Source organism: Salvelinus alpinus, chromosome 12 (assembly GCF_045679555.1).
Source record: "Salvelinus alpinus chromosome 12, SLU_Salpinus.1, whole genome shotgun sequence".
Classification (NCBI taxonomy): Eukaryota; Metazoa; Chordata; class Actinopteri; order Salmoniformes; family Salmonidae; genus Salvelinus; species Salvelinus alpinus.
Window position 1 is genome coordinate 18,977,957 of NC_092097.1, and position 62,707 is coordinate 19,040,663.

The 62,707-nt window shown below is 43.0% G+C and overlaps 1 protein-coding gene across 2 annotated transcripts; it reads right to left on the reverse strand.

Annotated features, from left to right (window-relative positions):
* Positions 1 to 11,552: 11,552 nt before the first annotated feature.
* LOC139535646 (synaptoporin-like) lies at positions 11,553 to 60,397 on the reverse strand. Of its 2 annotated transcripts, XM_071335264.1 has the most exons (6): positions 59,929 to 60,393; positions 59,663 to 59,728; positions 17,223 to 17,350; positions 15,458 to 15,656; positions 13,488 to 13,679; positions 11,553 to 13,162 (listed from the first exon to the last, which is right to left on the reverse strand). In XM_071335264.1, exons 1-6 carry the CDS (start codon positions 59,944 to 59,946, stop codon positions 12,905 to 12,907), a joined length of 861 nt encoding a protein of 286 aa, XP_071191365.1. In that variant the 5' UTR covers positions 59,947 to 60,393; the 3' UTR covers positions 11,553 to 12,904. The 2 variants fall into 2 exon arrangements, with proteins under 2 accessions (XP_071191365.1, XP_071191366.1); XM_071335265.1 differs by lacking the exon at positions 17,223 to 17,350 and having other exon boundaries at positions 59,929 to 60,397.
* Positions 60,398 to 62,707: the final 2,310 nt, after the last annotated feature.

Below are 62,707 nucleotides of genomic sequence, written 5' to 3' on the forward strand. Positions count from 1 at the left end.
GACTTGGAGTTACATTGTGTTGTTTAAGTGTTCCCTTTATTTTTTTGAGCAGTGTATATACACCAGGGTTTGGAACTGGTTCAGGGAACAGAACTAAAAACCGGATAAGAACGTAATTCCTCAAGAAATGCAACCTGGAACGGAAGTTCTGAAACAGAACCGTTATTTTAAAAGTATGGGAACCGTTTAACGTTAATTTACGTTCCAGTCATTTTTTTCCTAGTTCCACAACAAAAATGCAACAAAGTGCCTATGACACTCGAACTTATTCCGGTGTCTGCCTGCAAGCTGAAAATCTTTGCGTGTTTAGGCTACCTGCTCCTCAGAAGCATAGGCGAACTGTACTGACGTTACAAGCTTAAATAGGAAGATGGGGAGAGACCTTTTTATTATATAAAGAATGGATTAACCTTTTTCAATGCAACTTTTTTATTTTAAGTTGATTGAGAACACATTCTCATTTACAGCAATGACCTGGGGAATAGTTACAGGGGAGATGGGGGATGAATGAGCCAATTGTAAGCTGGGGATGATTAGGTGGTATGAGGGACCAATTAGGAATTTAGCCAGGACACCAGGGTTACCACCCCTACTCTTATGATAAGTGCCATGGGATCTTTAGTGACCACAGAGAGTCAGGACAACCGTATAACTTCCCATCTGAAAACCTGCACCCAACACAGGGAAATGTCCCCAGTCACTGCCCTGGGGCATTTTATTTTAGACCAGAGGAAAGAGTGCCTCCTACTGGCCCTCCAACACCACTTCCAGCAGCAACTGGTCTCCCATCCAGGACCGACTCTGCTTAGCTTCAGAAGCAAGCCAGCAGTGGGATGTAGTAACTGTAGATTGGCCAATAAGCCTAGTTAGCACATTTCACACTAGATTTATTGACTACAAAAATGTCAAAAGTGTTTTTAATTCTGGTGCCTCTCTTCACACACACTTGTTAGTTAGCTAGCTCAAAGGACATTCAAAGTTCCTCCTTAGAAGCTGCTCCTAGGTATAAATCTGTGGACCTAATTCAGATAATGCATGTCATAAGATGCCCAAGCCTCAGTCCTCTCACCCCATCCCCAAAATTGCAGTTGCATCTTGCGCCATAGGCTACACTTGTCTGTCCATCACGCATGTAAACAACTAGTTTGCCTGCTCTATATTCACTGATTGGAGAAGTAATTTAATGAGCCGAATGTAAAAAAAATATATATATATGATTTCGCAGGTTAAAAAGGAGCGGTATAAACCTGTAGGCTACTTTTTTATTTTGCTGGTTGGAACACTGAACAAAACAATTGGAAAATATTTTTGGTTCCAACCCCTTGTATACACTTGCTCTCACCACATGCATTTGTTTTTCATGATCTTTACATTAGCATTTGAACACCGAAACATTGAACATGAGCACGTTTGCCACACCCTATAAAATGTAACCGTAAAACAACTCTTAAGGACTTTGATTTAAGAGAGATTCTATGGTGCCAAAAACAATGAATACAGTAACAATACAACAATTTTGTTTACAGAATGCATCTTCATATAAACCAAAAAAGGTTAAAAAAATTAAAAACATGATGGCAGAGTATTCTTATAGAGCTTGGATTACAGTATCAACCCATTGTTTCTGACAGGTGTCATTCCTGTAATACACCTGTAGTTCAATTGACCAAGAAAAGACCACCCCCCCTAAATGTTAACAAGTAGCTGTCCATACTAGAACTTCACTAGGTAGGTGCGTGCCTTCATCAGGCATTTGAGCTTACTCTTGTGCAGCCCTCTTGCTGCCGGTGTCAAAGTCCTCCTTCAGCAGCTGCTCAATGTGGTCTTCCTCCTGCAGCATCTGAAGCATCTGCAGCTGGGAAGCAGACTCCTGCAGCGGAACAACAGGGGAATCTGAAACAGCCAGACGCTGACTAGCAATCTAGTGAAGACAAAACCCGCCCATGATTAAATGTCAGAGACGGATAGTGATCTACCATCACTTTTGTCTCATTCAAGCTTTAGCCTTCTAGCAACGTTATAGCACATTCACATGTCATGACACAAACTAGCTCAGGAAATGTACGAATTAGTTTAGGAGTTCCAGTCCACCTCTGAAACTCAGCCAGTCCTATTTATAGTCAGAAGAGATAGTGGAAATGTACAGTCCCTTCGGAAAGTATTCAGACCACTTGACTTCTTCCATATTTTATTACTTTACAGCCTTATTCCAAAATGGACTAAATAAAATAAAAAATCCTCAGCAATCTACACACAATACCCAATAATGACAAAGCTAAAACAGGTTGTTTGAAATGTTTGTACATATATTAAAAATAATAAACAGATACCTTATCTACATAATTATTCAGACCCTTTGCTATGAGACTCGAAGTTGAGCTCAGGTGCATCCTGTTTCCATTGATCATCCTTAAGATGTTTCTACAATTTTATTGGAGTCCACCTGTGGTAAATTCAATTGATTGGACATGATTTGGAAAGGCACACACCTGTCTATATAAGGTCCCACAGTTGACAGTTCATGTCAGAGAAAACACCAAGCCATGAGGTTGAAGGAATTGTCTGTAGAACTCAGAGACAGGATTGTTTCGAGGCACAGATCTGGGGAAAGGAACCAAAAAATGTCTGCAGCATTGAAGGTCTCCAAGAACACAGTGGCCTTCATCATTCTTAAATGGAAGAAGTTTGTATGAAAATATATTTGAGAGGCTTCCAATAATGAACACCATCTGTGTTCTGTTAGACAAGTAACTCTTTATCCACATTATAGCAGGGGGTGACATACGTTTTTCCTGTGCTTGTGCTTGTTGAATGTCCTTCACTATAAGCATGCTGAAAGTTTGTTGTCAATTTGTTTACTGTGAAATTGCACTGTATCTGGTCAAACACAATTTTTTCCAGAAGTTTACTAAGGGTTGGTAACAGGCTGATTGGTCGGCTATTTGAGCCAATAAAGGGGACTTTACTATTCCTGGGTAGCGGAATGACTTTAGCTTTCCTCCAGGCCTGAGTGTCTGTGACAGCATGGGTAGCCCATTGAGGCTACAACTCATAGAAATTCCCACCCAGTTGACTACTTTAAAATAGCGGAAGCATGGTGGATGCCATCAATGGCCACTAGAAGTCTCTAAAATTTTCAATGGGTCTATGGAAAGCCATTTTAACATACGTTGACTGTACAAACATTATGAACACCTGCTCTTTCAATGACATAGATGACGATGTAAAAATGGCCGTCCTTCTCTTCTCCTCTCTACCTAACTTTACCTCACAGTCCCTTCAGTTTCCCTTAAGTCCTGTTAGTTTGGCTGTTCAGCCTACCTTAGTTATCCCTCACCCATCATAGCCCTGCCATTCCCAACCAATCAGAGCGCTTGGAAATGCACATCTGGACACTGCCCCTGCCCATTCAAGTCAGAGTGTTATCGTCGTCCGAAGAGAGAAGGACTTTTTATTGTCGACAGTAACTCAAGTGTGTGTTTGTGTGTGTTTTGACAGTTAAGAGAGTAATGGGCCTCAACATCGTGTTCTAACTGGACAGCACTGTGTTGAGCAGAACCTAAGCAATCAGCACAAGTTAGGCCTTTCACAGCCGACCACTCAGACGAGCTCCAGTTAGCCGTTTTTATAGACCAGGTGAAAGCTATGATTTCTTATTGATGTCACTTGTTAAATCCACTTCAAGCAATGTAGTTGAAGGGGAGGAAACAGGTTAAATAAGGATATTTAAGACTTGAGACAATTGAGACATGGAATGTGTATGTGTGCCATTCAGAGGGTGAATGGGCAAAACAAATTATTTAAGTGCCTTTGAACTGGGTATGGTAGTAGGTGCCAGCCGCACCGGTTTGTATCAAGAACAGTTATTTTTACACTCAACAGTTTCCTGTGTGTATCAAGAGTGGTCCACCACCAAAAGGACATCCAGCCAACTTGACAAAACTGTGGGAAGCATTGTCAACATGGGCCAGCATCCCTGTGAAATGCTTTTGACACCTTGTAGAGTCTGTGCCCTGACGAATTGAGGCTGTTATGAGGTTAAAATTCGGAATATATTAGCATATATTTATTAAAACTTAAACCAATCAGTTTCTGGTGCCTTGAATGTCAATTAACAGGAGGGTGGAGAGAGCACCGAGAGACAGTCTTCATGTTTTGTTTCCTTAAAATTATTATTATTTTTTTTTTAATTAGATGTTTTTCCTACTAATGTATACAACCTACTCCACATTTCGAAATTGAAAGAAAAATGATAGAAAATGTGAATTATTGATAAAAAATGTTTTTATTTAGATTTGATAAATATATATATTTTAAAATGTAATTATTGATATAAAGAAATACAATTATTGATATGACAAATGTAAGGAATATATGTTCTAATGGCTTTCCACACTTGAACAGACTAAATAAACATTGAGCATCTGACCAATAGAGTACAACAGTTTGAGTCATAATACCCATAAAACCTAGCGGTCAAAGATGGAAATGGTTCCAATTGTTTTTCTACCATTAATTTTTCCCATTTTCAAATCAATTATCAAAACATCACGCCAGGGTAAACCTACGTGAAACACAGCCCTTATTTTAAGTGTTTCTAAAATCTCCTATGAGAAAATTGAATGGTTAAAAAACTATTAGAACCATTTCCCTGTTTGACCCCTAGGTTTTTATGGCTATTATGACACCTCCACTGTGGGGTTCTATTACATGAGACTTCAGTTCTGGGTTAACTGAGATTACAACATCCCCAATGACAGACAGGTTTGGTAGGATGTCCTCTATGGGCTGTCCTCTTTTTACACCACTAGATGTCCCTATCCCACCAGATAAGTGATAAGTTTCCCAATGGACCGGTGGTGTGGCCTGGACTGGATTGAAACAGATACATACAGTATATTCGGAAAGTATTCAGACCCGTTGACATTTTTTGTTAAGTTACAGCCTTATTCTAAAATAGAGTGTGCAAAGCTGTCATCAAGGCAAAGGGTGGCTATTTGAAGAATCTCAAATATAAAATATATTTTGAATTATTTTACACTTTTTTGGTTACTAAATGATTCCATATGTGTTGTTTCATAGTTTTGATGTCTTCACTATTATTCTACAATGTAGAAAATTGTAAAAAATAAAGAAAAACCCTGGAATAATATAAAACTTTGGATCAGTATATATATATATATCTATATATTTTTTGTATATATATATATATACATTTTTGTTTCTCAATTTAGTTTTAGACTTGTAATTTTGTGATCTCATCAATGGTTATGTCCATTGCTTTTCATGGTTTCATTCACACTCTTTCATTGAAATAAATAATGTTTCTGTATCAGTCACCCTTGACACTGAATATCAATATTACCCTGAATAAGGTCTGAAAATCATTTGGTTCTGATGAGTAAGAGAGAGAGAGGATGGCTCTTTCTTTCACTTAATAAGACAGTTCCATTGTTGAGTCACACTGTAGGGTCCAGTGTACCACCCTGCTGCCTGGAGATTTGGCGAGATGCTGTGTCTTTTAAAGATGGAGCGTTGCCAAGTTAACGAGGTAAAGAGATGGAGTGGAATTTGCTGTCTGGATCTCTGTCAGCAGATCTGAAGTGACAGACAGGCTGTTGAGGAGGAGCAGAAAGTATTAGAGCGCTATCCTCCTCTCATTATCTTCCTCCAGTTCAGCTAAAGATCTCCTGGTACTTTGGCTTCAACTCATGACCCTGAAAGAAATTACAAAATGTTCACATTATTTAAAATGCTGAAACACCCTTGGTCGTGAATAAATCCTTGATGATCCTTGAATGAATTCAGGAGATTAGGCCTATATGATTTATGCAATTTAGTTATGCTTTTCCATGTCCAGTCATTACAGTGTACAGTATATTGTCACTGGATATCATTATGTTACCCCAACACAGACACCCTGACATCAGAGAAAATATACATATTCTATACATGATCTTGGATATCAGGGTGTGTCTATGGGATAAAAGAGTGATATCCAGAGAGAGACATCGGTCACGTGTGACAGAGAAAAGTGTCTGCAGAGTGGAGTTAAGGCCTCTTAGCTGGTGTGCATTGGTCCTGCTCTTAATGACCACAGCCTTTTGGAGCAGAGAGAAACGCAGAGATACAGAAGCCACACAGCACAACACTGCAGCCAGTCAGGCAGGCCATGCTACTAGCACAGTGTGCCCTGATCCAAAACCCTTCCAGAGAGATGCAGTGCACCTACATATCCACAGGAGGCCACTCTGATGTCTTGATGATGATCAGGTGTGCGGAGGGTAGTCACGAGATAGCCACACTAGAATGTAATTGAGTAATGCACGGGTCAGTTTTTTGGAGCCGCACGCTCACCACGCCGCATAGAATTGTTCCAAGAGCCGACCCGTTACCCATCATATAACATCAATTTATGTCATTGTTTTTATGTAGTAGGCTTTACTGTTATTGTTATTAGTAGGCTATTATTACTAATTCCCTTCCCCACATTAATTAATTTCTCTGCATGTCTATTCAACATTGGATAAAAGGAAACCATGCCATGAATTAAGAACGATATATTTTTATTTTCACAATCCGATGCATCACTCAAATAACTTTGAGAAAAAGAGCATTCTAATTAGCCTTCTTACCTAATGAAAGCATATAGCTGACATAACAAAACAATACATTTACATGCAATATTGTTTAGATAATCATATAGTTTAGGCCTAATTAAAACGTCAATAAACCATTCCCAGAGTCGAATATAGGCTGCAAAAATAGGCTACATTAGTAAGCTATTGGCAACTCAAACTCAGTGGTGGAAAAAGTACCCATTGTCAAACTTGAATAAAAGTAAAGATACCTTAATAGAAAATGACTCAAGTAAAAATGAAAGTCACCCAGTAAAATACTACTTGAGTAAAAGTATTTGGTTTTAAATATACCTAAGTATCAAAAGTAAATGTAATTGCTAAAATATACTGAAGTATCAAAAGTAAAAGTATAAATAATTTTTTATTCCTTATATTTAGCAAACCAGAGGCACCATTTTCTTGTTATTTTAATGTATGGATAGCCAGTTGCACATTCCAACACTCAGACATAATTTACAAACGAAGCGTGTGTGTTTAGTGAGTCCGCCAGATCAGAGACAGTAGGATGACCAGGGATGTTCACTTGATAAGTGCGTGTATTGGACCATTTTCCTGTCCTGCTAAGCATTCAAAATGTAACAAGTGTCAGGTGTCAGGGAAAACTTATGGAGTAAAAAGGACATTATTCTCTTTCGGACTGTAGTGAAGTAAAAGTAAAAGTTGTCAAAAATAAAATAGTAAAGTACAGATACACCTGCTTAAGTAGTACATTAAAGTATTTTAAGTTAAGTACTTTACACCATTGCTCAAGCTTTTACCAACTGCACAGGTTTACACTTTATTTGGTCTGTGTATGGTCTAATGAACAAAAGCCTGAATTAATGTAATAATCCTAACTGATACTTAACTGAACTATTGAAAAGAAATAGGCCTAACTGCTTGTTCTTTGTGCAGGCTGTGTATCCATAATCCATCTACCATGTTGATGTCCTTCCAAACTGGGGATTTCACTTGCGCAGCACCTGTTTCCATGATGCTATTGTAGCCTATTCCTTTAACCTTTCTTTTTATTTCTCCGGTTAGGCCTACGTTAGCCATTTTAGCGTGAGTTAAGCTATGCAGGGAGTAAACTTGCCAATGAGACATTCTCACGTGGGGAGAGGGAACATTATAACATTTTAGCACCACACAAATAGTCCTATGGGACAGTTCCCGGCCCCATCGAATCAAATCGATTTATAAAATCCTTCTTACATTAGCAGATGTCACAAAGTAATACACAGAAACCCAGCCTAAAACCCAAACAGCAAGCAATGCAGAAGCATGGTGGCTAGAAAAACTCTCTAGAAAGGCAGGAACCTAGGAAGAAACCTAGAGAGGAACCAGGCTCTGAGGGGTGGCCAGGTTCTGGCTGTGCCGGGTAGAGATTATAAGAATACACGTCCAGATTGTTCTTCAAGATGTTCAAATGCTCATAGATGACCAGCAGGGTCAAATAATAATCACAGTGGTTGTAGAGGGTGCAACAGGTCAGTACCTCAGGAGTAAATGTCAGTTGGCTTTTCATAGTCGGGCATTCAGAGGTCGAGACAGCAGGTGTGAGTGAGTGAGTGAGTGAGTGAGTGACAGCCAGGAGTCATCAGGCCAGGTAGTCCTGATGCATGGTCCTAAGGCTCAGGTCCCCGGGAGGGGAGGGAGAGAGAATTAGAGGGAGCACACTTAAATTCACACAGGACACCCAGGTAAGACAGGAGAATTACACCAGATATAACAGACTGACCCTAGCCACCCGGCACATAGACTATTGCAGCATAGATACTGGAGGCTGAGACAGGGGGGGTCGGGGGACACTGAGGCCCTGTCCGACGATACACTTGGACAGGTCCAACCAGGCAGGATATAACCCCACCCACTTTGCCAAAGCACATCCCCCACACCACTAGAGGGATATCAACAGACCACCATAAGATGTTATTTTATATTTGATTAACAATACAAAACATACACACGACTACATCATACAAACATCACTACATCACACCTGCCTAGACCCACTAGCCCCCACCCCTATCTCCAGCGCCCTTATCAGTTTCTGCCACATGGCCTCAAACTGTTTGATTTTGTTTCTCTCCATCGCACACGCTCTTTACATTTTTAGATAGGGTAATAAAGCATTTGACTTTTCCATTGTGTAAATGACGGACGATTGGCCAATTTCCCGTTTTTTGTATACTTACAAAAAAAAGATCATTGATGAGAAAAGTATTGTCCAACCTAGGGCTGTTGCGGTGACCATATTACACATCGGTGGTCATGAGTCAAATTCCACGTAACCGTTTAGGCACTGACCGTTTAGTTATGATAATTAGGCTTCTCCAAGCTCTGATGCTGCTGATGGTCATTAGTAGCCTACCAAACTTGCTAACTGCCTGGTACTCAACACTCTATTGTCCCTCTAATCACTTATAAATCTAATCAAACACTTCATGAGAGCCCATGAGCTCATGTTGCACAACATTTCTATTGGCTACGCAACTGAGTGATGGCCTACTTTTCTCATCAATTATATATTTTTTTGTAAGTATACAAAAGAAAACTGGAAATTGGCCAATCGTCCGTCATTTACACAATGCCCTATCTAAAAATGTAAAGAGCGTTGGCGATGGAGAGAAACAAAATCAAACAGTTTGAGGCCATGTGGCAAAAACTCTACTATATTTATTCATCAACTTTCCTAATATTAAGCACATTCCTTACCTGGCTGGTATGAAAATAAATAAACCACGGGAAAGCGTCCTTCATTTGCTATTTTTTTTAATCCCTTTTTCTCCCCAATTTCGTGGTATCCAATTGGTAGTAGTCTCATCGCTGCAACTCCTGTACAGACTCGGGAGAGGCGAAGTTCGAGAGCCATGCATCCTCCGAAACACAACCCAGTTTCGAGACAGGTGCATGAGCCCGCTGCACTGCTTCTTGACACAATGCACATCCAACCCGGAAGCCAGCCGCACCAATGTGTCGGAGTGCACTGGTCAGCGTGCACTGCACCCAGCCCGCCACAGGAGTTGCTAGTGCACAATGAGACCAAACCCTCCCTAACCCGGACGGCGCTGGGCCAATTGTGCGCTGCCCATGGGCCTCCCGGTCGCGGCCGGCTGCGACAGAGCCTGGGCGCGAACCCAGAATCTCTGCGATGCAGTCTTAGACCACTGCGCCACCTGGGAGCCCCTCATTTGCCATTTAAGTATATAGATGACGTGCATTTTCTCCCACTGCCCCAGTTTCGAGACAGGTGCATGATAATAGTCCATTCTAAATCAAAACAAATTTCACACATTATTTAGTATATGTAAAGACAAGATTAAATCAAGAATAGTCTGATGGGTGTCAATAATATCACTTGTGAATGATGCCCAGCATAAGGCAAGAAACCATGTCTTTTTTTTGTGCAACTTTTTGAATCATAGTCACACACCTGATGTAGCCTAGCACATAGGCCTATATGTTTTGATAAGGTTTGTATCACATCTAAAGTGGCCAAATAACTTCTTAAAATGAAGCACACGAATCTGCTTTACAAGGGGTGTAGAGCCTCACTGGCAAACATAAGCAGTGAGTGAGTTTTAAGTTTGGGGAAGATCATTTTCACCATGAAGATGCACCTTTAGAATAAAGCATTCCATGCATAATCACATTTGTGGTCACTTTTGATAATGGTGTTTTCCCACTAATGGAACATTACTGCCATCTGTGCATTGCCGCGTTTATAATGTAAAGAAATAGCCTAATAGTATTCTATTCTGTGCATTTTGGGGTGGTATGTAGCATAGTGGATAAGCCTAGTGGTTAGAGCATTGGGACAGTAACCGAAAGGTTGCTGGATCAAATCCCCGAACTAACAAGGTAAAAATCTGTCGTTCTGCCACTGAACAAGGCAATTTTTTAAAACAATTTTTCTTTGAGTTTAACCTGTAGTTCTTGACTCTCTTCAGAAGTAAAAAAAATCATATTCCTGCTTAAATTTAGAAATGTTGTTTTCTTCTTGAACTTTTATGGGCTTTTTCTAAAATAGTGATTTCTTTTTCTTTAATTTCTACATCAGATTTAACTTTTGTCAAGTAGGAGATTATCATTCCCTTAATGTACACCTTAATTAAAGGCATCTCAAATTATATCGGGGGACGTCTTTTCTCTGTCCTCTATGTCTACATTTGTAATGATAAAGGTTTCTATTTTTCCGTTTACAGTATTTAATAACATTTGGGCTCAGAAGATGCACTCTGTTCACTCTCCAAATTCTGTCCCTAAATGTATTTTCTATTGGTGTTATTAAGCATGATACTGGAGAATGATCCAATATCAGTAAATCATGAATTTTTTAATCCAGTGAATTTTTGGATAGAAAATGTAGTCAATTCTTGAATAGCTTTTCTTACTTCGAGAAGGAGGAATCAGTTCTCAGGTCAGATGCTCATTGTTAGATTCCCAAGTTAAACCAATTGGAGCCAGATTCCATTGCATTCCAAAGCTTGGGGACAAATGATTGCTGGACTCAACACCCAGGGATTCCTAAACACTGATCAGCTTGTTTTTTGAGACATAAAGGCACTTTTTAATCGTCTGGGTTTAGGTTTGTTTGTTAGCAGAATTCCTTCACTTTGGTGAGGGAGCAAACAAAGGTCAACAGACATAACTGCCTGACTCTCTGGGGAAACGCTGTTTCTGCTCAACCATCTGACAGACGCTCATGGGCCATGGCCCAATACTTTGGTAACCAGGCTGAGGTGTGTTTGAGGCGGCATTCTATCTGGGCAGTGAGTGGTACCTGGGACATTGGTCGGGGCAGGGTAAGGACTTAGTCAGTTTGTGCTGGAGTTAGCGCCTAACCCATTAGGGACACTGCCTGACTACCCATTGTTCCCAAAAGCTCTTTGTGCAAATGCCAGAGAAAAAGAACACACTATAAAAAAATGAATTCTGTAACATCTTTATTAGGATAATTCAAATTGCTTGTATATCATCCACACTCAGTAATCATGAACAGAATAATAATACTGGTAAGTGGTTTTCAAATTGTTCACATTATAATGTTACACGGACAGAAGAGAAGTACATACATGGACGTTTAATTATTGTATTTTTTTCATATGTATTTGTTACCTGGTTAATGCAAGCTATAATCTCTGGAGCTCAAGACACAGGTTTAATTAATTATCATCATCATCATCAATATTATCAGACATAGTCTAATTAGGCCTATTTTTATTAATTGCACAAACTTTTGAAAGTCATACAAACCTGAATTACTTTGTTTATAGAATTCAAGACAGAGAAAACATGACAGATAAAATGGAGGGGGTTCAGTAATGGTTATACAGAAAAGCTTGGCCGAGCTGACCGTTCTAATTGCAACTAGGTTCTTCTGGGCCTTTTTCACTGGGGACTTGTGCTTAAATGGACTCAGCTAGCTCGCTCTAGGAGGTGTATGAAATGATTCTTCATTTCACAGTAGTCTGACCGCAGCTTAAAAAACTAGTCCTTTCATTTGAATCATGAGCGACCATTTGTAAACAGAGCGGGTAGAAACACTTTTCCCATTTACAATTGTTAACACTAACATCAAAAACTTCCCACAAACCAACACATAAAACCCCTTTAGAGCAAGGGCATCTTGTGTAATGAAAAGGTAACTACACTGAACATAAACCCTACATGCAGGATTACCTTGACAAAGGAGAAATGCTCACTAACAGGGATGTAAACTAATTTGTGCAGAAAATTTGAAGAGAAATAAGCTTTTTGTGCATATGGAAAATTACTGGGATATTTTATTTCTGCTCATGAAAAATGAGACCAACACTTTAAATGTTGCGTTTGTGAGGTAAAACTACTGCTGATACCTTACTGTAACTCTGAGATGAAATCCTGACGGTTTCGTAAATACAATGTGCACAAACATGCATACTAACACATAGCACAACTTCATGCACTTTGTCAACACTATGTAGGAAACTTCAAGAATTATACAATTGTATACCACATTTTTCTTCCACAATGAAAAAGACGTCCAGTTAAAATGGTCTGTGGCATAGCACCTAGCACAGAAAAAGAGAAACTATAAACAGACTCAACCCACAGGCAATACAACATTCAGGACAACACATCTAAAAACGTAACCAAAATCTAGTTTTATGTACAATACTCCAAAATACTTATGTTTAACTGTACCAATCGACAACTTACTTTTTCTGGCACCGGAATATTTCTACCTAAGAACTGCATGCCCCCCCCCCCCCCATCAGTGTGACAATCAGACTGCAAGGCTACATCTGATTGGAGAAGGAGGTGGGTCCACCCACAGGACTGTATTCTGATACCTGCTCCTGGTCTCCCTGGGCGCTGTAGCCTCCTGACTGGTCAAAACTGCCCTGGTTGTAGGGCTGCTGCTGGTTGAATGTCTCAGCCTGTTTTTCGGGAGGCGCTCCAGCATACCGAGCTGGTCCTCCTTTATGCCAACCAGTCTCCTTGAAGACAAACCAGATGTTTCCTGCCCACAGGACGAAGTTTAGGAAGCCAAAAACCTGGGGAGAGACAGAGGTAACACTTTATTTGGATAGTCCATCTGTAGATGCTCTAAAGACTAGTAAGATCAGTAATATTTCAACTATCTACTAACCCTAACCTTAACCCTTATCCTTACCCTAACCCTAACCTTAACCCTTATTCTAAACCTAACTGTAAGCAGTTGCTTATCAACAGATAGTTTGTTGATAGTATGACCATCTGTAGAGTATCTAGCCGGACTATCTAAATAAAGTGTGACCGAGACAGAGTATCACAGCAAAACAAACATACTATGGTTTAAAATGTGTGTTTTGGTAGTGTGCAGTTCACAGTCTGACGCACCACAGAGGTATTGAGGCCTGACCAGCGGGGTCCTTGCACTGAGCCACACTTGTTGGTCATGACCTTACAGGCAGACATGAGCTCCTGCACCTCATCTGGGTCTGTGGCCACCTTGATGTCCGACAGGGCTTTAGCCCAGGCTGAAGAACTGACCAGCCACATGAAGGAGAACACCACGGTCACTATAAAGTCCTGAGGGGGAGGGGGACATGTTACTGAATATTGTTCAAGTTACTGTTTGCACAACCAGCAGATGTCAAAGGTGCAGGGAGTACAATATACAAAATACACTGCTCAAAAAAATAAAGGGAACACTTAAACAACACAATGTAACTCCAAGTCAATCACACTTCTGTGAAATCAAACTGTCCACTTAGGAAGCAACACTGATTGACAATACATTTCACATGCTGTTGTGCAAATGGAATAGACAAAAGGTGGAAATTATAGGCAATTAGCAAGACACCCCCAAAAAAGGAGTGATTCTGCAGGTGGTGACCACAGACCACTTCTCAGTTCCTATGCTTCCTGGCTGATGTTTTGGTCACTTTTGAATGCTGGCGGTGCTCTCACTCTAGTGGTAGCATGAGACGGAGTCTACAACCCACACAAGTGGCTCAGGTAGTGCAGTTAATCCAGGATGGCACATCAATGCGAGCTGTGGCAAAAAGGTTTGCTGTGTCTGTCAGCGTAGTGTCCAGAGCATGGAGGCGCTACCAGGAGACAGGCCAGTACATCAGGAGACGTGGAGGAGGCCGTAGGAGGGCAACAACCCAGCAGCAGGACCGCTACCTCCGCCTTTGTGCAAGGAGGTGCACTGCCAGAGCCCTGCAAAATGACCTCCAGCAGGCCACAAATGTGCATGTGTCAGCATATGGTCTCACAAGGGGTCTGAGGATCTCATCTCGGTACCTAATGGCAGTCAGGCTACCTCTGGCGAGCACATGGAGGGCTGTGCGGCCCCACAAAGAAATGCCACCCCACACCATGACTGACCCATCACCAAACCGGTCATGCTGGAGGATGTTGCAGGCAGCAGAACGTTCTCCACGGCGTCTCCAGACTCTGTCACGTCTGTCACATGTGCTCATGTGCTCAGTGTGAACCTGCTTTCATCTGTGAAGAGCACAGGGCGCCAGTGGCGAATTTGCCAATCTTGGTGTTCTCTGGCAAATGCCAAACGTCCTGCACGGTGTTGGGCTGTAATCACAACCCCCACCTGTGGACGTCGGGCCCTCATACCACCCTCATGGAGTCTGTTTATGACCGTTTGAGCAGACACATGCACATTTGTGGCCTGCTGGAGGTCATTTTGCAGGGCGCTGGCAGTGCTCCTCCTTGCACAAAGGCGGAGGTAGCGGTCCTGCTGCTGGGTTGTTGCCCTCCTACGGCCTCCTCCACGTCTCCTGATGTACTGGCCTGTCTCCTGGTAGCGCCTCCATGCTCTGGACACTACGCTGACAGACACAGCAAACCTTCTTGCCACAGCTCGCATTGATGTGGCATCCTGGATGAGCTGCACTACCTGAGCCACTTGTGTGGGTTGTAGACTCCGTCTCATGCTACCACTAGAGTGAGAGCACCGCCAGCATTCAAAAGTGACCAAAACATCAGCCAGGAAGCATAGGAACTGAGAAGTGGTCTGTGGTCACCACCTGCAGAATCACTCCTTTTTTGGGGGTGTCTTGCTAATTGCCTATAATTTCCACCTTTTGTCTATTCCATTTGCACAACAGCATGTGAAATTTATTGTCAATCAGTGTTGCTTCCTAAGTGGACAGTTTGATTTCACAGAAGTGTGATTGACTTGGAGTTACATTGTGTTGTTTAAGTGTTCCCTTTATTTTTTTGAGCAGTGTATATTGTCTGAAATATATATTGCCGCATGGAAGCACTACAAACACATAGCATACTATCTTATTCAAAATGTAAAATTGAACATGGAAAAGCGTGAAAGGTGAGCAGCTCACGATCAGAGGGCCTCGGTTGTTCTCGCGGTACTTGTTCTGGAAGAAGATGTAGACTATGGTGGCCATGAAGGAGTAGAGGAAGGCGAACACAGCGATGGTGACAAAGAACTCAGCCGAGGAAGTGTAGTCCCCGATGAGAAAGAGCCTCTCCCTCCTCCCCCCCTCACACAGCGGAGCCTCGAAGGACACCTGGTGCAACCTTCCACAGAGAGGGGGGAACAGAGGAGTCTAAAACACCTGTAGTCAGTCTTTAAATAATGGAGAAAATAAGTATGTTAAAAGTAATCAAAAGACCACTGAGGCTCTTATCTCGTGTGTCTCTGAGTGAAATATTAGCAAAGCTACCACTGACAGCATTTCAGACATCTTGTCTGGTGCTAATAAATGTGTTTGGCCTCAGTTTACACAGTGCTAAACAGATGGATCTTAATTGCCTTGACTAAATCTTCCATATGGTGTTAGAAAATACATCTGACATTGTCTCAAATATTAACCCACTAGGCTGGTGTTGAAACGTATACTTTACACGCACGCACATTCGTACGCAAATAAACAGTAACACATTGACAAAGAAGGCATTTTAATGAGGGGCAATAGTTCTGGAGATGGTGACTCCTATTCTCTTTGGATTATTTACAATGTTAATGGCGCTGCACTGCACTCTTTTTACTGACGCTGATCTTATCGACTCGTTCAGTCCGAAGAACAAATATTGACTAATTTCATTCATTTGAGTCAGTAATGCCCAGACCGCGCAGGACCCCCTACCGGCGAACGATTAACTAAAAACAAATGATTCTACAAGCCTCTCGTTCATCATAGGGGGCTTATTGGAGCTGTCATTTGTGACTGGGATTTACAAAAATGTGCTTCAAACATTTGTGATGGCTAGGCATATAAATACGATTATTTATTGATACCTTTGAAATTAGGTTAAATTGTGTCCGCAACCAGACTAGATTGTGGATAACTCTTTTTGAAATTACTTGACTGCCGCGAGGGAGATAAGCACATGACGTTTGCGAACTACAGTAGCCCCCCAATCGATTAATGAACGAGTTTGAGTTTGTTGAGCAAAGGCAGGCTGTGAAGGCTGTGTTTTGGTTCGACAAAGCTGTGTCCATCAATAACATTCATTAATCGGTGGTAGGGTTTGCGGGGAATAATAATAAAGGTATATTCTTTAAAAAAGTATGTATGTCTATATAGGTATGTGTATGTATATATGTGTATATGTATGCATACGTGTATGGATATATATATTTACCCCCAAAAATATGGGGGATTGGAAATGATGCAGACAATTACATTGGAAGCAACATTATTTCCGCAATATTAAGCTGATCCACCCCTTTAAAAAAATTAAAAATTAAATAATAATAATAATAAAATAAAAAATAACATTCATTAATCAATTAATTACATTCATTCTTGCACCATACGATAAATTATTAGTTGTAAATATGTATTTTTATTCCCCTTGCTGCATTCAGCATGATCTATTTTCCTGCGCGTACATATGACAGACCGTTGGTGGTTGGAGTACATCTCTGGAACCGCTGAGCCGGAGAAGCACATAATAATCCGGCTGTAGGATTCATTGTGGCAAGCAGGTCAAACTAAAATGAATGAGTCACTCGGCAAAATGTATCATGACCCTCGAGTCAGTAAAAGTAGTCCTTTAAAAAGAAAGAATCGTTCGCGAACTGCACATCACTAATTACTATTATCTGTCTGAAATGTTACTAGAGAGAGAGTTTCGTACCTAAAAGGATAGGCAAAATCGATGCCAATACTGAGGTTGCTGCTGGCCTTGTCAAGCTGGCAGTCCACACTGACCCACAGCTGTCCACTGTAGCCTCCACATGTCGCAAATGCAAAAATTGAAAAAAGCTGTTGAGAAACACAAACAAAAACCACAACATTATTGAATTGGAACTCTGTTCAGGAGTAAATTGCCTAACCATTTAATAACTAATCTGTTTAAAGTCTGAGAGGACATTACTAAAGACCCAACAAACTGAGAACTAGAAGAACCTCAGGGCTAACATGTCTTGCTGTCATTTCCTCTAAAATATATATGCATCCATCAATTCAAATCAAACTTTATTTGTCACATGCGCCGAATACAACTAGTGTAGGTAGACCTTACCGTGAAATGCTTACTTATAAGCCATTAACCAACAGTGCAGTTCATGAAGAGTTAAGAAAATATTTACCAAATAAACTAAAGTAAAAAAATATATTTAAAAAAGTTACACTATAACGTAACAATAACGAGGCTATATACAGTGGGTACTGGTACAGAGTCAGTGTGTGGGGGTACATGTTAGTTGAGGTAATTTGTACATGTAGGTAGGGGTGAAGTGACTATGCATAGATAATAAACAGCAAGTAGCAGCAGAGCACAAAACAAATGAGGGGGGGGTCAATGAATAGTCCAGTGGCCATTTGATTAATTGTTCAGCAGTCTTATGGCTTGGGGGTAGAAGCTGTTAAGGAGCCTTTTGGTCCTAGACTTGGCGCTAAGGTACCGCTTGCCGTGCGGTAGCAGAGAAAACAGTCTATAACTTGGGTGACTGGAGTCCATGACAATTTTATGTGCTTTCTTCTGACACCGCCTATTATATAGGTCCTGGATGGCAGGAAGCTTGGTCCCAGTGATGTACTGGGCCGTACACACTACCCTCTGTAGCGCCTTACGGTCAGATGCCGAGCAGTTGCCATACCAGGCGGTGATGCAACCGGTCACTATGCTCTCGATGGTGCAGCTGTAGAACTGAATTACCTAATTATGTTAATAATGAATGTTATGATTTGACTTTTGTGATTATGAATTTGATTGGATACATGTTATTCTGTTTCCTTTTGTTATGCAGCACAGACTGACTACCCAGTAAATATACCACGTGGTTAAAGGAATTCCTGCCTCAGTCTCCTCCAGTCCTCTGTCACCTGACCCGTGACCACCTGTTCACCTTCACTATTGTCAGTCTGTCTAGCCCCCCACACAGATTCCAATAATCGTTCAACAACTCTCTCTGTGGTGGACTCACCCTGCAGACTTATACAGAGGCAGCGATACGGCTATGGCTAGCAATGTCTGGAGTACCCACCCAAGGAAGAGTGAGATAGGTTGAGAAAGACAGAGACACACAGACGGAGAATGAAACAGAGAAGAAAATATTTTCAACGTGAAGGATCTTTATAGTGTAAATTACAGGCCTGACAAAGTACAGTTGAAGACGGAAGTTTACATACACTTAGGTTGGAGTCATTAAAACTCGTTTCTCAACCACTCCACAAACTATAGTTCTGGCAAGTCGGTTAGGACATCTACTTTTTGCATGACACAAGTAATTTTTCCAACAATTGTTTACAGACAGATTATTTCACTTATCATTCACTGTCTCACAATTCCAGTGGGTCAGAAGTTTACATACACTAAGTTAACTATGCCTTTAAACCACTTGGAAAATTACAGAAAATTATGTCATGGCTTTAGAAGCTTCTGATAGGCTAATTTACATAATTTGAGTCAATTGGAGGTGTACCTGTGGATGTATTTCAAGGCCTACCTTCACACTCAGTGCCTCTTTGCTTGACATCATGGAAAAATCAAAAGAAATCAGACAAGACCTCAGAAAATAAATTGTAGACCTCCACAAGTCTAGTTCATCCTTGGGAGCAATTTCAAAATACCTGAAGGTACCACATTCATCTGTACAAACAATAAGTATAAGTAAGTATAAACTTACGCAAGTATAAACACCATGGGACCACGCAGCCGTCATACCGCTCAGGAAGGAGACATGTTCTGTCTCCTAGAGATGAACGTACTTTGGTGCGAAAATTGCAGATCAATCCCAGAACAACAGCAAAGGATCTTGTGAAGATGCTGGAGGAAACAGGTACACAAATATCTATATCCACAGTAAAACGAGTCCTATATCGACATAACCTGAAAGGCCGCTCGGCAAGGAAGAAGCCACTGCTCCAAAACCGGCATTAAAAAAACAGACTACGGTTTGCAACTGCACATTGGGACAAATATCATACTTTTTGGAGAAATGTCCTCTGGTCTGATGAAACAAAAATAGAACTGTTTGGCCATAATGACCATTGTTATGTTTGGAGGAAAAAGAGGGAGGCTTGCAAGCCGAAGAACACCATCACAACCGTGAAGCATGGGGGTGGCAACATCATGTTGTGGGAGTGCTTTGCTGCAGGAGGGACTGGTGCACTTCACAAAATAGACAGGTGTATAAAATCGAGCACACCGCCATGCAATCTCCATAGCTAAACATTGGCAGTAGACTGGGCTTATTGTAGAGCTCAGTGACTTTCAACGAGGCACCGTCATAGGATGCCACCTTTCCAACTCGTCAAATTTCGGACCTGCTAGAGCTGCCCCAGTCAACTGTAAGTGCTGTTATTGTGAAGTGGAAATGTCTAGGATCAACAACGGCTCAGCCGCGAAGTGCTAGGCCACACAAGCTCACAAAACGGACCGAGTACTGAAGTACGTCTGTCCTCGGTTGCAACACTCACTACCGGAAGCAACACAACACTCCATCTGGAAGCAACGTCAGCACAAGAACTGTTCGTCTGGAGCTTCATGAAATGGGTTTCCATGGCCGAGCAGCCTCACACAAGCCTAAGATCACCATGTGCAATGCCAAGTGTCGGCTGGAGAGGTGTAAAGCTGGCTGCCATTGGACTCTGGAGCAGTGGAAACGTTCTCTGGAGTGATGAATCTGGGTTTGGCAGATGCCAGAAGAACGCTCCCTGCCCGAATGCATAGTGCGAACTCTAAAGTTTGGTGGAGGAGGAATAATGGTTTGGGCTAGGTCCCTTAGTTCCAGTGAAGGGAAATCTTAACGCTACAGCATATAATTACATTCTAGACGATTCTGTGCTTCCAACTTTGTGGCAACAGTTTGGAGAAGGCCCTTTCCTGGTTCAGCATGACAATGCCCCCGTTCACAAAGCGAGGTCCATGCAGAAATGGTTTGTTGAAATCGGTGTGGAAGAACTTGACTGGCCTGCACAGAGCCCTGACCTCCACCCCATCAAATACTTTTGGGATGAATTGGAAAGCCGACAGCGAGCTAGGCCTAATCACCCAACATCAGTGTCCGACCTCACTAATGCTTGTGGCTGAATGGATGCAAGTCCCCGCAGCAATGTTCCAACATCTAGTGGAAAGCCTTCCCAGAAGAGTGAAGGCTATTAAAGCAGCAAAGAGGGGACCAACTTCATAATAATGCCCATGATTTTGGAATGAGATGTTCGACGAGCAGTTGTCCACATACATTTAGTAATGTAGTGTATAATGATGAAATAACAGGATATATTTCTTTGTCATCACATTACAATTTACCTCCCATGAATGAACTGAATAGTACAGTATGACCCTTAGCTGCTGTGGGCCTTTAGGTCTGGTGTGGGAGGCGAGGGCTGATGTCAAAGGTCATGTGGATAGCCTGTGTGTCAAGCTCTCCACCTACAAAGATGTTAAAGAAAGTTTTTCACAATGTATAGGGAACTAGGAGGTTTTCCTGGTTTAGTGGATCAATATTATCAACAAAGGTTTTGTATACATGGGGAGAACTACATCCCAAATATCCCTTCATTCCCATTGAATTCACCCTTGCTGCCTCTCTTCTAACTGAAAAAATGTATTATCTCTTAAAGGAGGTCTGGAGGAGAACAGGGTCATGGATCAGACATACTCTCCTAAAGCTCCCCTCCAACATCACCAGACCATCTTTCTCCTGGAACCCCCAAGGGAAACAGAAAAAGAGGGCACCCACGGAACACATGTTAATTGAATCAGGCACCAACAAAACAGACATAGGATGGAAGAAATTGGAGAGAACTAGCGTATGATGGATAGCAGTGGTCCGTGGCCTATGTTCCCCAAAGAGCAATGGGCCTAACACTTGTTGGATTATACTTTGTTTTTGCCTCTGTGATTTGAAGAAATTATGTTGAACTACTTCAGTTATGCACTCCAAAGATGAATCTCACTAGTTATTTCCTTGTCTCCTCTCCTTCATACCCACTGATCTGAAACACAGGCTAGTTGCTTCATCGAAGACACAGGGTAGAGTCCCCCCAAGCGGTAAAGAGAGAAGCAGCAGTACTTCCACTACAAGTCCCTCTCAATGCATCTCAGCAGGACACACCATCTCCTCCTCTTTATCTTGGTCTCTCCAAGCCCATTTTCCATATAAAGCTATTTTCCTACAGGCTGCTCAAAACCATGATCACCATAATCAGAGCTGACACCTACTTAGCATGCAGCTCCATTCCGCCATTACAGGCAGCTGGATGGCCAGCTTGCCAAAAGGAGGAGATGGCAGTTTGGTTTCAATTCCTGGAAAGGCTGATTAAATGTCTTCTGCCATTTTCAGATTATGCAGCTTGACCTCACACACTCACCTGGGTACGAGCGTCAATATTGACTAACTGGTCTATTAACCATTTTACTGCCTGGTGGTCAGGCTGAAATTTTAAGAGGTCTTTTCAAACAGCTCATAATTTTCACAACTTCACAGTATTATTCCAACCTCATAGCGCGGAAATGCACTGAGTATACAAAACATTAAGAACACCTGCTCTTTCCATGACATAGACTGACCAGGTAAATCGAAGTGAAAGCTATGATCCCTTATTGATGGGGGGGGGGGGGGGGGGGGGGACTCAATATTAGGAATGTGTTCCTAATGTTTGGTATACTCAGTATATATATATAAATCACAGGGAAATCATGTTTTAGACTGCACTGGGCCATTAAGAGTTTACAGTTCAGTTTGCTTCCCTCTACTGGAGGTAATGGGTACTACTGAGCACTAACTACAGTGAAGATGGAAGCCCTTCCATTAACGGACAATTCATTGAAAACATTTAACTTTTAATAATCCTAAATGAGGCATTTAAAACTGTTACAAAAGAGAGTGAAAGTGTATGCTCGAACTAATGTACAATAACTGAACATCACATTCGTCATATGCTGTACACCACATATTAACACAGCCAATATCAGGTGATCTGTGCCACCTTGTGGTGGTAAATGGATATTAAGGGGAAGGTAGTTTAGTAAGAGGGTAGTGTAGTAAGTAGGTAGTTCAGTAAGAGGGTAGTGTAGTAAGTAGGTAGTATAGTAAGTAGGTAGTGTAGTAAATAGGTAGACCGTACAGTCCAGTGTGGGAAGTGTTTCATTACAGTTTTTCTCAATTGCTAAAACACTAAAACCCATTGGCTGAACAAAGTTCTCAGTTGCCTGGACTCATTTAGCTAATTATGCAGTCTGTTGTCAATACCTTAAACCATTTCACATGGTAAAACACAATCTGCAGATCTCACTTAGACTTTTCAGCAAAACTCTAAACACATTCTCATTCTCAAAACACATTCTGCACTCTAATGCACATGTCATCCATACTGCTAAACACAAGTGGCAACAATCAAATACAAATAGAGAACACATGTCATTGATTGAACACAACCACTCAAAATTGATTTAACCTGTTTCAAATGATGCGACACAACCAATATAAGCCAGTTCAGAGAGCAAACAGGTTGTTGAAGGTGGGAAGGAGAAAGTCTGAGAATGGATAGAAGAAAATGTGAGAGGACGAGGACGAGTGCGTATGCGAGGTGGGCGACGAGGAGGAAGAGGAGGAGGGCAAGAAAGAGGAAGAGGAGGACGAAGAGGAAGAGGAAGACAAAGAGTGGAAATATCTGATGAAATTCGAGCAACAGTTATAGACCATGTTCTTGTCCATGGACTGACAATGAGGGAAGCAGGACTTAGAGTGCAACCCAATTTGAGCCGATTTTCTGTGTCCACCATAGTAAGGACATTCAGAGAAGAGAACAGGTACAGTATACTACTGTATTTTTGCAATTGCAAATTTACTGTACTACACTATATGCAGCTGTTTCAATAGACATTTGTAAAGTTAATCACTATGTATTGTACTGCATGAATATGTTTTGTAACTGCACAACTACTTTTTGTAGAATTGCAAGGCTGCCACATGCAGGTGGAAGGACAGCTATATTCACTCGGGAGCAAGAGGCCGTTATAGTTGGCATGGTCCTTCAAGATAATGCAATACGACTCAGAGAAATTCAGGAACGAGTGATACAAGACAACACACACTTCCAGGGAATCGACAGTGTGAGCATTTCCACAATTGACCGTGTCCTCCATCGTAACAGGATGCGAATGAAACAAGTATACAGAGTACCTTTTGAGCACAACTCACCAAGGGTGAAAGAACTGCGAGCTCAGTATGTGCAAGTAAGTGTACATTTAGAAACATTTACTGTAATCCAGATTGTCTACAGTACTAACACATACTATGTGAATGAAATTACTCTTCAGTACATACAATGTATGTGAATCAGAAGCCTAATTGTACTCTACAGTATAGCACTGTCTCTGTACGACTTACAAAATCCTACATACAGTATATTGTATTTCCACACAGACAATATTTGACTTGGAATCCTTTGACAGACCCCATGAGTTCATCTTTGTCGATGAAGCAGGCTTCAATCTAACAAAGAGGAGAAGGAGAGGCCGAAAAAAATGATTGGACAGCGGGCCATTGTTGAAGTCCCTGGTCAACGAGGTGGCAATGTCACAATCTGTGCTGCTATCAGCAACCATGGTGTTCTACATCACCATGTTACACATGGGCCATATAACACCCAGCACCTTCTAAGAATCATTGCCAATCTAAGAGATATTTTATTTGAGCAGCAGGTTCAAGAGCAGCAGGGTCAAGAGCTAAATGAGAATCCCATTCCCACCTATGTGATAGTGTGGGACAATGTCAGTTTCCACCGAGCTGCTCAGGTAAGGGAATGGTTTCACATCAATGGGCAGTTTATGAACTTGTACCTCCCTCCATACTCGCCTTTCCTGAATCCGATTGAGGAGTTTTTCTCCTCTTGGAGATGGAAAGTGTATGATAGACAACCCTACACCAGAGTAAATCTGTTGCAAGCCATGGATTTAGCCTGTGGTGATATAGGTGAGGAATCATGTCAGGGCTGGATACGGCACACAAGAGGCTTCTTCCCCCGTTGCCTCAGGAGGGACAATATTGCTTGTGATGTCGACGAAGTGCTCTGGCCTGACCCAGCCCAAAGACAAGAAGAAGCACATTGATCACGTTTACTCCTTTGATTTTTGTCCCTTTTAGTATTGTATACTGTAGTACAGTGCATTGTAGGCTGTATACTGTACAATGGACAAATTGTATGGCCCTGAACATTGTGCTTTCCATTTATTAACAGTACTGACTGCTCAATAGATTTTGACTGGTTGCAGGTTCATATCAACAAAGAACAAGAATTACAGTATCACAGAGACAAAGGACAAGTTTGTGAGATGCAGGGTACAGTACTGTAAAAATAGGGGTACAAGGAGGAGGAAGAACAAAAACCAAAATTGCAAAAAGCAGAGTAGTAATTTCTGATCAATTTTGAGCTACTATGATAGAACATGTTTTCGTTCATCAAAAGACAATGACGGAAAAATATGAATCATTTTTTAGATTAAAAATGTACTTCTCCCTGAGAATTGTATGTTTTGAACAATGTGTTTTCTATTTTTCGGTGTATTGTTCACTGACTGCTTGAGAGTGTATATCATTTTGATCACTTTGTTTATGATTTGAGAGCAGTGTTTGATTTTGAACACAGGTAAAACTGTTTTGAGGCGAATGGTTCATTTTGCGAGAGGAGTCAGAGGTTATGTAAATAGTGCTTGAAGATGAGGTTTTGTGTTTAATGTTTTCAGGAAATGGAGCAAGGTTTCAGAAATTGTGTTTTAGCAATTGAGAAAAACTGTAATAGAGCTGTAATGTGTTCCTGGTTAGGCTGCTGGCTGAGACAGCCTTATGTCATCTCCTTATTTAATTAACTGAGCTTCATATGTGCAGTGCATGAGAGAGTGTGAGTGTGAGAGAGAGAGAGAGAGAGAGAGACCGAATCATAATTCTCATGATCATGTAAAATAAAAAATCCTAATTTCATTCTCCATGACACACGCCTGTCCTGCATAAATCAAAGATCGATAAAGGTAAAGAAATCTCCATCTGACCATCCCATAGTCCTGCTCTCTGTCCTCTCCAAGGCAGTACAGTGGCTCCATATGTGTGCTAGCTGCTGTGGAGCATTTTGTATTCTCCCTAAGGTGGCATTGCAACAGAGGAGCACATACGGTGTCCAGCAGTGAGCAGAGCAGGATGCTAGGCTAGGAGAGGACATTCTAAAGCACATCTACAATGTACTGTATCAGTCTCTCCGTTCTCTTAACACCCCATTTACCAAGGTATACTGGAAGTCTCTTCTCATTGTCTAATCTCAAACACAGAGAAGCACAGCAGGATGGCAGAAACAAATACATTCAGTGCTTTAAGTACTGCGATATGGCATTTACCGCTAACATCACACTGTTTTGGTTGAGAGGGATCAGGGGCTTATGAAAAGCAAACAAGCACACACACACACAACCCACGGTGCACAGATGTCAGTTCAACGTCTAGTTTTGATTTACATTTGGTTGAGTTGTCAACTAACGTTTTTTTATTTAATGTGAAATCAACAAAAAGTGTCACCATGTCATTGGATTTAGGTGAAAAATTAGGTGAAAAAAATCCTATCAGTTTTCCATGTTGATTCAACATCATCACATGCCATTTTTTCGAAATGATGAGGAAACAATCTTAATTAAGTTTTTGCCCAGTGGGAGTGGTGGGTAGTAACAGGTTACATGTAACGGGGATTACGTAATCTGATTACAAAAAAATAACTGTAATCAACCCAGATTACTTTTTAAAAAATGAATCGGATTACATTCTTAAAAACAGTCGATTACATTTGGGACAATTTGATAAAACTTTTTCATTATTGCTGTTATAAATGACAGCGCACCATTAAGACTTCTCACATGCTCTCAGAAATTATATTGTTCTGCTGATTGCCCTTGAAGGGTGGATGGCTTCTTTTGCATTCAAACTGGTTGAATGAATAGAGGCTTCCAAAATATGTACACCTTGCCCAATGGTCAATCAGACAGCGGTCTGGACTACAGAGTTCCTGCTTGCCGCTTTGAAGCAGTGCAGTTTCACTCTCTCTCTCGCGCCTTTGTGAAATGCTTTCTGATTGTACAATATTTCAACATTTAATTGCGGGAAAAACACTGTATTGAAAGCAACAGCTGTTGTTACTGTTGAAGAGAAAACGGTCCCAGCTTTCTGGTCTGATATGTATTTCATATTGAAAAAAGGGCACTCACGGCCATTAAAGGTGGGTGCTGTCATGACTCTCCTGTGAAAATCTGAAGGATCAGGTTACAGTGGGTATGCTCTACAGAGCGCTCTCTCTCGTAGAGCGTATAGAGCGGGAAGTTGGCTGTTTTATGACAGTCATAAATACAGAAACTCCTTTCCCCACTCCGCCAAAATGAAAGTTGAGAATCCCTTTGTTACCACAGAGAAAGACTTTTCAGTACAGTAACCTCAAAAGGTTATATATATTTCTGTATTCTAATCAGTTTTAATGGTCACATCTAGGTTCCTGGATCAAATCCCCGAGCTGACAAGGTAAAAATCTGTCATTTTGCTCCTGAACAAGGCAGTTAACCCACTGTTCCTTGGTAGGCTGTCATTGTAAATATGAATGTCTTCTTAACTGACTTGCCTAGTAGAATAACATATATGATTAAATATGAAACTATTTGTGAGAAGATGAAATGTGACTTTAGGCTTCTAAATGAGAAAATGTTTTTTTTAATGTAAAGATTATCCAGTCAGTGGCCACGCCATCATGAGCACAATCATTATAGCCAAACATCATGGAATGCCCATTTCCCCAGAGTTAATAAAAGGACTCATGACAAAATGTACATTTAGTCAAGATAACGCAGGGATGGGGTCCTCACATTGAAATGGCTACCACTCTATAGACCAAGCAGACTAAGGCGTGATCCGGATGTTGCAAAATGCTTTAAACAACTACATTACCAAAGGACAAGACCAGAGAGCATGTAGCAGTAGCTACATGTTGAAATGGTTAAGGAAATCTACAAACTAAAGACCAATTAGTCTGGTAAACGCATCCAATCTAAGAACAATGGTACTCTGAAAGATCCATTCTCAAGGACATTTCCGAATGGTACTCTGACGTATCCATTATAAAAAGCTAGTGGTTCCTCCTTTAAAAGTTGCGTCATACTGCGGCACACCTTGCATGCTGCCGCAGCATTCTGTGGCACGTCATTTAACTGTCAGCCATTTTTTCTGTTACTGCAAGTTATTGCTAGTTTGACAACCAGAGGGAATCTTTGAGAAGCACTTGATAATATTCCGTATTGGCATTACCAGAGAATTAAACACCTTATAACATAGTATATGGGATTGATTTGATGAAATTTGGCTTAATTCATTTGATTAATATTATGGTGTTTCTATTCAGAGAAAAATGAAAAACGAAACCCTCAGGGTTTCCGTTAGGATGGAATGGAAAATATGGTGCTGTACAACGTGACGGTCGGGAGTAGGCTACAGGATTGGAGGATTCTAAATTGTTTGCCTTCATTAGACAACTTTGTTCCAATATTTATGTAAAACAGGGAAATGTATTCCCGTAGTAATTCGTTATGGATCCATAACGAAATCAACATCTGCATCTTTGAAAGAGTATTTTTTATCATTATTTTATTAACAAAATGTGTTTATTTGTTTATTAGGCTACTGTGCAGTCTACAATACATACTGTAGTAAACATGGGAAAGTGCCTAATTCCTTACAAAAGGGAGAGCAGGCCATGTCTGTACTACAGAATGCAGGGCACGAGGGAGACCGGTGTTATTTCATAGTTGTGATGTCTTACCTATTATTCTACAATGTAGAAAATAAGAAAAATAAAGAAAAATCCTGGAATGAGTAGGTGTGTCCAAACTTTTGACTTGTACTTGCTTAATTAATTTGATTAATATTATGGTGTTTCTATTCCATAAAATTTGAAAAACCCTCTGGGTTTCTGTTAGGATGGAACAGAAAATATGGTGCTGTACAACGTGACGGTCATAAATTCAGAGCATTGTCAGATTGTCAGTTTGTAAATTCAACCATTTCACTCTCGGGGCGCACACTGGACGTTCGGGCTAAAGAGTTCTGGCTTCACAACGGTGGTCAAGCACCTAAGCTAACGTTGGCTAGCTTTCTAGCTACTTCCAGACACAAATGAGACCACTGACCATTTTACTCGCCCTAGCAGAGCTGGTAAGGCAATTTTCGTATTAACCTGGGCTTTGGTTGGTGACTGTAACTGTGCTGCTGGAAACAATTTACTTACGCTTTTTTTGCCAACGGTTACTGACACTGGCCATATTCAACGTGTGTTGAGCCCTCGTAAATTAATTATTCTGCGCTCTGGTACAATCAGACGAGAGTGCTCTGAAATCGATGTAGAGAGCCAGACCGAATTTACGAAAGCCCCCAAATGTCCATTGAGAACGCACTATACCATGTAGCTAAGCTAAGAATGACGGGAATAATCAAGTCAATAAACGTTGGGTAGTTAGATATATAACTACTAACGTTAGATAGCTAGCTAACATACCGGTACATACTGCTGTAATGATATGCTATGATATGTTCATAAGGACAGCGTAGCTAACAAATTGTCAGCCAACATAACGTGTAAGGTAACTTATTTGAAAAGTCATTTAAAAATCAAATCAAATCAAATTTTATTTGTCACATACACATGGTTAGCAGATGTTAATGCGAGTGTAGCGGAATGCTTGTGCTTCTAGTTCCGACAATGCAGTAATAACCAACAAGTAATCTAACCTAACAATTCCACAACTACTACCTTATACACACAAGTGTAAAGGGATAAAGAATATGTACATAAAGATATATGAATGAGTGATGGTACGGAACGGCATAGGCAAGATGCAGTAGATGGTATAGTGTACAGTCTATACATATGAGATGAGTAATGTAGGGTATGTAAACATAAAGTGGCATAGTTTAACAGTCTGATGGCCTTGAGATAGAAGCTGTTTTTCAATCTCTCGGTCCCTGCTTTGATGCACCTGTACTGACCTCGCCTTCTGGATGATAGCGGGGTGAACAGGCAGTGGCTCGGGTGGTTGTTGTCCTTGATGATCTTTATGGCCTTCCTGTGACATCGGGTGGTGTAGGTGTCCTGGAGGGCATTACTTTATTACATTGAGTAGCAAGCTACCCCTTGGTCGTTAGGGCAAATCTGGTCTGTGATAGGAGTTTTGTTTTTCACACCTAACTCGCCTATTAGACTATTCTTTAGTAAAGGTTGAATAGTCCTATTGTTCAGCTATTAGCCCCTTTCCCCAACTTGCAACAAATTGTTGTTGTTCCCATCTCGTTTCTTTCCCTCTTCCAGGTGTCATCATTCTGCACATGAGTGGCTCGCTTGTGGGCGTGCTGGCAGAATATGGCAGCATCTTCGGTTGTGCGTCAAGAATTCTGCATACAGTAGCAAGTTTGTATGAAGGTGTGGTTATTCACAGGCAAATTGTTATATGCTATGGAGGTACATTTGTGTCTTTTTGTCGAGAGCAAACTTTTTTTATTTTCATTCAAAAATAATTGTTCTGAAAGTACCTTTTTCCGATACCAAGTCAGTCATAGCGGACACCTACGAAGAAGGACTGTGTGATGATGACATCTCAGGTAAGCAGCACTGGGCGTTCTTCCGTCCAACTTTTACATATCTAGTAGTTAGCTCCTACGATTCAGTGTCGGTTCACAACACTCTACTATATTACATACATACAGTGCCTTGCAAAAGTATTCATCCCCCTTGACATGTTTCCTATTTTGTTGCATTACAACCTGTAATTGAATTGGATTTTTATTTGGATTTCATGAAACGAACATACACAAAATAGTCCAAATTGGTGAAGTGAAATGAAAAAAATAACAAACGGAAAAGTGGTGTTGGCATATGTATTCACCCCCTTTGCTATGACGCCCCTAAATAAGATCTGGTGCAACCAATTACTTTCAGAAGTCACATAATTAGTTAGATTGCACACAGGTGGACTTTATTTAACCTGTTATGGCTGAAAGAGCAGCATTGAGTAACCTGGAAAGAGGTGGCCATTTCAAACGGCCTCGTTCTCAATTCTTGCTCGTACAATATGCATATTATTATTAGTATTGGATAGAAAACACTCTCTAGTTTCTAAAAACGTTTGAATTATGTCTCTAAGTGAAACAGAACTCTTTTTACAGCTCATTTCCTATCCGGAAGTGAGATTTCCAAAAAGCGAAGTGTCTCTTCAAGAGCTTGTCTATAAAAGGTCATGTCACTTAGGACTGTAGAAACACGTCATACACCTTCCTCTGGGTGTCCTGCGGAAGTGAGAGCAGAAATCAGTTGATTATCTCTTTCAGAGAATGCATACACCCTCTTGGAGTGAGAGGACCGTCATTAATTTTTTTTTCTGAGGCGCGAATTTGGACCTGGACTCTCCACCTGGAAAACGGTCGTTATAGATGAATATGACCCCTGGCTTCGATTTCTTTTGATACATGTCACAATATCATCCTAAAGTATGTTTTTTCAATATAGTTTAATTATATTATTGAAATGTATTCGTGACTTTATACGTGATGCGTTTGAAGACGAAGGAGAGGTTAGCGCAGTAAGGCCAGTGTGCTTGCTAATTCAAGAGGGAAATAGTTCTTCTGGATCCAAATAAAGACGGTTCTGAACAAAAGACCCCTTGTACAACATTCTGAATGAAGATCAACAAAGTTAAGGACCCAATTTGGGATGCTATTTCATATATATCTGTCGAACTGTGCTATGCTACCGTTTGCTTTGTTGTGATGTTAGCTATTGTAGTAAGCTAATATGACGATATATTGTGTTTCGCTGTAAAACACTTAAAAAATCGGAAATATTGGCTGTATTCACAAGATCTTAGTCTTTCATTAGCTATCCACCATATATTTTTCTGAAATGTTTTATGATGAGTAATTGGGTAGTTGACGTTGGTGTCTGTAATTACTATGGCTGCTTCAGTGCTATTTCTGACTGTAGCTATGCTGGTAGCTATGATGGTAGCAGTAATGTAAAACTGATTTATAGCTCAAATATGCACATTTTTCGAACAAAACATAGATTTATTGTGTAACATGTTATAGGACTGTCATCTGAGGGAGTTTTTTCTAGGTTATTTAGGTTGGTTCTAGGTTGGTTCTAGGTTAGTTAGGTTAGCTTTGTGCATGCTACTTGCATGCTACCGTTGCTGTGAAAAATGTCTGTCTGTCTTTTGTATTTGGTGGTGAACTAACATAAATATATGTGGTGTTTTCGCTGTAAAACACTTCAAAAATCGGAAATATTGTCTGTATTCACAAGATCTTTCTCTTTCATAGCTATCCACCATATATTGTTCTGAAATGTTTTATGATGTGTAATTAGTAGTTGACGTTGGTGTCTGTATTTTCTCTGGCTACTCCCGTGCGATTTCTGACTGTAGCTATGATGGTAGCAGTAATGTAAAACTGATTTATAGCTAAAATATGCACATTTTTTGAACAAAACATAGATTTATTGTGTAACATGTTATAGGACTGTCATCTGAGGTAGTTTTTTCTAGGTTATTTAGGTTGGTTCTAGGTTAGTTAGGTTGGCTTGTGCATGCTACTTGCATCCTACTTGTGCTGTGAAAAATGTCTGTCCTCTTTTTTATTTGGTGGTGAGCTAACATAAATATATGTGGTGTTTTCTCTGTAAAACATTAAAAAAATCGGACAAGTTGGCTGGATTGACAAGATGTTTATCTTTCAAATGCTGTATTGGACTTGTTAATGTTTGAAAGTTAAATATTTAAAAAAAATAGATTTTGAATTTCGCGCCCTGCACTTGAGCTGGATGTTGTCATAGGTGTACCGGCGTCGGGCTTGCAGCCATAACAAGTTTTAAGTGTCACATGACCTGTCACATGATCTCATTATATATACACCTGTTCTGAAAGGCCCCAGAGTCTGCAACACTACTAAGCAAGCAGCACCATGAAGACCAAGGAGCTCTCCAAACAGGTCAGGGACAAAGTCGTGGAGAAGTACAGATCAGGGTTGGATTATTTAAAAAATATCCGAAACTTTGAACATCCCACGGAGCACCATTAAATCCATTATTAAAAAATGGAAAGAATATGGCACCACAACAAACCTGCCAAGAGAGGGCCGCCCACCAAAACTCACGGACCAGGCAATGAAGGCATTAATCAGAGAGGCAACAAAGAGACCATAGATAATCCTGAAGGAGCTGCAAAGCTCCACAGCGGAGATTGGAGTATCTGTCCAAAGGACCACTTTAAGCTGTACACTCCACAGAGCTGGGCTTTACGGAAGAGTGGCCAGAAAAAAAGGCATTGCTTAAAGAAAACAATAAGAAAACATGTTTGGTGTTTGCCAAAAGGCATGTGGGAGACTCCCCAAACATATGGAAGAAGGTACTCTGGTCAGATGAGACTAAAATGTAGCTTTTCGGCCAACAAGGAAAATGTCTGGCTCAAACCCAACAACTCCCATCACCCTGAGAACAGCATCCCCACAGTGAAGCATGGTGGTGGCAGCATCATGCTGTGGGGATGTTTTTCATCTGCAAAGACTGGGAAACTGGTCAGAATTGAAGGAATGATGGATGGCTCTAATACAGGGAAATTATTGAGAGAAATCTGTTTCAGTCTTCCAGAGATTTGAGACTGGGACGGAGGTTCACCTTCCAGCAGGACAATGACCCTAAGCATACTGCTAAAGCAACACTCGAGTGGTTGAAGGGGAAACATTTAAATGTCTTGGAATGGCCTAATGACTTAAAGATTGCTGTACACCAGCGGAACCCATCCAACAGTTTGCCTTGAAGAATGGGCAAAAATCCCAGTGGCTCGATGTGCCAAGCTTATAGAGACATACCCCAAGAGACTTGCAGCTGTAATTGCTGCAAAAGGTGGCTCTACAAAGTATTGACTTTGGGGAGGGGGGGTGAATAATAATGCACATTCTGAGAGCATAATGCTCAAGTTCTGTTTTTTTGTCTAATTTCTTGTTTGTTTCACAATAGAAAATATTTTCAAAGTGGGAGGCATGTTGTGTAAATCAAATGATACAACCCCCCCTTCCCCAAAAAATCTATTTTAATTCCAGGTTGTAAGGCAACAAAATAGGAAAAATGCCAAGGGGGTGAATACTTTCACAAGCCACTGTACATACCATAGAATGATAAATCATGCGATTATTATTCTCAAGCTAACTAAAAGCATTTAGCTACGAACGCCTGTTCTCACCATTTTCTGTTGAATTAATCTAACTTTCTTTCATGGCAACTCATAAGCAGACCATGTCATATTTGTTTCATAGTCGATATATAATCATATTTCATGACAGTGTAACGGTTAGCTTTTTTTACAGAAGGATGAAAGAACACAATATGTTTGTCAGGGAATGCTATTCTGATAAGTCAGATGAAGAGTTACACCAGAAAGTCAGCACCCTTAAGGCAAGGATGCCCCATGCGGGCTTTAGAATGGTCAAAGAAGTCTCAGAGCAATGGGCCATCGTGTACATTGGAGAAGAGTTAGAGAGTCTTTGCAGTGTATAGATGGTGCAGGCATCATTGCATATTTCCCATCACCTAATGAACAACCACAATACCAGTCTGGTGTTAAGCTTTCTGTGCTGTATTGACGTATCCTGAGAATGACATCTGCTGCTTTAGATTGAACGGTCATATCTCAGTTATTGTTTTCATATCTACAAAAAAAGAAGCTATTTTCTTTACTTTCGGAGAGTGAGCTGATCAAAGGGTCGAAAATGTAGCTATTGCCAGATGCTCACTGTCCGAGGAACAGGCCGTGGAAGCTTTATTGCTGGCAAAAGTGTCCATAACCAGAGGTAATTAAACTGTTCTGTGTTCTTTTTCTCTCTTCCTCTCTGCCTGTCTTGTTGTACATGGAACCTGTCTCACATGCATTCATTAAAAAACCTTAAGAAGTCAGCTGCTAATTTTCAGATTTACACCACTTAAACACAGCCATTTTCACTGGACTATCTGTTGCTATCTGTGGCTACCAAGTCATGATTTCCCGGGGGTTAGCCTTGCAATAACCAAGTTGTGAGACACAGCCCTCTATATTTTAATGTTTCAGGTATACCCCGATAGGTGTCTGCATCACATACAGTATCTTCTATTGACATTATCTTCTATTGTTTGTCCTCATGTGTCTGTTTTTCAGCATAAAGTACTCTGTAGCCACTTAGTGTGGACACCAGGTGAGACCACACACACACAATAACAGTCTCTCTCCACTTCATCCCTCTCCCCCTTCTCCCTAAATCATCTAGGTTATATCAGCTGTGTTGGTGAACCCCTCCCGCATCTGAACTGGCTGACACAGAGGGTACAGCATGATCATAGGTGAGAGGTCACTTGGTCGGGTCAACAGGAAGTATTATTAAAAAGATGCTTTACATTGAAATACAGATAGAGATGTAGTAGTCCCAGAGTTAATGATCCAAGGTCAGTTTTGCATTTCACCTCCTGATGGTTATGATGACAGACCGTGTTAGAATAAACAAAACAAGGCTTAATCATGCTCTCTCTCTATCCATCTGTCTCTCGACCGCAGGTATGTTTTGATGTGAGAGAGGAACCCAGTCCCGTCATCGCCACCTCAGATAACCTTCGGGCCAACCTTCGCGCCAACTGGGGGCCCAAGACTGGTTATGAGACACCGCTAGAGACACTGCAATTGTGATGAACTGAGAGAATATTAGGGTAGCACTGTAATTAATTAATCATATGCTGTCTGCCTCTGTTCTTACCTCTTTCACTTTCTGTCTTCTACACCTCTCCCACCTCGTCTTTCTTCCTCGTTTTATAATGCACACCATACGTACATTGAAGTAGAGATTGAACTTGTATTTATAATATAATTAAAATGCATATATTATGTATTTGTAACACCTGGATAATTAACTTTTTTCAATAAAGCGTTTCACATTCTCCACTGGTTGAAATTAAGTATCTCATTGAAATACTATCCTGTGTCCTCAGATTAATGCAGATGAAGGGAGTTAGATATGCATAGTTTTTTTCTGTATATATGAATTACAAATCAGCCTTTACTTAAATAATGTTTCTAGTCTGTTGCATAGTTACAAAGTGTAATCATTGATGTCCCAGTAGCAGGAGTGGTAAACACTGTTGAAGTGTATAATTGTAATACATACATGCAGACACAGCATCATTCAAAGAATGGAGTTTGATATGACTGAAAAATAATGTCTCAGAGATTCATACCTGAACCGCACATTTATTTGCCAAGGAAGAGTACATGATCAGTGAATTTATTCAATGTACAGGCTACAATGTGGGGATCTTATGTATGGTAATAACTACAGTGCATGTATATAGGACTTGCATCCTTGGCACAATAAAGTTATTATATTCTACTCTATCCATAGGCTTCATTAATGCCATTCAGACTTGAAGTTGATACAACAACTATGATAGCTGAGGTTCATAGATTGGTATGAATATTAGTTCAGAACCTAACGTTTTAGGGTCCATACACAGATCGGCTACATAGTGTAGCTAGCTACACATCCATAGGCATTCAGTTATTTTTATCCTCCACTACACAATAAGCAAGTGAATAGTTAACTATGTTACTTCAGCTGCATTGCAAGGCAAGCTTACACAATTGTAAATTCATTTTGCAGTAAATGTTTTAGCCAGCTAGGTTCTTTACATCCACTGTTTCACAAGACGACAGCCTGGTTTGCTGGTTTTCTCAGGAGTCCCTAAAACATTAAACAACACGAATTACAAATGTATTCTCATGTCATAATACTAGCTAGCTAGCTGGCTAATGTTAGCTTGTCAGATAACTTGCTAAATAGCAATTTTCGTAAATTTACTTTATGACCAAAAAATATGCACAAACGTTTGTCTCTACATTAACTAACATATTCCTCTCAATTGTACATTTTTTGCTTGACTCGTTATGACATAACTACTTACATTTGGTTCCACCGTAATGTTTTGTCAGCCATCTTCACCCAGGGACCGTTGACTCGCGTCAAATTTGTCATTGGAACCACTCGATATGATTGGTCATATAAAAACCTTGGGACCCAAATGCATAATGAGTGCTCTCTCCCCCTTGTGGTGGTCTGGAGCAATGAAGCCGTGACGCTGGGTACCTCTAAGTCCCGTGGTGTAAGCTCACAACTTTTAAAGGAGGAACCACTGTACGACTACAAAAGACTTTGATCGACTTTCTGTCGACTGACTATCCAGCAGACAGACCGGCGATCGCAGAGAGGGACAACAAAGGCATACACTCGTAAATATGTAAATCACAATTTATTTTCGAATGAGCGGTTGTTCATGTTCAAAGTATTAGCATTTCCATGAGTGTAGTTATTGACTGTAGGGACGTGGGTCCACTCTGAGTTTCCCGCTCTTGAGCTGGTCCCACCCATTTCCTTTGTCTACCAAGCCGTCATATCGGCTTAGCCCACTAGGGACTTTTCAGTGTATTATGTCAGTAACCAATGCATAACTATTGTGTGTGTGTTTATGTAATTCTGTGATTGATTAGTTAGTTAGTAAATAAATAATTAAGCCAATTTGTATATCGCTGATTCATAATTTATGTTAGGGTGCGTGAAGATATCCAAGGGTTTGCGACATTTAGGAATGAGACTTATGAGGTAATAATAACATTAATAAGTGACTATAATCAATAAGATATGAAAATATCTGAAGAGTTATTTCGGGAAATAGACTCTTTAAACATTCTCCCGTGGTGCCCCGACTTCCTAGTTAATTAAAGTTTACATGATTAGTTTAACCACGTGAGGAATAATTACACATAGAGAATTGATTTGTGTCACGATCGTGAGGAGAGACGGACCAAGGCGCAGCGTGATTGGAGTTCCACATCTTTATTTAAGTGAAACTTTAAACAAAACAAGAAGCAAACAACAACCGTGAAGTACCGTAGTGCTACATGCACTCACTCAAAACAATATCCCACAACCCAGGTGGGAACAATGGAGAACGTAAATATGATCCCCAATTAGAGACAACGATAATCAGCTGCCTCCAATTGGGAACCATACCAAGCACACCAACATAGAAATAGGTTAACTAGAACACCCCCCTAGTCACACTCTGACCTAAACACCATAGAGAACCGAGGGCTCTATATGATCAGGGCGTGACAGTACTCCCCCAAAGGTGCGGACTCCGGCCGCAAAACCTGAAACCAAATGGGGGGGGTGACTAGTGTCGGTGGCGGCTCCGGTGCGGGTTGTAGCCCCCGCCCCAACCACGGATCCAGCCATGTAGCTGGGTTGGACGCCGTGCCCAGACTGGGCACCGGCGCCGAGAAAGGCTCCGAGCATGGAGCTGGGTTGGACGCCGCGCCCGGCCTGGGCACCGGCTCCGAGGAAGGCTCCCGCCATGGAGCTGGGTTGGACGCCGCGCCTGGACTTGCCACCGGCTCCGAGGAAGGCTCCGGCCATGGAGCTGGGTTGGATGCCGCACCCGGACTGGGCACCGGCGCTGAGCTGGATGCCGCGCCTGGACTGGGCACCGGCGCAGAGGAAGGCTCCGGCCTTGGAGCTGGATTGGACGCCGTGCCTGGACTGGGCACCGGCGCAGAGGAAGACTCCAGCCTTGGAAGGCTCCTGCCATGGAGCGGGACTGGACACCGTGCCTGGACTGGGCACCGGCGCAGAGGAATGCTCCTGCCCTGGAGCGAGACTGGACGCCGTGCCTGGACTGGGCACCGGCGCAGAGGAAAGCTCCGGCCTTGGAGCGGGACTGGACGCCGTGCCTGGACTGGGCACCGGCGCAGAGGAAGGCTCCGGCCTTGGAGCGGGACTGGACGCCGTGCCTGGTCTGGGCATCGGCGCAGAGGAAGACTCCGGCCTTGGAGCGGGACTGGACGCCGTGCCTGGACTGGGCACCGGCGCAGAGGAAGACTCCGGCCTTGGAGCGGGACTGGACACCGTGCCTGGATTGGGCACCGGCGCAGAGGAAGGCTCCTGCCATGGAGCGGGACTGGACGCCGTGCCTGGACTGGGCACCGGCGCAGAGGAAGGCTCCGGGCCTAGGAGCGGGACTGGACGCCGTGCCTGGACTGGGCATCGGCGCAGAGGAAGGCTCCGGCCTTGGAGCGGGACTGGACGCCGTGCCTGGACTGGGCACCGGCGCAGAGGAAGGCTCCGGCCTAGGAGAGGGACTGGGGAGACGCACTGGAGGCCTGGTGCGTGGAGCCGGCACAGGTGGTACCGGACTGGTGACACGCACTTCAGGGCGAGTGCGGGGAGCTGGCACAGGACGTACCGGACTGGGGAGGTGCACTGGAGGCCTGGTGCGTGGAGCCGGCACAGGTGGCACCGGACTGGTGACACGCACTTCAGGGCGAGTGCGGGGAGCTGGCACAGGACGTACCAGACTGGGGAGGCGCACTGGAGGCCAGATGCGTGAAGCCGGTGCAGATGGCACCGGACTGGTGTCACGCTCTTCAGCACGCCTGCGCTGCAGCATTCTCATCGCCACCACCTCTCTCCGGTATCTTTCATCGAATTTCTCCACCGACTCCCAAACAGGCTCTGGCACTCTCCGCTGCTCGACCGCCTGCTCCATGTGCCCCCCCCAAAAATTGTTTTTGGGGTTTCTGTGGCCGCGGTCCCCGGCGTTGTCGCTGTTCTTCCACCTTCCTTGGTGTCTCCTTCCAAGGAAGGGTCTCACAACCTCCCATGATTTCTTCACAGGTCCAAAACTCCTTTACCTCCGTCACACGCTGCTTGGTCCTTTCGTGGTGGGATATTCTGTCACGATCGTGAGGAGAGACGGACCAAGGCGCAGCGTGATTGGAGTTCCACATCTTTATTTAAGTGAAACTTTAAACAAAACAAGAAACAAACAACAACCTTGAAGTACCGTAGTGCTACATGCACTCACTCAAAACAATATCCCACAAAGCAGGTGGGAGCAATGGAGAACTTAAATATTATCCCCAATTAGAGACAACGATAATCAGCTGCCTCTAATTGGGAACCATACCCAGCACACCAACATAGAAATAGGTTAACTAGAACACCCCCCTAGTCACGCTCTGACCAAAACACCATAGAGAACTGAGGGCTCTCTATGATCAGGGCGTGACAATTTAATAATATAACAGTCTTCATATTTAATGATAGTCATGCTACGACAGTGCATAGGCCTATACATGATAGTTACTGTTCGATATCAATTAGACAGCTAACTATCAGTGATATTAGGCTATATAGTTAGCGATCTAGCTAACCACTCCATAAGGTGATTAACTAGCCCCAAATGAATTAGCCTATGTGATATTACTCCCCAAAAAGATGTAGACAAATTAATCTCAATTGAACAAAAACATCTGAAAATTCTGGACCCCTATTTTGATACTAAAATAATAACAACAATTTCCTAGTTGTCAAAACCCAAATTTATGACAATCACTGGTTTAGGTTGCACATAAAAATATATGGAATCATGCTTCGTGCTTGAACATGATGCTACAATAAACAATTCATTTTTTGAATAATACAATTTTAGTAGTCTAATACACTTCTTAATGAAACACTTTGAATGACTTTATAATATAATGAGGCTACAATTTATTTATTTATTATGTGACCCCATTGCAATTGTAGTGCGACCAACTGTAAATGTTATTATGGAACCCTGTGACTATGCTCTTACACATACATGAATTAAAGGATCTTTAGGCTATGCTCCCACACTAGACCCCAAATTGGAATGTTTTAAACGTTTTAAAATATGTATTTTAAAAAATATATGTTTTTAAACGTTTTAAGTAATCAAAAAGTAATCGGATTACGTTAACGATTACTTTATTTTTCATGCAACTGTAATCAGCAACGGATTACATTTATCAAGTAACTTGCCCAACCATGCACACACACACACACACACACACAGTTAGACACATTTCACATACACCCATAAACACAACAAGAGAGAGAGTGAGAGAGACCGAGAGAGAGCAATTCTAAACACACATTAGGCTAAAAAAAACTCCGGCCCACCCCCTACCCCAGCTCCCCCCCCCCCCCCCCCCCCTCCTTCCCTCCCTCCCCCTCTCTTTCCTGCAGCTGCCTCCATTCCCTATGATTTCAGTTATTTACCACTCGCGTTTATAGTGGAGGCCTTTGAACAGGCGAGTGTGTCATTGTGAAGGGGAGTGTGTGCTAAGCCCCGCGCCTGTGTGTATATCAGTCTCTCCCAGCTGGGCTCCTGGGGGAGGGATAAGGCCTGGGAGAGAAGCCTGGATGTGGGCTCGGATGGAGACTGGAAGAACGCTGGGAAAGAGGCTAGAATGAGGGCTGTGGAATGATTATGTTCTTTTGTCCTTCTAAATGAAATTCTATCCACACAGATTACCACAGTGAGTTACACATACAGTACACACAAGAAGATACATCCCTCACTCCCCATGAAAACATACATGCGATAAATATATGAGAAAGACGGCTGGGATGGGCTCATGGACTCAACGAGAATGGAGAACGAAAGCAAGAGTGAGAACGGAGGATGAGGTGAAATTCAAATAGTGAGAAGAAGAGAACTCGTGAGGGGGTACTAGAGGGATCGTTAAGTGTGTAGTACAGGTGGAGTGTATGATAAGGACACTGTATTGATTCAGTCAGTGTCACAGGAGCCTAAGCACAGCATTCATCAGCTACACTTAGGTTCCCTCAGGCACTATAGATGCTGCTATCCACCTGTTCTATTAAAGATGTTAGGCCCACTTTGGGAACAAAAAGCCTGAAATCTTCTCTCTTTACGACTGCAGAAATCTGGACCATGTCTGCATCCCATTACATGTTTTGATCCACCATCAAAAAAACTCTGGGTCATATAGTCTATACAACCACCCTGAATGCCAGGAACTCAGCTAATATACCACTACTACCAACAGGGTTAGAAAAACTAAACAGGGACATGATCATCGCTAAAGTACCTCTCTCTGCTACTGTGTTAAAGCCCACTTCAGGCTAACGCGCTCAAGCTGTTGTGTAAGTGCCTATATCGGTATGTGATGATAAAGCAAAGCCTCTAAGAATATAAACACTCTCCAGTGACACTATGTGTGTGTGTCTGTGTGTGTGTCTGTGTGTGTGTGGGGGGGGGGGGGGTGACAAATGAACATTGTTACCATTGACTAGTTAGGAAGCTACAAATGGATCTATTTTTTTAAATATTTTTTTATATCTATTTTTTATTTTATTTTATCCCATTTTCTCCCCAATTTTCGTGGTATCCAATCGCTAGTAATTACTATCTTGTCTCATCGCTACAACTCCCGTACGGGCTCGGGAGAGACGAAGGTTGAAAGCCATGCGTCCTCCGAAGCACCACCCAACCAAGCCGCACTGCTTCTTAACACAGCGCGCCTCCAACCCGGAAGCCAGCCGCACCAATGTGTCGGAGGAAACACTGTGTATCTGGCCCCCTTGGTTAGCGCGCACTGCCCGCCACAGGAGTGGCGGGCCGGGCGACGCTATGCCAATTGTGCGTCGCCCCACGGACCTCCCGGTCGCGGCCGGCTGCGACAGAGCCTGGGCGCGAACCCAGAGACTCTGGTGGCGCAGCTGGCACTGCATCGCAGTGCCCTAGACCACTGCGCCACCCGGGAGGCCCCCAAATGGATCTATTTTGGTAAAAATATGTATTCTTTAAATGGTCTGGGCCGTGGTGAGCCTACAATTTCAATAATGTCCTATTTTGTATATAGTCCTCTCTTTTTACCTATCTAGTCTTGAAAGAGGTTGTTTTACTTTTAAGGGGCTTAGTGACATAACTAACCCAACACACACTGTGATAACAGTCCTGATCAAGACATTATGGTAGAATCAAGTTCTCATGGCAGTTGATCTCCCTACATGGTGAATGGTTTGTGCCCTGTCTAACCTATGACCATCTCTCTCCCTATCTCCCCTGCTAACCACCCCCCCATCTCCCTGTAAGCTTGACTGACCATAAGCAGGCAGAAAATCTCAATGTATTTTTATAACGGTGCTTCTTCATGCTCCTCTTCTCCCCTTGGGGTTTCCATGGCTACACAGCAGTGCAGTTAGTCAGCCTCAGCCACCAAACAGTAATATGATTTGACTGTGTGTGTGTGTGTGTGTGTGTGTGTGTGTGTGTGTGTGTGTGTGTGTGTGTGTGTGTGTGTGTGTGTGTGTGTGTGTGTGTGTGTGTGTGTGTGTGTGTGTGTGTGTGTGTGTGTGTGTGTGTGTGTGTGTGTGTGTGTGTGTGTGTTAGTAAGCCTCCGCACCCAGCAGTGGTACAATCCGAACAAGTGTTTGTGTGTGTGGATGGTGGGACAGCAGTTATTCTTTGTGTGTATTGGGACAATCAATGGGTCTGTGAGCATATGTGACAGTGAATGTTTGTGCAAAAACCTATGAGTGAGTGTTAATTATACTATATGTAAGAGTTTACTCTTTTAGCAAAACGCCACTTTACATCCATATTACTGTGCAAGTGAAATTCTTTCTGTTTTACTAAAGAGACGAGACACAAAAGTGTGTTCACCTTGATGAATCTGTTAATAATGATTTTGATGCTCTTCACACAATGGTGTATGATGTTACAGAACTACGAACTTGTGAATAAGTTGGTACTCCGTCTCTGGAGAAAAAGAAACACCGGACCATTACACGCTACTAGCTTTCCCCTGTAGAGTTTCACTCACTGAGCGAGTAGCGTTGGGCTTGATTTCTGCCCCTGGCTCTGACATTGGGCCCTCCCAGCAAACAGGATGGGACAGGCTGTCCTTCTCCTGTCTGACTCACAGATAGAGCCGAGCCCAGGCCAGGCCAGGCCCATAGTCTCAGGGAGGGACGTGAGCTCCTCTCTGACCTGATGGGTTAGGGTTAGCAGGGCTAGATTCCAGCCTAAAGCTGCATCCACATGGGCCTTATGACATTGGATTGGAACTGAAGAGTTCATTGCTTTGCATTCTGTTGAGCTTGTAGGTTTGAAGCCAGATAGAGTGTTTCTTGAAGCTTTGGAAATTGACATGATCTGACATTTGCTAATGTCCAGGGAGGTATGAGAGAGAGAGAGACAGAGAGGAGATTAATACTCCCTTGAGGAGGTGCATATTTTTTCTCCCATTTCCCTGGCTTTCAATAACAATAATGATCTGAAATGGAAATTCCTCTTATTCAGCACCATTTGTGAAATAAAAATAGAGAAATCCTAATTTGTGTAAGGTTCTGTTTTCTTGAGCATTACCTATACACTGTTTTATGAAAACAATAAAATTGTGTCTAGTTGAGACACCTGAGAAAGTTGTATCAAGTATTTCACAGTCACACGGAAGTCACAGATACTATACTGACATCTGATACAAATCCATATTTGTTAGTCAGCTGTCAGTATTCTGAAAGAAACCTATCATCTGACACAAGAGCGCTACGCTGCAGGCAAGACAGTGACTATACACTAATACAACTAGTTCGGTATTAGGATGCCCACACATGCACACACAACACACACACACACACACACACACACACACACACACACACACACACACACACACACACACACACACACACACACACACACACACACACACACACACACACACACACACACACACACACACACACACACACACACACACACACACACACACACGAGTTGAGGCACATATCAAAGGACAGTTTCTGCATGACTTGGGAGGGAGGAATTTACAGCTGTTTGGAGAATTGTGTGCCAGATACTGACAATATAAAAATAATTTTAAAAAGTTACCTTTATTTAACTAGGCAAGTCAGTTAAGAACAAATTCTTAACTACAATGACAGCCTACCCCGGCCAAACCCGGAGAACACTGGACCAATTGTGCGCCGCCCTATGGGACTCCCAATCACGGCCGGATGTGATGCAGCCTGGATTCAAACCAGGTACTGCAGTGACACCTCTTGCACTGAGATGCAGTGTCTTAGACCACCGCACCACTCGGGCGCATGTGCCAGAGAGCCACAGCTGCAGATTCGGAAATGTATGGGAGATGACCCATACATCCATGTCTACTGGAAAGGTTATGGACCACATATAACTCTGGAATAATCATCCACAAATAGATCATACAGACATAAAGATTGGTGCCGTTGTGTGCGAGACAACACAATTGGGATTTTAAAATGTCATTGGTACTGTAAATGTCAGCACGGACCTAAACCCATCAGATTAAATGTGAGCGGCTCATCAACAAACTGAACTGACAACCATGACTCTTCATCAATTTCAAAAGAAGTCAGAACAGGTTTCCTCTAGTACACTGTACATGCTTAGAAAAAGGTAGAACCCTTTTGGGTTCCATGTAGAACCCTTTCAACAGAGGGTTCTACAAGGAACGCAAAGTGGTTCTACCTGGAACCAAAAAAGGATCTCCTATGAGGACACCCAAAGAACCCTTTAGGAACCCTTTCTCGAAGAGCGTCCTGAGAAGCCTCCATGTCAACTCTCTTATTCTCTGAGCCATTTACCTTTTATGTTTCATTTCCCTATAGAAAAGCAGAACAGAATAAAGGCCCTCTGTCTCTCAGTAAACTAGTTTGATTAGGGGGAAGACAGAGACATCTACATCCATCCTGCCTCCTGGAGCCCGTACAGAGCAAGGAATAGGGCAGGGACTGGGAAACTGCCTGACTGACTGAAGGCCTAATCACAGCAAAAAAGGAGAATCTGGGGCAAACATACACACACAGCTTTCAGAGGCATAATAATGGACTTTAGACATATTCAACTTCTTCCTATTTTGATGAGCCTCGGATACATACAACTCTCTGATGTTAATCTCTGCAGCGGTTGCACTCCTGGTTCAGTTGGGACCTATGTACACATGAAATACCGTTTTCACAGCTTGATAGACATAAATGTACCTATGTCGCCTGGTCTATTTCTACTAGGAAATAATTGTGACATTGTATTGTATTTGATTATATTGAAATCGTTCATATGTGCCCTAACCGCTGCCAGAAAGGCAATTCAAAAAAACATTGGTTTGTGACCGTACGCTACGGTCACAAGACGCAGGCCTCCTAATTGTCCCTAGAATTTCTAAGCAAACAGCGGGAGGCAGGGCATTCTCCTATAGATCTCCATTTTTATGGAACAGTCTGCCTACCCATGTGAGAGACGCAGACTCGGTCTCAACCTTTAAGTCTTTACTGAAGACTTATCTCTTCAGTAGGTCATATGATTGAGTGTAGTCTGGCCCAGGAGTGTGAAGGTGAACGGAAAGGCTCTGGAGCAACGAACCGCCCTTGCTGTCTCTGCCAGGCCGGTTCCCCTCTCTCCACTGGGATTCTCTGCCTCTAACCCTGTTACAGGGGCTGAGTCACTGGCTTGCTGGTGCTCTTTCATGCCGTCCCTAGGAGGGGTGCGTCACTTGAGTGGGTTGAGTTACTGACGTGATCTTCCTGTCTGGGTTGGCGCCCCCCCTTGGTTTGTGCTGTGGTGGAGACCTTTGTGGGCTATACTCGGCCTTGTCTCAGGATTGTAAGTTGGTGGTTGAGGTTTTCCCTCTAGTGGTGCGGGGGCTGTGCTTTGGCAAAGTGGGTGGGGTTATATCCTTCCTGTTTGGCCCTGTCCGGGGGTTTCTTCGGATGGGGCCACAGTGTCTCCTGACCGCTCCTGTCTCAGCCTCCAGTATTTATGCTGCAGTAGTTTATGTGTCGGGGGGCTAGGGTCAGTTGGTTACCTGGAGTACTTCTCCTGTCTTATCCAGTGTCCTGTGTGAATTTAAGTATGCTCTCTCTAATTCTCTCGTTCTCTTTTTCTCTCTGAGAACCTGAGCCCTAGGACCATACGTCAGGACTACCGGGCATGATGACACCTTGCTGTCCCCAGTCCGCCTGGCCTTGCTGCTATTCCAGTTTCAACTGTTCTGCCTGCGGTTACGGAACCCCTACCTGTCCCAGACCTGCTGTTTTCAACTCTTAATGATCGGCTATGAAAAGCCAACTGAGATTTATTCCTGATTATTATTTGACCATGCTTGTCATTTATGAACATTTTGAAAATCTTGGCTCTCTCTAATTTTCTCCTTCTCTCTTTCTTTCTCTCGGAGGACCTGGGCCCTAGGACCATGCGTCGGGACTGCCGCCCGTGGTGACTCCTTGCTGTCCCCAGTCCGCCTGGCCTTGCTGCTATTCCAGTTTCAGCTGTTCTGCCTGCGGTTATGGAACCGCCACCTGTCCCAGACCTGTTGTTTTTCAACTCTTGATGATCGGCTATGAAAAGCCAACTGAAAATTATTCATGATTATTATTTGACCATGCTTGTCACTTATGAACATTTTTGAACATCTTGGCATAGTTCTGTTATAATCTCCACCCGGCACAGCCAGAAGAGGACTGGCCACCCCTCATAGCCTGGTTCCTCTCTAGGTTTCTTCCTAGGTTTTGGCCTTTCTAGGGAGTTTTTCCTAGCCACCGTGCTTCTACACCTGCATTACTAGCTGTTTGGGGTTTTAGGCTGGGTGTCTGTACAGCACTTCGAGATATTAGCTGATGTACGAAGGGCTATATAAAATAAAATTGATTGATTGATTGATTGATTGGTTTGATCCAAATACTTCTGTGGCCCTTTCCTGCAGTCAAATGACCTAGTGTCCTCATGTTATGAATATTTTTCATAATTTCATAATTTCATACTCTTCCTGGGGTCCATCAAAATTAAAGCAGTTATACGTGTTAAAAACATTACAATACATTCATAACAGATTTCACAATATATTAAGTGTTACTTCATGTGGAATAGAGTTCCATGTAGTCATGGCTCTATGTAGTACTGTGCGCCTCCCATAGTCTGTTCTGGACTTGGGGACTGTGAAGAGACCTCTGGTGGCATGTCTTGTGGGGTATGCATGGGTGTCCGAGCTGTGTGCCAGTAGTTCAAACAGACGCATTCAACATGTCAATACCTCTCACAAATATAAGTAGTGATGAAGTCTATCTCTCCTCCACTTTGAGCCAGGAGAGATTGACATGCATATTATTAATGTTTGCTCTCTGTATACATCCAAGGGCCAGCCGTGCTGCCCTGTTCTGAGCCAATTGCAATTTTCCTAAGTCCCTCTTTGTGGCACCTGACCACACGACTGATCAGTAGCGCCAGGTGTGACAAAACTAGGGCCTGTAGGGCCTGCCTTGTTGATAGCGCTGTTAAGAATGCAGAGTAGCGCTTTATTATCCAAGATTTCAGCCAATCAGTCTGTCCGTTTGTATGTCTGATTCTTGAGATCACAGTTTTAAGTGTTTTTATGATTTAATGACCCTGATACTGTCTACAGATGCTGTATAATACAACTGTTGATGGGAGACTTACAGAGGAATGTAAATAATATTTTTAGGCTGGATCATGTTGTTGTATTGTTATATGTTTTAATTCTGTAATGTATTGATTGTTGGTGCCTTCTTGGCCAGGTCTCGCTTGAAAAAGTGACTCAAGGTCTCAATGTGTTAAATACAGGTACAAAATTGTAGACAGACTTCTCCCCATTCTAGCTACTGTTCTATCAATATGTTTTGACCATGACAGTTTACAATCCAAGGTTACTCCAAGCAGTTTAGTCTTCTCAACTTGCTAAATACCACATTATTCATTACAAGATTTAGTTGGGGTTTAGGGTTTAGTGAATGATTTGTCCCAAATACAATGCTTTAAGTTTTTTTTAAATATTTAGGACCAACTTATTCCTTGCCACCCATTCTGAAACTAACTGCAGCTCTTTGTTAAGTGTTGCTGACATTTCAGTCGCTGTGGTAGCCGACGTGTATAGTGTTGAGTCATCCGCATATATAGACACTCAAAGCCAGTGGCATGTCGTCAGTAAAGATTGAAAAAAGTAAGGGGCCTAGACAGCTGCCCTGGGGAATTCCTGATTATACCTAATTTTGCTTTCCAAAGTTTACTAAGGGTTGGTAACAGGCTGATTGGTTGGCTATTTGAGTCAGATAAGGGGGCTTTACTATTTTTAGGTAGGGGACTAGTAGGCTTAAATTGAAAATATGGCAAACAGGAGTGGAAATATCGTCCGCTATTAACCTCAGTAATTTTCCATCCAAGTTGTCAGATCCCGGTGGCTTGTCATTGTTGATAGACAACAGTAATTGTTTAACCTCTTCCACAGTTACTTTACGGAATTCAAAATTGCAATTCTTGTCTTTCCTATTTTGGTCAGATATACTTGGATATGTAGTGTTAGAGTTTGTTGCTGGCATATCATGCCTAAGTTTGCTAATCTTGCCAAATAAATAAATCATTAAAGTAGTTGGCAATATCAATGGGTTTTGTGATGAATGAGCCATCTGATTCAATGAATGATGGAGCAGAGTGTGCCTTAATTGCCCAACATTTCATTTTATGGTGCTCCAAAGGTTTTTACTATAATTCTTTGTGCAATTTATCTCTGTTTCATAGTGTAGTTTCTTCTTCTTTTTATTCAGTTTAGTCACATTATATATCATTTTGCAATACTTTTGCCAATCAGTTGTATAGCCAGACCTATTTGCAATCTCATCCCTCTCAACAATAAAATGTTTCAATTCCTCATCAATCCACAGTGATTTAACAGCTTTTACAGTCATTTTCTTTATGGGTGCATGCTTATTAGTAACTGGGATAATCAATTTCATAAATGTGTCAAGTGCAGCGTCTGGTTACTCGTAATGTTTTTTCTTCCCAATTTCATGATATCCAATTGGTAGTTACAGTCTTGTCCCATCGCTGCAACTCCCCTACGGACTTGGGAGAGGCGAAGGTCAAGAGCCATGCATCCTCCGAAACGCGACCCTGCCTCTTGACACACTTCTTAACCCGGAAGCCAGACGCACCAATGTGTCGGAGGTAACACTATCCAGCTGGTGACCGAAGTCAGCTTGCAGACGCCCGGCCCATCACAAGGAGTTGCTAGAGTGCGATGGGACAAGGAAATCTCGGCCGGCCAAACCCGATGCTGGGCCAATTGTGGGCCGCCTCATGCGTCTCCAGGTCACGGCCAGCTGTGACACAGCCTGGGATCAAACTCGGGTCTGTATGGTTGCTCGTCATTACACACTGACCAACAAATAATCTTCACATCAACAACATAGGAATCACTACAAAACTTATTGTATGACCTCTTATACACAATATTAGGCCCAGCCTTTGAAACTTTGGATTTCCTAGATATGGCTACTATATTGTGATCATTACATCCGATGGATTTGGATACAGCTTTCAAACAAATGTCATCAGCATTAGTAAAGATATGATCAATACATCTTGATGATTTCATTCCTGTACTGTTAGTAACTACCCTGGTAGGTTGATCGACAACCAGAACCAGGTTGCAGGCACTAGTTACAGTTTGAAGCTTTCTCTTGAGTGTGCAGCCTGATGAAAGCCAGTCAATATTTAAATCACTCAGAAAGTATAATTAATCAACTTTTTTTTTTTAAACAGACGGAATTCCCGGTGTTTCTATGTTAAACAGTTTGTTATAATATTTCAGTGTTCTGTGATGTATATAAAGTGTAATATTGGGATGCAAACTTAAAGTTTAATACATTTCAACTCTATATCTGACATATAGACAATAGCCATGTGTGTTAGGTGTATACTTTTGTTTCAGAGTAGATTTGTTTAAGACTACCAAGAAACACTACGTGACCCTGATTTAGCCCACTGCAGTAAAAGGTTAAAATCTTCAACAGCTAAGCTGCATGGCGCAGCTACAAAAACAAAGACCTTTATTAGATACCCCTCTTGTAATATTATCTCTCAATTGTTGTATCTTGAGCTGCTGTACCAAACCCCCCTTCTTGTTCATGTTTTGTTGCTGTGCAGATCATGTGACTGCTATCGCTTGTTTGATTGACATTGATAAAAACAACAAATATATTTTTTCAATCAATTTGAAAAAACTTGAATACATTTGGGTCTATGACTTGAGTAATGATTTGAAGCCTATCATGCATTTGTAAGCACTGTTAGCCAAAGACAAATAACACACTCCTCATGATGTGCAGAATGAAAAAAACAACTGCCATCAGAGCTGCTAATAAGAATCTGCAATAGTAAAGGTACTGAAGATGACCGAGATGTAAGTAAACCCAGGTTATCTCTGTTTTGTCCGACCCGGGTCACTCCTACTAACAAAGCTGAATCAAACAAATCACTCTTGAGAATCACAGTGTGCAGTGGGTTGATTGTCTGTGTGTCACTATGCTCGTGGTTGGGAAAGATACTGATTCCTCCTCTACCCCTCTGCATTTTCAATACACTCGTAGAGAGAAACGATCATCTCCATGACACTGTGACACCACTGCATGCTCAGAGCTCTGTCACTCTGTGTCACAGCCCTTGCTCCTGTGTGTGTGTGTGTGTGTGTGTGTGTGTGTGTGTGTGTGTGTGTGTGTGTGTGTGTGTGTGTGTGTGTGTGTGTGTGTGTGTGTGTGTGTGTGTGTGTGTGTGTGTGTGTGTGTGTGTGTGTGTACTGAAACATCAGTAGGCCTACATCACAGTCAATGGTTTCCTACAGTCATTTTAAAATACCGAAAATACATAAATTCAAGATGTTAAACAATCACTGACAACTGTTGACCCCAATGCCATGTCACTGTTGTAATTTATTAATACATTTGACAGGATGTGGATAGTGTTCCATGAGATCACACACACTAAGGGCCGTGCACTGACATGTTGGGAGGAATATGCTCAAACTAAAAAAAGGGCACTCCCAAAAATGTTTTTCCTGCAGCAGCGGTCACAGACTCGTTGAGCAATTATTACAAGCAGGGAAAGCAGCACAATCTGCTTATTTCTCTCAAATGTTGTACACAAATTTGTTTGCATCCCTGATAGTGAGAATTTCTCATCTGCCAAGATAATCCATCATGTAATAAAGCCCTTTTGTGGGGAAAAAACTCATACTGATTGGCTGGGCCTGGCTCCCCAGTGGGTGGGCCTATACCGTCCCAGGACTACCCATGGCTGTGCCCCTGCCCAGTCAGGTGAAATCCATAGATTAGGGCCTAATGAATGTATTTCAATTGACTGATTTCCTTATATGAACTGTAACTCAGTAAAATTGATACAATTGTTGCATGCTGTTTATATGTTTATATTTTTGTTTATATGTTTATATTTTTGTCCAACCCAACTTCAACATAATTTTCTAACTTTTTGACCCACGACCCCCAAAAAAGAGTGTTACAAAACTTGCGACCTCCTGCGCGTACACACATGCACGTGTGCACACGCAAACATTTACAAACAATCACTGCTCAATTGTAGCCTGTCATTACAGCCATAAACAGTGATTTTCAAAACGCAAGTTAGGCTACTGAGATAAACTGTGTTTAACACCTGCATTTGGAGTGAAAAAGTCATTCATGTTAGCAGTCAATATCAACTAGGGATATATTATGTCACTTCTCTGGAGTCCAGAGCAAGCAAAATCATTCTGCCTACTTGTAGTGGAGTCTGCAGGATTGGTTAGACAGCATGTTCTGTCTGCACCACTCCATCACTTTGGAGGGCAGCCTACCTGCAGAGTGCTCGTTCCCAGCCGGGTATACCTGTTCTTCCTCACAAATATCTTAATACATTTGCCAGAATATGTTAAATCTTCATCCCCTAATATGCAATGTTACAGCTGCCTATCTTTAGACATGTAGCCAGTCCTAGGCCTATCTGAAATATGATCAATCAAATTGCCAGTTAGCCTATTGTTCTGGCAACGATGAGTCAGTAGATTGATAAAATGTATTTTATATGGATGAGAAACATAGGCCTACTCTGTTTTTGTCAGGCAAAACTGGAGGAAATGAAACAAGTTCTTTCTGGTCACTAATCTGGATATGCGTTCCCACCTTTTCTGAAAATGTTGATGACTGGTCATTGGTCAGCAATCAAGACGCGCAACCTTTTGGTTCTGAAGCATAGACGAGAATTTAACGATGACTTGCGGGCAGTGGGTTCAGAACAATAATGACAAAAAAAAAACATTTTGGGGGAAGTTATACCACCACTGAAAAGGGCAATTTGGAGATTGGAAGGGCAAAGGGGCATGTGTTGTGCACAGGTAAAGCCATAGCTGTGCATATGCCTGCTCGCACACACACAAACACTGGCTCAGACTCCCCTTTGCCTCCAGAACATCCTGAATTCTTTGGGGCACTCTACAAGGTGTCGTAAACGTTCTACAGGGATGTTGGTCCATGATTACGCAATGGCATCACACAGTTGCTGCAGATTGGACGATGGTACATTCTTGCTGCGAACAGCCCGTTCCATCTCATCTCAAAGATCCTCTATTGGGTTTGGTCAGCAACAATGTTCAGATACACTGTGGCTTTCAATTGTTGCGCAATTGGTATCAAGGGACCTAACGTGTGCCAGGTAAACATTGCCCACACCATTACACCACCGCCACCAACCTGTACCGTTGACACCAGGCAGGATGGGTCTATGGACTCGTGCTGCTTACGCCAAATCCTGACTCTGCCATCAGCATGACACAACAGGAACTGGGATTTGTTGGACCAGGTGATGTTTTTCCACTCCTCAGTTGTCCAGTGTTGGTGATCGCGTTCCCACTGGAGCCACTTGTTCTTGTTTTTAGCTAATAGGAGTGGAACCCGGTGTTGTCATGTTTTGTCATTGATCATCATGTCTTGTCCCTGTGCTTCCCTCTGCTGGTCTTATTAGGTTCTTTCCCTCTTTCTATCCCTCTCTCTCCCCCTCCCTCTTTCCCTCTCTCGCTCTCTCTCTCTATCGTTCCGTTCCTGCTCCCAGCTGTTTCTCATTCTCCTAACGACCTCATTTACTCTTTCACACCTGTCCCCTATTTTGCCCTCTGATTAGAGTCCCTATTTCTCCCTCTGTTTTCCGCTTCTGTCCTTGTCGGATTCTTGTTTGATGTTTGCTGTTCTGTGTCCTTGTTCCGCCCTGTCGTGTTTTTGCCTTCTTCAGATGCTGCGTGTGAGCAGGTGTCTATGTCAGCTACGGCCTGTGCCTTCCTGAAGCGACCTGCAGTCTGTGGTCGCGTCTCCAGTCGTTCCTCTCTACTGACGAGAGGATTTCAGTTTCCTGTTTTGGATTTACCTTTAATAATATCCAGGAGAATTATTGTTTGTTTAAGACTGGAATAAAGACTCTGTTTCTATTACGTCGCTTTTGGGTCCTCATTCACCAGCATAACAGAAGAATCCGACCAAGAATGGACCCAGCGACTACGGATTCTCGCAACACTGCCGTCGAGTTCCAGGGAGTAATGCTCGGCAGACACGAGCAGGAATTGTTTGCCGCTCGTCATGCCGTTGAGACCCTGGCCGCTCAGGTCTCCGATCTCTCAGGACAGTTTCAGAGTCTTCGTCTCGTGCCACCAGCTACTTCCTGGTCTTCCGAGTCTCCGGAACCTAGGGTTAATAACCCACCATGTTACTCTGGGCAGCCCACTGAGTGTCGCTCCTTTCTCATCCAGTGTGATATTGTGTTCTCTCTCCAGCCCAACACATACTCAAGAGAGAGAGCTCGGATCGCTTACGTCATATCACTCCTTAGTGGTCGGGCTCGGGAGTGGGGCACAGCTATCTGGGAGGCAAGGGCTGAGTGTTCTAACGTTTATCAGAACTTTAAAGAGGAGATGATACGGGTTTTTGATCGTTCAGTTTTTGGGAAGGAGGCTTCCAGGGCCCTGGCTTCCCTATGTCAAGGTGATCGATCCATAACGGATTACTCTATAGAGTTTCGCACTCTTGCTGCATCCAGTGACTGGAACGAGCCGGCGTTGCTCGCTCGTTTTCTGGAGGGACTCCACGCTGAGGTTAAGGATGAGATTCTCTCCCGGGAGGTTCCTTCCAGCGTGGACTCTTTGATTGCACTCGCCATCCGCATAGAACGACGGGTTGATCTTCGTCACCGAGCTCGTGGAAGAGAGCTCGCGTTAACGGTGTTTCCCCTCTCCGCATCTCAACCATCTCCTCCCACCGGCTCAGAGAATGAGCCCATGCTGCTGGGAGGTATTCGCATCTCGACTAAGGAGAGGGAACGGAGAATCACCAACCGCCTTTGCCTCTATTGCGGTTCTGCTGGACATTTTGTCATGTCATGTCCAGTAAAAGCCAGAGCTCACCAGTAAGCGGAGGGCTACTGGTGAGCGCTACTACTCAGGTCTCTCCATCAAGATCCTGTACTACCTTGTCGGTCCATCTACGCTGGACCGGTTCGGCTGCTTCCTGCAGTGCCTTGATAGACTCAGGGGCTGAGGGTTGTTTTATGGACGAAGCATGGGCTCGGAAACATGACATTCCTCTCAGACAGTTAGGGAAGCCCACGCCCATGTTCGCCTTAGATGGTAGTCTTCTCCCCAGTATCAGATGTGAGACACTACCTTTAACCCTCACAGTATCTGGTAACCACAGTGAGACCATTTCCTTTTTGATTTTTCGTTCACCTTTTACACCTGTTGTTTTGGGTCATCCCTGGCTAGTATGTCATAATCCTTCTATTAATTGGTCTAGTAATTCTATCCTATCCTGGAACGTTTCTTGTCATGTGAAGTGTTTAATGTCTGCTATCCCTCCTGTTTCTTCTGTCCCCTCTACTCAGGAGGAACCTGGTGATTTGACAGGAGTGCCGGAGGAATATCATGATCTGCGCACGGTCTTCAGTCGGTCCAGAGCCAACTCTCTTCCTCCTCACCGGTCGTATGATTGTTGTATTGATCTCCTTCCGGGGACCACTCCTCCTCGGGGTAGACTATACTCTCTGTCGGCTCCCGAACGTAAGGCTCTCGAGGATTATCTGTCTGTTTCTCTCGACGCCGGTACCGTGGTGCCTTCTTCCTCTCCCGCCGGAGCGGGGTTTTTTTTTGTTAAGAAGAAGGACGGTACTCTGCGCCCCTGCGTGGATTATCGAGGGCTGAATGACATAACGGTTAAGAATCGTTATCCGCTTCCCCTTATGTCGTCAGCCTTCGAGATTCTGCAGGGAGCCAGGTTTTTTACTAAGTTGGACCTTCGTAACGCTTACCATCTCGTGCGCATCAGAGAGGGGGACGAGTGGAAAACGGCGTTTAACACTCCGTTAGGGCATTTTGAAGACCGGGTTCTGCCGTTCGGTCTCGCTAATGCTCCAGCTGTCTTTCAGGCATTAGTTAATGATGTACTGAGAGACATGCTGAACATCTTTGTTTTCGTTTACCTTGACGATATCCTGATTTTTTCACCGTCACTCGAGATTCATGTTCAGCACGTTCGACGTGTACTCCAGCGCCTTTTAGAGAATTGTCTCTACGTGAAGGCTGAGAAGTGCGCCTTTCATGTCTCCTCTGTCACATTTCTCGGTTCTGTGATTTCCGCTGAAGGCATTCAGATGGATCCCGCTAAGGTCCAGGCTGTCAGCGATTGGCCCGTTCCTAAGTCACGTGTCGAGTTGCAGCGCTTTCTCGGTTTCGCTAATTTCTATCGGCGTTTCATTCGTAATTTCGGTCAAGTGGCTGCCCCTCTCACAGCTCTGACTTCTGTCAAGACTTGCTTTAAGTGGTCCGGTTCCGCCCAGGGAGCTTTTGATCTCCTCAAGAAGCGTTTTACATCCGCTCCTATCCTTGTTACGCCTGACGTCACTAAACAATTCATTGTCGAGGTTGACGCTTCAGAGGTGGGCGTGGGAGCCATTCTGTCCCAGCGCTTCCATTCTGACGATAAGGTTCATCCTTGCGCTTACTTTTCTCATCGCCTGTCGCCATCGGAACGCAACTATGATGTGGGTAACCGCGAACTGCTCGCCATCCGCTTAGCCATAGGCGAATGGCGACAGTGGTTGGAGGGGGCGACCGTCCCTTTTGTCGTTTGGACTGACCATAAGAACCTTGAGTACATCCGTTCTGCCAAACGACTTAATGCACGTCAAGCTCGTTGGGCGTTGTTTTTCGCTCGTTTCGAGTTCGTGATTTCCTATCGCCCGGGAAATAAGAACACCAAGCCTGATGCCTTATCCCGTCTCTTTAGTTCTTCTGTGGCTTCTACCGATCCCGAGGGGATTCTCCCTGAAGGGCGTGTTGTCGGGTTGACTGTCTGGGGAATTGAGAGACAGGTAAAGCAAGCACTCACTCACACTGCGTCGCCGCGCGCTTGTCCTAGTAACCTTCTGTTCGTTCCTGTCTCTACTCGTCTGGCTGTTCTTCAGTGGGCTCACTCTGCCAAGTTAGCTGGCCACCCCGGCGTTCGGGGTACGCTTGCTTCTATTCGCCAGCGGTTTTGGTGGCCTACTCAGGAGCGTGACACGCGCCGTTTCGTGGCTGCTTGTTCAGACTGCGCGCAGACTAAGTCAGGTAACTCTCCTCCTGCCGGTCGTCTCAGACCGCTTCCCATTCCTTCTCGACCATGGTCTCACATCGCCTTAGACTTTATTACCGGTCTGCCTTCGTCTGCGGGGAAGACTGTGATTCTTACGGTTATCGATAGGTTCTCTAAGGCGGCACATTTCATTCCCCTCGCTAAGCTTCCTTCCGCTAAGGAGACGGCACAAATCATCATTGAGAATGTGTTCAGAATTCATGGCCTCCCGTTAGACGCCGTTTCAGACAGAGGCCCGCAATTCACGTCACAGTTTTGGAGGGAGTTCTGTCGTTTGATTGGTGCTTCCGTCAGTCTCTCTTCCGGGTTTCATCCCCAGTCTAACGGTCAAGCAGAAAGGGCCAATCAGTCGATTGGTCGCATATTACGCAGCCTTTCGTTTCGAAACCCTGCGTCTTGGGCAGAACAGCTCCCCTGGGCTGAGTACGCTCACAACTCGCTTCCTTCGTCTGCTACCGGGCTATCTCCGTTTCAGAGTAGTCTTGGGTACCAGCCTCCTCTGTTCTCGTCCCAGCTCGCCGAGTCCAGCGTTCCCTCCGCTCAGGCTTTTGTCCAACGTTGTGAGCGCACCTGGAGGAGGGTCAGGTCTGCACTTTGCCGTTACAGGGCGCAGACTGTGAGAGCCGCCAATAAACGTAGGATTAAGAGTCCTAGGTATTGTCGCGGTCAGAGAGTGTGGCTTTCCACTCGTAACCTTCCCCTTACGACAGCTTCTCGCAAGTTGACTCCGCGGTTCATTGGTCCGTTCCGTGTCTCTCAGGTCGTCAATCCTGTCGCTGTGCGACTGCTTCTTCCGCGACATCTTCGTCGCGTCCACCCTGTCTTCCATGTCTCCTGTGTCAAGCCTTTTCTTCGCGCCCCCGTTCGTCTTCCCTCCCCCCCCCCCGTCCTTGTCGAGGGTGCACCTATTTACAAGGTACGGAAGATCATGGACATGCGTTCTCGGGGACGTGGTCACCAGTACTTAGTGGATTGGGAGGGTTACGGTCCTGAGGAGAGGAGTTGGGTTCCATCTCGGGACGTGCTGGACCGTTCGTTGATTGATGATTTCCTTCGTTGCCGCCAGGGTTCCTCCTCGAGTGCGCCAGGAGGCGCTCGGTGAGTGGGGGGGTACTGTCATGTTTTGTCATTGATCATCATGTCTTGTCCCTGTGCTTCCCTCTGCTGGTCTTATTAGGTTCTTTCCCTCTTTCTATCCCTCTCTCTCCCCCTCCCTCTTTCCCTCTCTCGCTCTCTCTCTCTATCGTTCCGTTCCTGCTCCCAGCTGTTTCTCATTCTCCTAACGACCTCATTTACTCTTTCACACCTGTCCCCTATTTTGCCCTCTGATTAGAGTCCCTATTTCTCCCTCTGTTTTCCGCTTCTGTCCTTGTCGGATTCTTGTTTGATGTTTGCTGTTCTGTGTCCTTGTTCCGCCCTGTCGTGTTTTTGCCTTCTTCAGATGCTGCGTGTGAGCAGGTGTCTATGTCAGCTACGGCCTGTGCCTTCCTGAAGCGACCTGCAGTCTGTGGTCGCGTCTCCAGTCGTTCCTCTCTACTGACGAGAGGATTTCAGTTTCCTGTTTTGGATTTACCTTTAATAATATCCAGGAGAATTATTGTTTGTTTAAGACTGGAATAAAGACTCTGTTTCTATTACGTCGCTTTTGGGTCCTCATTCACCAGCATAACAGGTGTGGTCGTCTGCTTCAGTAGCCCATCCGAGACACGGACTGACTGACGAGTTGCATTCCGAGATGCAGGAGTTGCATTCCGAGATGTCGTTCTTCACACCACTGTTGTACTGCACCGTTAATAGTCTGTTTGTGGCCCGCCTGTTAGCTTGCACGATTCATTCTCCTTCGACCTCTCTCATCAACAAGCTTTTTTTTGCCCACAGGACTGCCACTGACTTAATGTTTGTTTGTCAAACCACACTTGGTAAACCATAGACACTGTTGTGCATGAAAAGCCCAGGAGGGTGGCTGTTTCTGAGATACTGGATCTGGCGCGACTGGCACCATCAATCATACCACACTCAAAGTCACTAGTTTTTCCCATTCTAACATTCAATCAAACAATAACTGAATGCCTCAATGCCTGTCTGCCTGATTTATATAACAAGCCAGGGCCACATGATTCACTGTCTGTAGGATGATCCATTTTCTGTCCTGCTTCACTGCGATCTGTTTCAGGCAAAATGTTCGTTTTTAGGTGTTGGTGATTGCCATGTTCTCCAGCCTCCCTGTGAAGACCTAATAGAGCAGCTATTCCTTAAATAAACGTGAACCAGTTGGTCACGGTAAAGCAGTTTGTTCACGCGCTGGGACGGTTACTCGTCCGACAAATAGTAACACCATGATAGGCGACACAGAACGCAATTACGATAATTAAAAGTTTCACCTGAGAGTAAAGGAAATTAATGTAAACAAAAAACATACAATATAGCCTGCTATAACGCTGATTTACTCGCAAAAACACAACGACACACCTTGGGTAAACATGAAAGGCGCAATTATATTTCAGTGCGCAAATGTAGCCTAAATATGACTGCTATGTTATATATCGGCAGGCACTAACGTTAATACATATGATGAATAAATTGAATGGCAACTGTAAACGTATTTTCTATCATTTAGTTATTTCATGCAAAACAAATATGTGTTTCTGCAAACACTCAAACTTACCCATTCCAAAACGCGGATAAATCCAAGAGGTAATTTAAGCACTTGAAATGTCCCAACAGACACGAGCTAATGGAATGACAACAACAATAACATAGAAAAAAATTACGATATTTTTCATTTAAAAAATCCACAAAATATGTCATGTTTGTATAGCCTATTTGACATGTAAATTAGCCTACATTGTTAAAAAAAATTGAATAATGGCTGTTTATTAATCTATATTATTTTGAGACCTGACAAAACAAATATACAATCAACAAACATACCTCATTAGTCGATAACATTTTCAAAATACTTATCTCCTTGTTCAGTAAGATGTAAACAATTATACAGAGTTACCCAAACCGCTTGATGTCTATGCCTCGCGCGTGTAAGACTCTCGGCTCTTATTGCTACTACACGGAAAAACCCGAGCTTTCGTCAGCTTGTTGAAAAATAAAACACCATAGAGACAGACGGGGATTGGCTTCACGGAAATGAACGATGACTTCAAGATTTTACGATTGGATAAGATTTTCTTGTTATCGATTTAGGCTACGATGTGTTATTGTTTTGAACTGCCTCTCCTCCCCACGGTGGAGATGGATGAGAGGATGTGATTGTAACGGAGTGCCTGAATGTTGTCTCGAGGCGCCACGCATTAGTCTGGTCCTATAAGTAGAAAAATATATCTTATTAATCATGCATCATTTTGTAGGTTACATGCTTGCGTGCATGCAGCGCATGCACTACCAATAGACTGAGAAATCCTATGAAATGCCTTTGACCTGTGGGTATTTTCTTGTGACTCCACCATCTGTAGCCCATTCAGGATGAACCCGTCATCTGTCCCTCTGTAATGGTTGTGCTTTGTGCAGAATAATAACCCCCAAATCACTCGCCTATGGCCACAATAGCGTCAAAATTGACCTCTTTTATAAGACCATTTCTCTGAATCCTGGAAATATGGGCTATATTCAGATGTAACTTCCATTACTTGTAGGCTACATAAATTATGTGGATTATTATAGAATTTGAGGGAATATGCCTAAATTGCTCAGAACAAAACATTCAGAGAGCATTGCAGATATAAATTGACTAAATGTATAAATGGACTATATTCCAATTCTACGTGAATGGTTCTTAGAATTATGTCGTTCTGAAGGATCCCCTGTGTGATTCCCAGACAAAGTCAACATAGCTGCTGGCTAAACACAATCCAAGGGCAAATAGGTAACTCACTGAAGACGTAATGTTATGTAATGTGAAGCAGGGACTGTTTTCAAGACTGAGTTGTACTCCTGTGTAGTCAGTGTACAGTCAGATTCAAATGCCCTGATGAATTATCATTTGCCTGACATTTTTGTTGTTGTTGATAAGGACATCTTTGTGTGAATATTATGATGAAAACATGAACCAGATTTTCCTTGTATTTTTCTGTTGATATGATGTTCCCTTGCTGTGTGATAGCCATTCCTAGCCACCCCACTGGAGGTTGAGCAATTTCTCATCTAATTAGCCAGCCGAGGCAGATAGAAGAGAGCTGGACTGTAAACTAACTGTAGGCAAGATGATGGTGAGCAAGCGAGGCTTCCTGTGTCTGTTATAGAGATGACAATTCCAGTAGAGATAAGTTAAAACCAGGCTGACAGTGTGGCTAATTTGACAAAATCTCTTCTCACTCCACTCCTCCTCCTCCCATTTTACTCTTGCTCACAAACATCCCTCTCTTCTCCTTTCCCTTTTCTCCCCCTCCCTCCGTCTGCCTGAATTGCTTTGTCCTAGCGATTAGAAAACTGTTAGATCCGATTGGCCTAATATTCCCATCACAGTAAATCAAAAAGAAGTGAGCAGGAAGAATAGAAGATCTCATGCATAGTTTATCCATTTAGTAGGATGTGATTTTTTTCATGAGCTGACTGTTTCTGAAAGGGCTGCCTGACATGAGTTTGCCTGTAGAGTTTGTTGAGCCAACAAACTCTACAGGCTTGCCAGGATCAATAAAACAATGGTCAATACAATGATTGAGCATGGTGCGATGATGTTGACTGATAATGATTTAAATAATCACTTATCTACGGAGTACAGGTGCCATCTCAACATACACTATATACAGTATATACAAACGTTTGTGGACACCCATTCATGTTAGTGGATTTGGCTATTTTAGCCACACCCGTTGCTGACAGGTCTATAAAATCGAGCACACAGCCATGCTATCTCCATAGGGAAACACCGGCAGTAGAATGGCCTTACTGAAGAGCTCAGTGACTTTCAACATGGCACCGTCATAGGATGTCACCTTTCCAGCAAGTCAGTTCGGCAAATTTCTGCCCTGCTAGAGCTGCCCCTGTCAACTGTAAGTGCTGTTATTGTGAAGTAAATCGTCTAGGAGCAACAACGGCTCAGCCGCAAAGTGGTAGGCCACACAAGCTCACAGAACAGGGAGTGCTGAAACGCATATTAATAATTTGTCCTCGTTTGCAAGTTCCAAACTCTCTCTGGAAGCAACGTCAGCACAAGAACTGTTCGTCGGGAGCTTCATGAAATGGGTTTTCATGGCCCAGCAGCCGCACACAAGCCTAAGATCACCAAGATCACTTTTTCAACCTCCTGAGGGCGAAGAGGCACAGTCCTTAGTGATTTGGACCCAGAGGAACTTGAAGCTCTCGACCCGCTCCAATGGACCTGTCAATGTGGAAGTTTCCTGTAGTCCACGATCAGTTCCTTGGTTTTACTGACGTTGAAGGAGAGGTTGTTGTCCCGGCACCACACTGCCAGGTCACTGACCCCCTCCCAGTAGGCTGTCTCATCGTCACCGGTGATCAGGCCTCCCACCGGTGTTGTCAGCAAACTTGATGATGGTGTTGGAGTGGTGCATGACCAAGCAGTCGTGGGTGAACAGGAAGTACAGGAGGGGACTAAGCACATTCCGATGTGGCGCCCCCGTGATGAGAGTCAGCATGACAGAGGTGATGTTGCCTACCCTCACTACCAGTGTCGGACCGTCAGGAAGTCCAGGATCCAGTTGCAGAGGGATCCAGTCCTAGGGTCCTAAGCTTGGTG

Bases quoted from the DNA above. Each gene is read 5' to 3' on its own strand.
- LOC139535646 (XM_071335264.1), bottom strand. The intron at 15,657-17,222 runs GTACGAAACTCT...TCTCTGTGGAAG, and splicing joins GATTTTGCCTATCCTTTTAG to GTTGCACCAGGTGTCCTTCG. The intron at 13,680-15,457 runs GTGAGCTGCTCA...CCTCCCCCTCAG, and splicing joins ACAACCGAGGCCCTCTGATC to GACTTTATAGTGACCGTGGT.